This window comes from Crocodylus siamensis, chromosome 1 (genome assembly GCF_052110815.1).
Source record: "Crocodylus siamensis isolate JL-2025a chromosome 1, ASM5211081v1, whole genome shotgun sequence".
Classification (NCBI taxonomy): domain Eukaryota; kingdom Metazoa; phylum Chordata; order Crocodylia; family Crocodylidae; genus Crocodylus; species Crocodylus siamensis.
In genome coordinates this window covers 287,511,178-287,583,266 of record NC_143395.1, presented here as the reverse complement: position 1 = coordinate 287,583,266, position 72,089 = coordinate 287,511,178, and positions in this window count along the sequence as shown.

Sequence of the window (72,089 nt, the reverse complement as noted above, 5' to 3'; positions counted from 1 at the left end):
GGTGAGCAGGATGACTGAGGCAGACGGGAGGATCAGGGGACCCTGTTCTTGGTTGCCACTGGCAGGGGCTGGGGCAACTATAGTACAGGCATGCAGATGGGGCAGGAGCAGAGCTGCTGTGTGCTGCCTATGTCCATGCCACACTGCTTGTCTGCACACTGAAACTGGCTGCCCAGACAGCACAAAGCAGGGGTATGTTTTAAAATTAGCTGCCAAGTCCTGGCAGACCAGAGGCTGGAGCTCCCCCCAGTAGCCACATAGCCACATGGCAGGGCTGGAGGGACCTGACACTAAATTTAGTGCCAGATCTTTGTATGTGTAGACACCTGCCAAAAATTGCTTTGATTTAAGCTAATGCACAGTAAATCTAGTCACAACTAATTAGACATGTAGACAAGCCCCCTGTATGAGTACATTTATATGAAAGGTAGGCAGCACCAGATATTAAATTTTATATGGGACCTGATCTTGTTGGGGAATACAAGGGCACACTTACCAAATCAACAGCTTCAAGAGAGTTAGATTCTACTTTACTTATTCTTACTGGGACCTACGCAGAAGTTAGGTGCTTAGCTAATTATACTTGAAAAATTATGCATATATGTAAGAACAAAATGTCAAGTGGCTAGGGAATCTTCTGAATTTGAAACAGAGAGATAACTAATATGTTTTAGGCATTTTCAAAATAAGGGAGTAGCTGTGCCTTTGGTGGGGGTGAGAAGGAGGGAGAGAGAGAACTCATAGTTACGAATTTTGCCACTTTTGTCCAAATTTTTCCCAAGGCTGGTTAAAAAAATGTATATCCTAATTTGGAGTGTGTGCCAAATCAATTTAGGGAAATGCATTATACCACTATTCCCTCAACTGACAGTCTAGTACACCATCAGTCTTAAGCTGTCCTGCAAAACTGAATTATTTTGTCACTGAGCAGCTTTGCCAATCTTAATCTACCAGGGAATCACTCTTTCCTGATCTTTCAGGGGCAGGGGTGGGTGTGAATGCAATATCTTGTTGGGATAAAGCAAATTTTGAGAGGGTCATCTGGATGGAGGAAGAGGGTCTGATCATTTTTCAGTCTACTAGCCTAGTAATTAGCAGGGATCCTGATTTTCTCTGATGAAGAAAACTCCCCAATTTTCATCTTAAAGTAACTCAAAATCCACATTTTTCCATGTTTAAAATGAAATGTCACTAATATATGGAGAGAGAGAGAAAGACAGAGAGAGATCTCCTTGTATTAGTGGCATTTCATTTTAATCACAATATATACAGTGGTATTTAATTTTGATCACAGAAAAATGTTTATTTTGTGTTACTTTCATAACCTGAAAATTGGGATTATTTTTCAATCCAAGAAAACCAGGATCCCTGGTAATTACAGAACCTGCCCAGGGACCAGGAGACCCAGGTTCTAGTCTTTGCTTTCATCTGCATTCCTAATGTTATTTATACATTTTACTGCATAAAATACAAGAATAACTTTGGGAGCTGGGGACAAACCATGGTCTCCCACCTACCAAGCAGGTGATACCCTACTGAGCCACAGAGTTATACCATCTCCTGCATGTTATTTTTCTTCCTCATTGGCGCTTTCATTCTTGACTGGTAAGTGGGCCATTTTCAACAGATGAGTGGGTCAATGCTTTTGGCTTTGACTAGTCCATGGCTGAGTAATTTTCAGGGAAGAAGATGTGAGTTCAAATGATTTCTGCCTAAGCAGAGGCTAAACCTCAGGATACCATTTACTGGGAAAGGTTCCTAAACACTAACCTATTGTGCTGAAAGAAAATGGGGTAGGCCCTCATCCTTCTCTCACAAGCAGATGTGTTTTTCCTGTGAATAAATTAAGTGGAATGTATACATGTCCCAGAGCATATTAGGATTGAAACAGACAGGAGGCATCTACACAAGATGCTACTGTGCTGTCGTTACTGCATATTTATTTAATACTAGCAAGTACTAAATAAATATGCAGTAACTTGAAGATTATGTGCTGCAGCACCAGCAAACATCTTTTAGATGACTCTACTATGCAGTAGCCAAATAAGACTGTGCAGAGTAAAAATAGCCTCAGTGGAGTGCATTGGAACATGCTCACATGGACAAAATGAAGATACATAAGAACGCTTTAAATCACACTGTTTTAGTAGCTGTTGACCAGGGTGTATTGAGATTGTGTTTAGGGATTAATATGTCAGAAACTGGTATCAGTTCCTCTGAGAGGTACATTTGGATTGTTCCACAACAGTGCTTAAGACCCATTATAGGTGTCTAAGTCCTTTTTTTGGATTTGGCCTCTACTAACCTTGCCATTCTCAGAGTGAACCATACCTCAGATGCTCAGTGAATTAAAAATCATAGCTCTCTCCTTGATCTATGGGAAGATTTCTGTATTATAGCCCATGCATTATTAATTAACATATTTCAAGAAATGGTTTTTGTTATTCAGTCTTTTCAAAGTGAGGGATAAAGCTACATCTTAGAAAAGATGTTTGTCATATAGAAAACAGTGGACAGAAAGCAGTGGTGAAAGATGAGGCAATCCAGAGAGGACTTTTGTTTCAAATTTTAAGTGAATCATGGAATTAGAAACTTGGAATTGACCTCAAGGGCCATCTGCTCCAACTCTCTGAATGAATACAGAAATGATATTTCCAAAATCGATAAGTATCATTGGCTGCTTGTAGACATTGAAAAAAAAAAGCAGCGCATTACTTCAACCCAGGTCTACAGCTTCTGTAAAGATTGGGCACTTAGTGGAGCTATTTGGCACTTTTAGCTAAAGATGATTCAATCAGCTATTAGATCAAAGCACCACAAAACCCCCCACTAAAGCACCCTATCTTTACAGATGTTGGGTGAGCCCATTTAAAATAATGTGCTGCCTCTTCTGGGTGTGCACAAAACTCAGAGCAGGAACACACTGAGTCTAAAGTGCCATTTTTTAATGTCTGAAGCACTCATTATACTTATGGGAATATATCAAAACTAAAGGAAATGGAAATATCTCTATTATTAAAAAGAATTTGAGAACATGCCAGAGGACCCAACATGAAATCTGCCCACATGTACTTTAGATCAATCCATTCCTCACAAGGATTCTCCTAAGTTGGAGCTGGGTATTTTATACCCAGATAGTATAAAATACTGATTGTACTAATATTTCTTCTCATGCTATGAATTTTCCCACTGTCAGCTCAGCAAAGCTAGGCAATTCGCCTCAACCACTGTCAAGAATATTTATTTTAATTAAAGTCTTCTCTTTTGGCTGCATATAAAAAAGGAAGAAAAGTAACTATAAAAGACTGCTGAATTTGGCTAAGGTATAAACTTTATAAAATATAAGTACTTAGTGCATAGAATCCATACTTCTTTGGGTAAATCTGATATCTTTTATTAGATGAACTCAAATAAATTAATATCTAATAAAAGATATCAGATTTACCTAAAGAACCTTGTCTAAAGAACCTTGCCCTTAGGCTAACACAGCACATACCCCTAGAATCCATAGTGTTTCACACTGCAAATTAGGGCTGCACAAAGCTTTAGTGACTGATTCAATTCAGTGGAGATTTGGCCTGATTCAATGGCCAAACCTCTGAATCCAAATTGAATCAGGAGACCCTTTAATCTTTCTGAATAGAATCAGAACCCTCCAAATCAATTTGGAGGACCTGGAAGTGGACCGGAAGTACTTCTGGTTCATTTCCAGGTCTGCTGCCAAGCACGCAAGCCTCCCACCCCCACCATGCTCCTGTGGGATGCGCCATCCACCCAAGAATTGCAGCATTCATGAGCTGGAATTGCTACCTTGAGGTATGTAGAAGAAACATTTAAAGGTGTGTCCATGGCCGAATCATTGATTCTCTGGATCAGCATCAGATCTTCAGATTCAAATACAGACGAATTGAAATGGGACAGTGATCTGAATCAATGAGTCAAATAATTGCCCCAATTAGGGCCAAATCTGAATTTGAATTGAATACAGCCCATTTTGCACACCCCTACTGCAAATCATGTGAACATCTGTATCTGACAACAGGCTAAGGATTGTAGTTGTTGTGTCAAATGTATATACAGTTTTTCATATGTATGGTACGGAAGTAGTGATCCTAGAGTTAAACTGTAATCTCTGCCTGTTAACTGCACTTCCCAAAGCTGCAAATTGAAAAGTGGAAACCTCTCTTTTCTGACAACAAAAAAGCAATTATAAGTTCTGCCCACAGAATATTTTACATAAATCTCATTATGGCATCTGGACAGCAATTACTCCATTTATTCTACAACCTTTATGAGCTCTCTCTTTAAAAATTATTTGGCAACTATTTTTAGCATAGCGCTAAAGCACATTTGCAGTATGTCATTTTAATGTGCTGTGTCATTCCTTTCAAATGTTTAGTACAAATCACTAAAAACATGTGTACAGTGGGCCTTATCCAAAGCCTATTTAAGTTAACAAAAAGACTCCCACTGACTTTAATGGAATTGGAACAGGCTGTTCATCATTAGAATATATTGCAAAATGTATGCCTTTTTTAAGAGTTCTTGAGAGAGAAGGATTTGCTGAGAACTTTTGTGAGAATGTTTGAGCCCTTTTTTTTTAAGGATGAGGTAGACATTTTTCCTGCCTTTGGGGAGCTGCTGGGTTTCTTTAATCTTCATTAGCATTTGTGACTTTAATATGTGGTAAAATAGCTACAGCCTTTTCTGGGTAGCCTTGTACAGAACCAAATAAATGAATTTGTCCTTATTTTCCACATCTAAAATTAATGGAATTTGTTTAATTATGTAAAAAAAGCCTGACTGCAATCACTTTAGTCCTTTTAGTCCACTAGTGCATAAAGGTGTCATAAAATAGCCATTATATAATACTAAGAGTGTTAGGTTATGTCAGATTTGTATGATGAAGAACATTTTAGTATGGGTTAGAGAAGAAAAAAACAGGTAACTGGATGTTCTTATCTTGGAGTAAACATCTTCAAACTTTACATACACTCATCTCCTTTGCAGATACTTTGTTGCCATAATAGAAACAACAAAGTATAATTCCTGAGAGGCAAGAGATGGTTTGACACTTAGGCATCTGCAATCAGGCAGTGCCAGAGGCTGTCAAGACAACATATGCCCAGCATTACTTTAGTACCAACTGTTCCTGGGGACTGGGGACGGTGTTACTGTTAGCCAGTCTTTTGTTTTATAGCTTTCCCATGTTTTAAAGAACAATTAAAGGGGGAGGTACCAAGATGGTTTCCAGTAACATAAAAGCAGGCAAGAGGCTTCCTCATTTTACATCAACTTCACAGTGGCCTGGTATAATCACAGTGCTTAAATTCAAGAACTGTTCAGTCTCCAGTTACCGTTTGCACTGCCATCTCACAGAACATGAAGAAAAACGGGACAAGAAGACAGCTCTACATTCCCATTCCCATTTACCAGCCAGCAGAATGCACTGGGGGCATAAGAAAATCAAGTGGCATCTTTGAACAGACATACTTTGTTAACTGTTAATATTTGGTCACTGTTGTATGACTAATGTGATCAACCAAGAGCAACCATTATACTTTTGCATTTTGTTATACTGCTATTGTATTAAACACTTAAAACCATGTAAATAATATTTAAACAGAGGAAAAGGCTAAGATTTCTTTCCTGGAAAGAGGACTACATTGGCAGGTCTCTTTACCCACACAAAACTTTTTAATGGCATTTTGTGAAAACTGAAAGGACTCCAGCAGAGTCAATTGCAGGGTAAAGGCACATGTTATTTTCTCTGTTGAATTTTATCCACAGTTTTAGGGCTTGTCAGTTGTACTAGAACAATTTAATCATTCCTTCAAATTTACCAGTATAAATCCAGAAGTCTCATGCATTTGATAGTCTGCTGATCAGAGAACACAAACTACAAGTTCAAGCAAAGAAACCAAATGAATATAGGAACACATTCCAGAAAAAGTGCATCATGGCCAAAAATTGTTAGTCCATTCTGCATATGAGCACTTTGGCTTGCTTATATCATGTACATCTGTGGCTTTTTGGCAATTAACTTATTTAAAATGTTGGCAGCTTCATTGTTTTGGTTTGGAATTAACGTAACTGGTTCTTTGTTACAACATCAGTTGTCTAAATAAAAAGTGAAATTCAACAGAAATAGAATATGCAGACCCTGTATTATGCTAAGCAGAAGATACAGAGAAAAATGACTTCAGTTGGTGATTTGTATTTTTCTTGCAATGTAGCTGCGTATGTTACAGATGGTAGGGAAAAAAAATACCAACCAGTTCATGCTGATAAGACTGCAGGAATGAGAACACTTGTTCAAATAGGTGGATTAAATTCTGTCCTTGCACACTATTTTGCAGTATTGTATAAGTAGGTGAAACATTTTTTTTAACTTTGGTGTACCTCTTTTATTTCACTTGAATCAGTACTGGTGCACCCATGTGTTTATATGCACACAGGATATATATTCTATATCCAAGTATATTTGAATTGTCTGCCTTCTTTTTAAAGATCGCCATGAAATGTTAATGGGAAAGAGGAGTTTTACTATCCAGCCTGAGTCTTGGAACCCTTTTCTCTTGGTTCCAAGAATTTTCCCCAGATACTGGGCATTATATTCATGATAGTTGTATTCTGTAGTGAAAATTAATTTTTACTAGAGCTGTTATTCTATGTCCTTACACTCTAAAGACATAAAAATGTGAGAACTGCCATACTGTCAGACCAAAGTTTCATTTTACACAGTCTTCTGTCTCCAACAGTGGCAAGTAGTGATTGCTTTAGAAAACAGTATAAGAAACAGCAAAGAGAAGAGCAGCAAACAGAGAGGGAATTTGCCTGGGTATTTGCTACAAAAGGAAGCCAAGTAACAAGAAGGCTCTATTTGTGCACTTGTGGATGCACAGATGTGTTTATTTGTGGATTTTTTTTCCTTCCTCACTTTTCTTTTCTTTCTTTTTTTACAGCATGGCTCCTCCAGGGAGCAAAGGAGGCATAAATTGACACTGAATCAGCATCTGTGACTTGTGGGGGATGTACCATGAACATGTTCTTCCCAGAAGGTCAAAATCATTTTTTTTTCTGTACTACCTGTAAGCAGCTATCTTGGATTGAAAGGCTGCAAGCACAGGTATACGTGTTACATGCTAGCAAGGAAAATAAAGACTTCCTCATTAGAGTCATGAGAGGTCCCACAACACAGCAAACAATCCAGAGCACCACAAGATAACAACAGGAAAACCAAACAGAGAATATGTAGGTATGCAAAACATGGCTGAATGCAAAACATAGCTCCTGTATGCATACAAATGCTAGAAGTATAGGGAACAAATAGGATAAGCTATGTGACAAGAACTATAATCTAATTGGTACTGCAGTGATCTAGTAGAATAGCTCTTATGCGGGGAATGTGAACAGTGAGCGCTACACTCGGTTTTGGAAGGACAGGGTTATGAGGAAAGGTGGTGGCTGTGTATGTCAAAAAACGCTATGTATAAACAAACAATAATAAAACAAAATAAAAATATATTAAAATGCATGTCAAAAATTTAAAACAAAAAATTGTGGCTTAGGAGGAAGAAGGTAGTAGATCTGAATGTATTTGTGTGAAGATAAATGGTGAAAGATACTGTACTGATATAATAGTGGATATTTATAATAGGTCACTGTAGCAGGACCAGCCCAGGAGGGCAGCCATGGTAACCTCTGGTAGTTGAATTGATTCTCCTTCACCAACTGTGGCCACCCAAGACTGCCGCCTCTTCCTTACCTGCCACACTTTTATTTGATGATTTTTATATTCGGGAGGCTGCTTTTGGATATTCAGAGCAAGCCTTGGGATGCTCTGCTTTCCCATTTCACCTCAGTTGCTTCTTTTTCCTATCTCTTTCACATAGTTTTAGGCCCAAGCCCTAGCTAATCTGCCATTACTGCCGTGTGCCTCACTGCCACTGCCCTGTGCTCAATGGGCACTAATCATGGCCCCTTGGCCCTAAACATGTATTAAGACCTCCAACCCCATCCTCACCTACTCCCCATCCTCTCTGGGACCTCTGCTAACCGGGGCTTTGAGTCTCTCCCATAGATACTGATGCCTTTCAGATCTCACTGTTCATTAAATGACCTCTGAAAGTCCATTCCAGTCCTACTTTTCTATGACCCTAGATGAGGAATACAAGTAATCTACAAGCTTTCTGGTGGTGCTAGTGCCATCTCCAGCAGGCCTATCCCCCTCCAAGGTGTGCCTGACAATGAGGTGGAACTTGTGTGCCATATAGCAGATGCCAACAGAGTTGGCATCGTGGACCATCTTGACCATATTGGCCCCATTGGTGGTGACCATGAACCTGCAGGTGAGCTCACACTGCCTAATGCACCACCCCTGCACCAAGCAGTTCATGACCCCCATGATCTTGGTTGCCATGTGAGACTCATCCATCAGCTCAGCTTGAAGGAGAGCCTACTCATGGCCTAACTGGTTGAACTGGTGCCCTGAGAAGGACAGGTAGGCATTATCTCCACCCCAGCTGCTCCAGATGTCCGAGGTAAAGTGCAAGGCCACCTGTGGACCTGCCTTGTGCACCTCCTCCCTCAAGTACTCCCTGCATGCCTCATACAGGGAGGGCACCACTGTCCTGCTGAAGATGGTGCATGCGGGCACTTGGTATGATGGGGCCATGAGTGCCATGAGCCACCTGAACCCTAGCTGCTCAACTAAGGAGAAAGGCTGGCCATCCAAAGCAAGCATCTCCCCAGTGCTCTGGGTGATCTCACTCACCTCTGCAATGTTCCCTTCCCCTCCCTCCTTTCTGTCTACCTTTCTCCCACTGTTCCAGAGTGGCCTGCCTCTGATTTGGGGAGATGGGGGCTTTGAAGCAAGAGGGGAACTTTTTTTTTGGGCATGCTTCCTCTGGTGCCAGGCTGAGGAGGAGCAATAGCAAGGGGGTGGTATCTGTGGAGATGCATTAGCATCCCTGTGGTGCTCATATGTTTTTTTTTCCCTTGCCCCAGCTGGTTTTGGCTTGGCAGTGCAGGCAGATAGTATATTCTCTGCCAGCTCCAAATGATCCCATACCACACTACCACCTTGGTTTTGGGGTGCAGGTGCATGTGCAGATGCTGCCTTTCCCCCCTCCACAGCAGGCAGAGGCATAGCAACAGAAGGAGTGGACTCAGCAGAGCCACTTGCCTCGACACCCTCTACCTCAGCCTCCTCTGAAGTGCCTTCTGGGGAAGGAGAGCTGGCTCTGAGGGAAACTTGAGGGGTGTGGAGCACAAACTCAGATGATTCCCCCTCCTTCCCCAGAATTTCCCTTGTGAAGGCAATCAGATACAGATCCAACTCTTCCTCTGGCACTGGAAGGCTCAGCATGGGAAGTGAAATGGGGGTGGAGAAGACTATCATGCTGGTGCTGCTTGTTGTCATGGTGGTGGCACGGGAGGTTATGCCTGGTGCTCTTGGAGGGGATGCAGACTCAGGCAGTGGAACTGCTGCCCTCTCCTTTCTGCCAGTAGAACTGGAAGCCTTATGCCTGCTAGTTGTAGGAAAGAGGCTGTCTTGGTTTAGGGTGGGAGGAAGGGGAACTTACAGCTCTCCCTCTACCCTCTCTTCCACCCCACCCTGAAGCCTTGTCAGCTATCTTTCCACCACACTTCATAGTGTCTTTCATAGTGTGTTTGGTGGGCTGGAAAATCTGTGTGTTCTTATGTAATATAATACATATTTATATAATATGTAGATAGCTGTGTATATATATATTTCTGTAATGTATGTGTATATTTATGTATTTATGTAATAAATAAAATATATTGATGTATGTATGTGTTCCTGTATAAATGTTATATTTTTATATGCCATATATGCTGTGCTTCTCTCTATAGTGAATGGAATGCACACTCTGAGAGAAGCACATATTTCTTTTCTGGGGAAAAAGAATCAGACTAGACTAACAAAAACAAAAAGAGGATTTTGGAGAAGGAATAAATTAAAAGGAATGAATATAATAATAAAGGGTATTAGGAAAGCACAGTTATTGGATTCCACTTGCTAGTAACAGGCAGTAAGCTGACCCCAAGGCACAGGAAAAGCACAGTTCAAACTGTTGCTGTTTTTCTGTCCCTCCCAAGATCACTTGGATTGGAAAGGACCTCAGGGAAGGATCACAGTCACTGGCCAGTTACACACTCAATATGAGAGCAGTCTTTTCGCCCTCCCCCACCGGCTCGCTCCTTAGTTTCTCTTTAGCTGCAAGCAAGCCCAGCTTCAAAACTCAGAATATTTCAGAACTTTCAAAATGTTTTGAGTGTCCTCATTTCATTTTGAGGCTATTTTGAAGCCTTTTGTTTCATTTTAATTTCAGTGTTTTGAACTCTAAATGAGCCGAAACAGTGTCAAAACAAAACACACAGCCCAATTCTTAGTTGTTGGAAGCGGTATCATTATGAAGATTTTGCATAAGCAAAAGTTTCATGTTACATGATGCTGACAAATTAGAATTCAGATGCATAAAGAAGCAGACCATGGTCAGTCTCTCTGGCTCTGAATGATCCCTAAGTAACCTTATCTGGGGTAATTTGATGATACTGCGGGACACCTACAAGTAACAGGATTTTCATCTTGTTGAAACTTTGTGGATTGTTATATTACCTAACTATTATAAGAGAAATCAAAGTGCAATGAAAGTAAACTGCTTAAACTTTTTGATCATGTTAGAGAATGATCAAGATATTAAATTTTGGATTTTAAAAGATTTGTTCTTGATGGCTTTTTAAATGATGTTAGGAAAATGCATACACTTACAGACCCTTTGATTTATATTGTCATGTCCCATTCAGAACCAGGACATATTTGTCTGTCCATACAGATGTCCTTATTTGCTATACCTGCACAGCAATGAATGGAATTAAAGTTTCACTTCTGGAATTTTAATTGTAAAAAGAATGGGGAGGTCACTTACTTTGCTGCAGTCTGAGAGTAATAAAAATAAGTTATTCTGAAATTATATAAAACCATATATTAATACTGTTACACTTCTTCACTGGAGATTTTCAAAAGGAGGTTAAATAAGCATCGGTCAGGGTTGAGTTAGAAAAAGCATTTCTGTATTCATGCAGAGGTTGAGAGTAGATGACTTTCAAGTTCCTATCAGTTCAACACGTGAAAAAAACAGCCAGAAGCTTTCTTTCATATCTAAAGCAAAAGGCAGGGCAAAGTTTCACTTCAGACACTAACTTATTCAGGGAGGCATGAGCTTTTGTAAGTGACAACCTATTTTGTTAGTTGTTATGATTGGGCTTGCAGAGAGCAGGGGTATGAAATAGAAAGAAATAAAATCATTTAAATACAAAGGTATGAAAAGGGGAAGGAAAGAATAGGGGGAAGAGGGGAGGGGGCTGGGAGAGGTGTGTGGTTCTGATGTATGTGGTGTTATTCGGGTGGCCTCTTGTTCACTATCACTTCTGGTGTTCATCTTCTGGGGTCTAGGTGCTCTGGAAGGCATTAGTGTTAGCAAACAGCCTCTGGCACAGAAAGAACTACTCAAATTCATGTTTGTTGTTGAAAGCTCAGAGAGGTTTATTGTCACTCAGACAGTACACTGGCTTGTCTGTTTAGTAGCTGGCCCAACTCAGTAAAACTGCCTGAATAAGGTAGCAGCACTATATGTCAATTATGCTCCCCTAGGTCACTACAAAAAACAGCTAATGCAGCACTCCTGTTTATACTCCAAATACCCAAGCTTCATTCCAATTCTTATCTATTTTTCTGTGCAGATATTCATTTCTACTTTTCTTTTTACCAAGTTCACACACCTGGCAGCTTCAGTTCTTTATTGTAGTGACCTCCCTCATTAATTTTATTTGTTCCTACAACTCCCTTCTCATATCAGATTTTCTGCCCATTGATGGATGTTTACTTTTTGCATTTGTTTTTTATGTTTCTCCTGACAATTTAGCAGTAAGCCAGGTCTGTTCTTCCCAAGTTCCTTTTTGGTGTCTTAGCTTAACTACAGTATATATAGAAGGGATGTGAACAACATTGAAAGGGTCCAGAGGAGGGCCACCTGCATGATCCGGGGACTACAGGACAGACCCTACTTTGAAAAACTGCAGGACCTAAACCTGTTCAGCCTTCACAAGAGAAAGCTGAGGGGGGACCTGGTGATTGTCTATAAACTCACTAGGGGGGACCAGAAGGGTTTGGGGGAGACACTGTTTCCCCTAGCGCCCCCTGGCATGACAAGGAACAATGGACACAAGTTATTAGAGAGTAGATTTAGATTAGACATCCGCAAGAACTACTTCACAGTTAGGGTGGCTAGGAGCTGGAACCAACTTCCTAGGGAAGTGGTGCTGGCTCCTACCCTGGGGGTCTTTAAGCAGAGGCTTGATGCCTACCTGGCTGGACTCATTTGAGTCCAGTCTTTTCTTCCACCCAGGCAGGGGGTTGGAATTGAAGATCTACAAGGTCCCTTCCAACCCAACTTCTATGATTCTATGATTCTATGATAACCAGAACTCCTACAAGGCAAAGGTGGGCCATAGGAGTTATAAAAAGCTAGCCCACATAATGGAATAAGAATCCAGTGTGTTAACTGAGAGCATATTTAAGACAATCCAGTCTGGGAATGTATTTTTGTTTTGCATTTTTTCATTCATTTTTAAAGGGTTTGGGGGGTTTGGTTTTGGGGGGGTTGTTTTGTTTTTAAAGAACAGGCCCTCTGAGGTCAACTATGGAGTATCTAGGAAGGTTAAAGTGTTCTGTCATAGGCCCTTGTGTCTTTTTAGAATAGCTATCAAATCAGTGTTCTTTCCAATGTTCCTTCCAAGGTGAGGTGATCTGTGAGTGAGCCCCTTGGTCCATGAGCACACCACTTGTTGTAAAGTTCCTACTGGGTCTGAAAAAGGAGTCTGCCACATAGGCTTTACTTAGAGTTAGCTTTTCTCTGAGATGGCCTTGAACAAAGGGCCAGTGCTACTCTGAAGGCTGCCCCCAGATTGAAACAGGAAGGGCAAGCAGCAGGATTGGTGTCGATGCCCACACGGTCAAATGGGTCGCCAACTGGTTGGAGGGCCGCACCCAGAGGGTGGTAGTGGATGGGTTCTTCTCGACCTGGAAGGACGTGGGCAGTGGGGTTCCGCAGGGCTCGGTCCTCGGGCCCGCACTGTTCAACATCTTCATCAGTGACTTGGATGACGGGGTAGAAAGCACCCTGTTCAAGTTTGCTGATGACACTAAGATGTGGGGGGATGTGGGTGCACTAGAAGGGTGCAATAGGCTACAAGCTGACCTTGACAGGTTGCAACGGTGGGCGGATGAGAATAGGATGGGGTTTAACACTGATAAGTGCAAGGTGTTGCACATGGGGAGGAAGAACCGGCACCACACTTACAGGTTGAGGAACTCCCCTCTTGCCAGCACGGAGACGGAAAAGGATCTTGGAGTCGTCATTGACTCCACGATGAACATGGGCCGGCAGTGTGGGGAGGCAGTCAAGAAGGCCAACCGTACCCTGTCATGCATCCACAGATGCATCTCGAGCAGGTCCAGGGAGGTGATCCTCCCCCTCTATGCGGCACTGGTCAGGCCACAGCTGGAGTACTGCGTCCAGTTCTGGGCGCCACACTTCAAGAGGGACGTGGACGATATGGAAAGAGTTCAGAGGAGGGCCACTCGTATGATCAAGGGTCAGCAGGGCAGGCCTTATGAGGAGAGGCTACGGGACCTGAACCTGTTTAGCCTCCACAAGAGAAGGTTAAGGGGGGACCTTGTGGCCTGCTACAAACTGGTCAGGGGGGATCAGCAGGTATTGGGGGAGTCCCTGTTCCCCCGTGCGCTGCCAGGAGTGACCAGGAATAACGGTCACAAGCTGGCGGAGGGTAAGTTTAGATTAGATATTAGGAGGCGCTACTTCACAGTCAGGGCGGCTAGGGCCTGGAACCGGCTTCCAGGGGAAGTGGTGCAGGCTCCTAGCCTGGGGATTTTTAAAAGGAAGTTAGATGAGCACCTTGCCGGGGTCATCTGACCCCGGTGCTCTTTCCTGCCAAGGCAGGGGGTCGGACTAGATGATCTACCTAGGTCCCTTCCGACTCTAGCTACTATGAAACTATGAAACTATAGGAAAATCCCTGACCTGAATTTCCAAAGAGTGTACAGGCTGGTGGGGCCAACCTGGGAATACACACTGCCCCCAGGCACCAGCTTTCCCAGTAGGGGCTGGGTCTTCACCCTCCCAGGCTGGGAGGAAAGCTCCTTTGGCAGGTGTATATATGCTGAGTTCACTCTCACCATGACTCAAAAATGCATGAGTGCCTCTGAGTGATTCCCCCACATCAGAGGTACTCAGACAAGTCAAGGGAGTGTGCTCTTGACTAAGCTGTACAGGCCAAAGCCCCCTGAATGCTTGGGGGTCAAAGATCCTATGCCAATATATATTTTCCCCCTTCCCCTTTTGCAAATGAACGCCATCTCTGGATCAATGCCAAAGCAGGCAATTCCTTTTAGCCTACCTCAGGTTGAATCTACCCCAGCCCCCGCCCCTGCCTCACCTGTAAGAATTTATAGTCCGAGGTAGTCTTTTTTGGTTCCCACAGTCCCACTGATTTCTCAAAGATATAGATTTGATAAAAATATTACAGCTGTATTGGAAGCTTAAAGGGAATTTACAAAGCACTGCGCAGAGGAACCAGACTTTGCCTGTAGTAGTTAAAACGTAACATCTGCCATTGGCTTTCTAGCAACAGGATCTGTTCAAATAACCTTTGGAAAGAATTTTAGGTGCAAGGAAGTCTGTCAGTCTTCACTGTTTAAAACATTTTATTGACACTATTCTCAAGACAGCTAATAATGCAAATGTTTTCACATGATGTTTGGTATCCATGGCAAACAGCTAAACATATATTTTAGAGTATGATTGTTTTGGTTATTCTTTGGCTATTTTGACTATTATTTTATCTATAAACATAGAAAAACATTTTTGTTTAAAATACTGCACACAAAGCAGGAATTTTATAGCTCGTTCTCTGTTGATTTGAGAAATACTGATTAGATATATTTAGTGCTTTGTGCACTGCTTAACAGTGAAAGGATTGTTAAAACTCACAAGGCATACTGTACTATTCTATTAATAAGCAGGGATCCTGATTTTGTCTGATTTAAAAAAATCCCAAGTTTTTGGTTAAAAAAATTTTAATTCCAAATCCACATTTTTCCATGATTAAAATGAAGCACCACTCTATTCTAATATAATAAAACTATAGTCTGTCTGTCTGTCTTTCTATCCTTAACACTTTATTCATCCTCTGATTGGCTGACTGAAATACCCTGCTCCCTGGAGGAAGCAGCAACTGAGTTGATGGAATAGGGGGCGGGGGGGAGGGGAGGCAAGGCCAGCCCTGCTGGTCTTGCCCTTTCTGCCCTGCTCCCTGCAGGTGGTGACATTGGAGCAGGGTGGGTGAGGCCACTGGAGCTGTCCTCATCCCACCCCCCTTGCTCCTTGGAGGTGGTGGCAGTAGCACGGGGTGGGGGACCGGGGTCAGGATGCCATGGGAGGAGCAAGGCCACCAGTGAGGACCGTCGTGGCAGACGTGGGGGGAGGAGTGGGCCTAAGGTGTGGGGGAGGAGTGGGTGCACTGTGGCAGTGGGGGGGGAAAGTGGACCTGACCCAATGCGGTGGCAGTGGTGGCAGTGGTGGTGGGGGAGGGGAGGAGTGGGACAGGGCCCAACGTGGGGAGGGAGGAGGAATAAGCACGAGGGGGTGGGAAGCTGGCCCACTGTGGCAGTGGGCCCAGTCTGATGCAGCTTCACATGGCAACGGTGGGGGGAGGGGAGGAGCGGCCTCCTCCCCTACTCAGGCCTGGGCCATTCCTCCCCCACCCCTGCTTCCCTGTGTCAACCCTGAGTTAACTCCTTCCATTCCCCCGCAGCCACCGGGGCAGCCCAGACCTGCTACTTCCCACCATCCCTTACTGCGACAGGCTGGCGTCTTTCCACCTTCGGGCCCGGTTCTCCCCCGCATCGTGCCCAGACCCCAAGCATTAGGAGGGAAGGGGGGAGCTTGCCCAGATGGGGAGGGGCACAGGGCTCCCTCTCTGCCCACTCCCCCCACCCCATCATTCTTGATGGCAATTGGCTAGTGTGTGTATATATCCTAGAGAGAGAGAGAGGTGTTTCATTTCAATCACAGAACAATGTGGATTTGGGATTGCTTTTTTTTAGCTGAAAATTGGAGATTTGTTAAAATCAGAAAAAAAACAGGATCCCTGTTAATAAGTAAGGTGCTTGTAGTACAAAATCAAGAAATTCTGATGTCATTGCATTCTCATAAATGTTGATAGGAGTCATTCATTCCCATACGCTTAGCAAAAAAGGTATAGTGCTATTTGCATAAAAACAGAAAAAGCCAGCACAGCAGAGGAGAGCAGAAAAGCTGACAGTTTTCTTCCTGGTTGCAAGAAACTCTGAGAGTCAGCCAACAAAATCTGCTCACTCCTTGTGGCTCTTTTCTACTTGGTGTACATTGATCATGATAACTTAATGAAGGTTTTAATGCTGTCCTAAGCAATAGGATAGGACAAAATATGTATGCATTAAATTTCTAGGCTCAAATCCACAAAGGGAGTTAAGCAGGATGGTACTGAGCACAGCTGCACTTAAAGTTGTGGTCTCTAGCATGTAGACTAGAATTCACAAAGTTGAGTTAGGTGACTAAATTAATAGGAAAAATTGGGAACTAAGAATGAGATTCACAGCACCTCATGCTAAGCAGTTCTGGTACTTAAGCTAGCTTCAGAGAGGGGTTTTTTTGATATCCCTTCTCTATCCCACATGTAGCAGCACAACGTGGTCCTGTGGGATGGTGTCCATGTTGCACAAGTGAATGCCTCTTGTGGAATTAGCAGCTATAACCCACCCAGGTGGTTAAAGAACTCATGCAAGACCTGAAAGACCAGGGTTCTATACAGTCATCAGCAGCCTATGTTCCCTGGGACAGTACCCATATCTAGTGGGTTGAAGCAGGCTGTGGGGAGGGGCAGGGCATTAAATCATTCCTGTTGAAGTTGTGCTAATGTTCAGTAAGAAAGTCAAGATTTACATGTATCAGAGGGATTGCATAAGAGGAAGCACAATTTTATAGTTTGGTGATGAGTGCATCTTCCTCTAAAAGGGATTTGTTTTGATACCTGTTCCCAGGACTCTTTATGTATTAAACAGCAATTGGGGAAAACAACAAAAACAAAATTAAATAGTGTTAGGAACCAGGACCAGAACCCTGAGTATCTTCATCCCTGGGATACATAGTCATGTACTTGTTTCTCTGACACCATTAATCTTGTATTTATTTTACACAACAGCACAGGTCCAACCAGAAGGAGTGCTGGGGTCCAAGTATAGAAAAGATGGGCTCTTGCATGACCAACTACAGCTGATGGTGCTGAATGGAAGTAGCTTTTTCTCCTAACCTCAATGCTATCAGTATGTTTGGGGCATGGATGTACCTCCTGAATTAATCCCTTCAGGGGGTATATGCCAGGGGTACCTAATTAATTAATCTGAAACAAATTGAAATATGCAATAGGTATTGAGCTGCTCAGTTCTGTTTGAATGATTTTGTGCATGACTTACAGCAGAACTCTAAGTGCACTGAGGACTCTGCTGGTAAATACACAGATATCTAATAAATTAGGTGGAAGTTTTGTGAATCACAGTGCTAGAATTAGATTATTACATTCATTCTAAACCCCACTCTAGGTTTCAAAGACATTTGTGGATACAAACACACTATTTTCTGCCATAATTTCTTACATTTAAAAAACCCCAAACCTCTTCTCTTTCAGTTTCTGTAGTATAATTTGTCTTGATTAGCTTTCATCCCCTTGTTTCAAACTAAATTATAAATTAATATTCTACTTCGGTCAGGGGTCCAGGTTGTAGCCATATTGGCCTAGAAAGGGCAATCAGGACTCGTGGTAGAGAAAAGAGGTTCCAACTTTTCTCTGAAACCAATCTGCATAGAAAATTAACTGTTCCACACAAGAGATTTTACCACAACTTCAACTCTCCTATGAAATATGAACTTTCTTTCAGGAGAATTTTATAATCTCCAATGCTTGATAAAGGGTGTTTGTGTCCAAAAGCTTGCAATTAAATATTTTTATTTGCAAAAATCTAGTTGGTCTAATAAAAAATATTGCTTCTACCACAAGTCCTGATTGCTTTAGTCTACATGGGTACATTTATATATGCAAATAAGGTGAAGCAATAAATGGCAGAGAACTTTGAGCCAGAGTAAACTGCTGCTGGGCACAGCATTTGCATGTGTGCCTGGGACAGCAGGACTTTGAGGTGGGGAAAAGGAGGCCTGGGCTGGTAGGTGGCATGGGTGTCAGCCCCAGGCTCCAAGTGGAGGTGTTGGATGGTAGAGATTTTGTGTGCACAGGGCATATACTGTGAATGAAAAACAAGCCAGAATCTTATCAAGGGGATAAGGCACAACACCACATTTATTGGAACATAAAACATAAAGCATACAGCATAAAAAGAATAAAAAACAATGAGGTTATTTGCTTCACTCATTCCCATACGTACTCATTCATTCATCCATTCATTCAAAAGAGACAAACACACACACACACACAGAAGTAAGACAGTCCTGAAAATGTTAAGGTGTTACCAAGTTTCAGGTTGCTCAAGGTCAGTCTGGTGGCTGGCCAGGTTAACCAAGAGAGTTGGACGTGCCCAAAACTCCTTTTTGCAGGTGGAAGAGACCCAAAGTCTTGTTTTTGTGTTCATTTTTTATAGTAGTAGCTGTCCATACCAGCCTATGGATTCTGCTGAGTCAGACACAAAGGCTGTCCTCCTTGTCCTGTTGGCAGGCTGGAATTGGTAGGTCGTGACCTTCAGGCTTTGTGATCTGTAATTTTCAGGAGTCATAATTTGCAGCCTTTAGCCATCAGGATGGAGCATGATTTAGTGTTGGGTAGTTCTTTACTACTGATTCAAGGTTGCTGCAGCCCTTAACCATTAGACCACAGAAGGCTATTTTCACCTGCTGCAAGAGGCCTGTCTTTCTATGTTGTTGGCACACATGTCCATTATTTATTCTTTTGTTACCTCTTTGAACATAAATCAGACATCCACACACACTAGACATACCACAAACCCTTACACAAGCATTTTCCTTATATTAAATTTGTTTTAAATTCATGAGTCAAACATGTCTAAAATCATAAGACCAATGTCAAATACATTTTATGCAAAGCAATAAGATATTTAAAATAGATGATCAGTTCCAAATAATAATAATAATTTATTCAATAACTTTATCTTGATGGTTAGTAAATTGTAATAGGATTAACTTTATTTTAATGGTCCTTATATAACAAGAAAAATAACAAAATAAACAGTAAAAAACATCATAGTCAATAACAAGATAAGCAATCAAAGCAAAATCCTCACTGTAACGCTACAGAGGGGTTGGCAGGAGGCAAGATTCTGGCCTCTGGATGGCTGGACTGACCAGGAGCAATGTATGCCCACAGTCACTTTCCACATATGTGTTTAATCACAGTTAATTACTCTGCTGTAAGATAGTACTGTCCCCAACAGTATTATCCTATGGTGGATAATAGAGGTAATTAGTTTACTGCACCCTAATACTGGCACAGGAACCACAGAACTCACTCAGGAACAGAGACAAGACCAGCATTTGAAAGACAAAAGACCTTGCAGAACCAGCAACTCTCACCATTACAGACAGCCGAAACTGCACATCCCTGCATGGAGCACACATGCTCAGTATGACAGGGGCTGACCCTTGCCTGAGCATGCCTCCTGTCACTAGGATCACACAAGGTCTGTCACTATAAAAAGGGGCAGTGAAAACAGACCCAGTGGGATGCCCTCTCCATCTGGACCAGCACCATGTCACACCACCTATCCACCCAGAGGCCCTGCCAGCGACCCCCCTCTGGACAAGGACCCCTTTCCAGCCTGGATAGGTACAAGTTACCTGCACACCTCCTCCTACAATTTTGACTCTCTGTGTCTCTCTCTGTCTCTCTCTCTCCTCCTGGATTTCAGTGGACTTCAGCCCCTGCACCAAGCCTCTCTAACCCCTGCTGCCATTGTGTGGGTGTGGGTATGGGTGCAAGGGAACCAATAAGACATTATGTCACCATCTCCCCTGGTCAATAAAACTACTGTTATTTGCAACCCTGACTTGGGTCATGTTTTATTAAATCCCAGTCCTTTCCCAAACTTAAATTCCAGCCTCATTCTCTCTCTCTCTCTCTCAGCTCTAGTCCCCACCCCCTCTGCTAGTTCCTGATCTCCTACCAATTCCATCTCCCCTTTTCTGCCACCTCGCAGCTTCCCCTGCTCCTACTGCCTTTTCCCTGTGAGTTTCTGCTGCCTTTCTCTGCTTTCCTGCTGCCTGCTGCTTTTCCTGTGATTCTCAGCTGTCCGTATCTCCATTTTCAAGCTTCCCCCACACCTTTTGTAATCCCCCCTCCAAAGCTTCCCAGCTCCTCTTAGCTGTTCCACAGTTTTCTCCAGCAGCTGGAGCCTTTCTCCAGCTCCCAGCACCTACTGCCACTCCCTGCAACTTCTCTAGCTGCCCCGGAGCCATTCTCTGGCTCTCCACATCCAGAGCCCCTCTTTAACACTCACATTTTCCCTTAGTCCCATTTTTCCCTCTCCCTACCTACCTTTTCAGCTCCCCTGTAGCTCTGGCTCCAGTCCGGCCTTGCTTCCCTGTTTTGCAGGCTTTGGGCATTGTCTTTTAATCAATTAAGATTCATTAACCTAAAGTTACCCCTGAGCCTCAGTTCTTCAGCCCAGGCCCCTGTAATCTACTGGTTCTAATCCCGGTCCTCGTAAACTTTAACCCTCCACACTTCTACTTTCTTACCTTAACCTGTCCCCAGGTATCCCAACTACACCAAGCACATACATACATACATACATACACATCACAACACCCAACTTAGGAACTCACCTGTGTGTATTTGTAGGTGGGTAGTATGTGTGTAAATTAGTGAATACACACATATACGCATATATAGATATCATTGTGTGTGTGGTATATAAATTAGTAATCTACATATGTGTATTGGATGTGCAGGTGTTGGTAACTGGTAACTGATTCTGTCTAAATTTCGTGTGTGTAGCATGTATGGGCTTAACCTAAACTAGTTATTTTGAATTTGTGTGTATCAGAGTTGCTAGTGAGAGATAGACAGTGTATATATATATATATATATATATATATATATATGTGGCATTGTGTGCATGATGTATGAATCAGTGATCTGTGTCTAACTTCTGGGGTGTATAATGTATGTACTTGAATTGTTGACAGGTATGCATGTGCCTCAGCTGGTATGTGTTTGAGCTGCTAGTGTGAGTGTGTGTGCCTAGTAGGGGTGTATGCACCTAGTGAGTGTATGTGTGCTTAATTGATGTTTATGTGTGCATGTGCAATTGTACACCATACCCTCCTGTCTAACAGCACAATATTGAGATCCTAAGCATTGGCCTCACCCCCCAGGGCAACAGAGACACTGATAGGCTTCCAAATTGCTTTAACCTTGTAAATATATCAATAAAGCACTGTCCAACTGATCTCTCTCTCTTTCTCTTTATTCATTTATATATATATGTATATGTGTCTCTATAGTCATATTTTGTTCTAATTGTGGAAGAATATGGATCTGGGGGTATTTAAAAAAAAAAGAATTTGGGATGCTACTGCAGCAGTCCAGGTGACACAAGGGGCTAGTGTTCCCAGATACAAATTGGCTGGGCCCCAGAAACTCATGAGAAGAACTAGCCCTGAGTTGATTGCTAGGGCAGGTTTTTATACTGCTGGGGCCAGCAGGGAAGCTTTTTATTCTGTCCCAGGCTCTAGCTCCCCCTAGATGCAAATCTGAATTGAGCCAAGCAAGGTTATTTTGTCCAAAGTGGCCCAATTTGTCTCACACCAAAGTGCATGTCTGGGAATGTGTGCTGAGGCAAAAAGCCTGGCTCAAAGTTGCATCACTTCTATTTGAGCTGCTGCAAGCGCATGTGTTTGCATGTGTGGACACACCCTTTGGGTAAATCTACATGTGCAATTAGTGCACATGAATAAACTCTGGAGCCTATTACTCCAGAGTTTTTTGCTTGTGGGCAAAACAGCCCTGGTTGAACAGCCCTGGTTGGCAGGGGGTTCTGAGGCTCACCCTGCCATCCCAACGATGCTTCCCAGCTCTGTCTGAACAGGGGCTAGTTGGGGCATGAGGGATCTTCAGTTCAGGGCTAGCCAGCAGGCAGCCCCTGCACTGAAGCACCCTTATGTCCCAGCCAGCTGGGACAGCATCTACATGTATGCTGCTAAGCACGAAAACGCTCCATAGAAGAGTAGTACTTGTATATACAAGTACTATCGTGCTGCAGAGTTTTAGTTTTGTGAAACCTAATAGGGGCACATGTGGATGGTGAGATGTTTTCTGCAGAGCTAATTAGCTCAATAGTAAACATCTCGTGGATGATGAGTAGAGATTCAAGTATATAAAACATTCCAAATGTAAAAAGAGCACAGAGTGGGAGTTATTATATGAAAGATGGCAGCAGGAGGCAATGGTAGAAATATTCCTTGCACTACCTTATTGGCGCTGTTGAAGCAAAATTTTAAGTATAGGTGCTGCCAATGCATGAACTCAGTTTGACTGAAAGTGGAAAATTCCATACAGGGCCTGGACTACCCTTTCTATGACCTCAGGAGCTGTCAATCAGCCCTGACCCACTTTCAGCTCTGAGCAGACTCAGTTGCTATGCAGATCTTAGTGCAGAGCATGCCCAGTGTACGACTGGAATGAGGTAATACCTCTAGAAATTTCTCTTAGCCAAGCAGCCTGATTGGCTATAGGGCTGCTATAAAAGGTCTGAGGGCCCCTCCCTCTGGGGGGAGAGGATTGCGTCACTGGAGACAGAGGCTGGTGTTTCCAGGGACTGTCTGGCAGTCAGGCTCTTGGGCCTACTGGTCTCCTTCCCCAGATTGGCACTCTGTGCTGGTTAGAGCAATTGCAGTTTTGATCTCCTGGTTCCCGATTCAATTTGACCGATTGCTGACTACGATTTTGGACCATCCCACTATGACTTCACCTCAACATTCTGGCATCCCGACCTCGGCATTACTCTACGACTACTTGATCGTCCACCAATATTGGACTGGCGTCACATCTCGTTTTCATCATTCACCGCGTTACAGTTAGTTTGTTGTTCGTATTATCCACTCAATGAGCTGTTGACCAGCCCTGGGACTAGGTCTACGGACTGAACCTCGTGGGCCAACAGACCCCTTTGTTGTTCTTGTTATTCGTAAGTTTGTAAACTGTAACTGAAGACATCGTTCTCCTATGCACCTAAGCGTAAGTCAAATAAATTTCCAACTTGTTTAAGAAACCGCTACGTTTCCCGTGCCTCAGTTCTCCATAGCCAATAGAACCCAGCCTGTTATCGTGTCTAATTGCCACCCCGGCCCACCGTGACTCTGGGGTTTAGTTCCCCACCCCGGGACAGGCGCAGCACAGGTTTGTACAACTGCTAATTTCTCATTTGATCCTTTAATGAATTGGACAACCTGGTTGTCATGGGTAAGCCAAACTTCCCAGACTTCTGTTGGAAAGAACAGGCATCCAGGTTTGCCCATTCATGTAATTTTCTCACCTTCTTACAGGACCTTCACCTATCACAGAAGGTAAACATTCCCACTAGGGTAAATGCCTTGCTAGACTTGGTGCTGGCCATAGGGCATGACTTGGTGGGGGATCTGCAGGTAAAGGTAACCTAGGGGATAGTGACCACCTATTGATATAGTTCACTATCTGGCAAAAGATGGGGAAAATAACGGGTAGGGCTGAAGTGCTAGACTTCAGGAAGGCCAATTTAAACAAGCTCAGGAGATTAGTTAGGGAGGGACCGATGGCTAAAAGCATTGGAGAGATGGGAGTCCAGGAAGGGTGGACATTTCTCAAGGGACTGATCCTGCAGGCACAGAAAGAGACCATTCCAGTACACATCAAGGCAGGGCGGGGAAGAGAAAAGAAAACCTCTTGGTTGAGCAGGGAAATCCAAGAAAGCCTGGAGGAGAAAAGAGAGGCCTACAGGCTGTGGAGGCAGGAGGCAGCCACCAAGGAGGAGTATATACCTGCTTGACTTGAGCTTGCAGGGAAACAGCAAGGAGAGCCAAAGCCAAAATGTAGCTTACACTGGCAGCAAAAGTTAAAGATAACAAAAAGTCATTCTTTAAATATATAGGAAGCAAAAAAGAAAGCACAGGGTAGCCTAGGTCCCCTTCAAGATGGACTAGAGCAACTGGTAACAGATAGGATGGCCAAAGAGGAGCTTCTAAATGATTTATTTGCCTCTGTGTTCCTGGATGCAGATACAAGCATGCATCCCAATTGGACTTTAGGTAAGCACATGATAGATACCAACCCACCAACTGTCAGCACAGACCTAGTAAAGGGGCACTTGCAGGGGTTGAATGTATTCAAGTCAACAGGCCCTGATGATCTTCATCCTAGGGTACTTAGGGAACTACCTGGAGTCAAAATGGAACCACTGGCACAATTGTTTGTGCATTCATGGTGCTCAGGGCAGATCCTGGAGGACTGGAAAAGGGCCAATGTGGTCCCTGTTTTCAAGAACGGGAGGAAGAAGGAACCAGGTAACTATAGGCTGGTCAGCCTCACCTCTATCCTTGGCAAGACCTTTGAGAAAATTGTTAAGGATCACATTTGTGGGGGACCAGTGGGTAAAACAATGCTATTGGGCAACCAGCATGGGTTCATAGCAGGCAGATCCTGCCTGACTTGGTTTCTTTTTACAACTGTGTCATAAAATGCTTGGATGAAGGACTAGAGGTAGATGTTATTTACTTAGATTATAAAAAGGCCTTTGACACAGTGCACACCTATTTTTTATAAATAAACTAAAGAGTTGCAATGTAGATTATTACATAGCCTGGTGGGTGGAAAATTGGCTTATGGGATGCACCCAGAGAGTGGTGGAGGGGTTCAGTTTCTACCTGGATACATGTGGACAGCAGAGTCCCCCAAGGCTCTGTCCTGGGACTGGTATTGTTCAATATCTTTATTAGTGACTTGGATGAGGGAGTAGAAAGCACCCTGTCCACGTTTTCAGATGATACCAAACTATGGGCAGCGGAAAACTAACTAGAGGGCAGGAAGTGAATCCAGGTGGATTTGGACAGGCTGGGGAAGTGGGCAGAACAGAATAGGATGCAGAGTAACAAAGATAAGTGTCATGTGTTGCACCTGGGGAGGAAGAATCGTCAACACTCCTAAAGCCTTAGAGGTACCATTCTAAGTAGCATAACTGTGGAAAGGGCTCTTGGAGTCGTAGTTGACTTCAAGATGAACATGAGTTGCCAATGTCATGAAGTAATAAGTAAAGCTAACTGCACTCTTTGTTTCATAAGTAGCTGCATCACAAACAGGTCTAGGGAGGTGATACTTCCTGCTATGAGACATTGGTCAGGCCTCAGCTGGTGTACTGCATGCAGTTTTGAACACTGCACTTCAGGAGGATGTAGATAATCTGGAAAGGGTTCAGAGGAGGGCCAACCGTCTGGTTAAAGGCCTACAGGAAAAACCCTATGAGGACTGATTGAGGGACCTGAATCTCTTCAGCATCCACAAGAGAGGACTGAGAGGTGATCTTGTGGCCATTTACAAACTCATTGGCGGGGAGGGAGCAGCAGGAAATAGGGGATATGATGTTTACCAGGGCACCCATCAGGGTAACTAGAAACAATGGCCACACACTGAAGGGGACCAAATTTAGATTGGATATCAGGAAAAGTGTTAACTGTGAGGGTTGCCAAAATATGAAATATGCATTTCCAAGGGAGGTAGTGCTGTCCCCTTCCTTGGAGGTATTTAAGAGGACATTGGACAAACACCTGGCTGGGGTCATCTAAACCCAGCACTCTCTCCTGCCCAGAGCAGAGGGTTAGACTTCATCTAATAGTTCCCTTCTAACCCTAAAATCTATTAAATGTATGAATATATAAACATTAAAATAAATAAATAAGTAATTTGTTTGTTTATTTGTAACTGGTAGGTACAATATTGTAGGGCTAGGTTTGTTTCATTAATACTGCATATAAGTTTAGGAGTCCCAGTCTGCATAGTAATTAATGTTAAATTAGTACAATTTGAAGGGGTTTTTTTTGAGAGTGTGCATTCAATGTAATACCTATGTAATGTAATATTTGCGTGCTATATCTATTATTTTACTTACCTGGGTATATTTCATTTGAGTGAGATATATTGCAAGTAAAAGGCTTTCTATAGCCTAATTACTTGGTAAAGAAGTATTGCTGTTGGTGATTAGTCTTATAGTAGTGAGGCAAATTGGCTGTCAACCTGTTTGTGAGATGTTAGAGGAACTAATATTTTCAGCTAATATAGACTGTGAAAATTGTATGTATGGGTGTGTCTGTGTGCACACGCATGTGTATATATCACGTGTGTGTGTGTGTGTGTATCTTCTTTTTAGCTCTCAAGTCTCTGTCCTCTCCTGTCCCTTCCAGTAACCCAATGATACCAAGCTCATCCCTGCAACTGTCAGATATTCACAGAAATTAATGGTGTTGTCCCTCATATATAGAAAGTCCTCCTTGTACTGATCATAAGGCTGTTATTAACTCCTATAAACCTCTCCTCCAAAAAGCCACCAATGCCAAGCTGCCTTTAAGAAATCAATGTGATGATAATGGCTTGAGGGGTAAATAGGGATAACTGACATTTAAAAGTGGTTTTAATCAATGGGAACTTTCTCAGACTAAGTTGAATCTTACTATGAGTATGGATGTTGCCATGTGGCCTTTTGTTGCTAATAATTACCTATCAAAGTAAACAAATGGTATTGCATTGGATTTTTTTTAACTTATTTTACACCAAGATATAACTGGTTGTCATATCCCTTAATTATTTGCAGATGACAGGAAACAATTGGTGTGCCATTGATTTACAAATGATTCCTGAACTTAATTACCTAGAATTGGTCATTCAGAAATTTACATTTGTCAGGTAAAATGGTTTAGTTCTGCTACTTCGGAAATATGTTATTGATGCTTCTCCTAGATGCAGTTATAAACATCAGTTTCTGCCTTCTGGACTGCATGATTTCAGTCCAGTTTGCCTTCTCTGGCTTATAAATTATAAAATTACTGTCTCTTTAAAGATGGGAATAAAGGGCAACACTAGGGCATAAGTCAAGAAAAATATTGAAGTAAAGAATGACATGTAATAAGTGATATGTATTTTCCACTCATGCATTTGTAGCGCTATAATACATTTGCATCCATTGTGTGCTTCATCTGCAGCTGGATGAAGCACTGTTGAATGAATCTTCTCATATCCATTCATATGGAATTTGTACAATATGCATCTGAGCATCTATATTCCATTGTCTTGGCTTCCAATTTTTGCAAATATTTAAATGCTTTTCTTTTTTGGCACTTCACAGAAAGTTTCCTGAAAAAATATAAAAAGGCATATGTTAGAATCTACAAGAGTAAAGGTTTATTCTACAATCTCATCAGAACTAGACAGAGAGGGCATGTCTACATGTGCATTTATGCCAGCTTAAATTTACTGCACAGTAAACAGAAATAGGCCAGCATCTAAATGTGCAGGCATTAAAGCGCATTAACATTGTGTATGGACTGACTTGGGACTAAACTTATTCCCAAGTCAGTCCAAACAGTGTTACTGTGCCATAAGGTGAATGATGCAGGTATCAAATTTATGCTCAAGATGGCATAAGTCACATAATTTACTGCACAGTATGAGTGTACATGTTTAGACATGCACCTGTACTGCACAGTAATGTCAGGTATGCACAGTAAAAGCATACGTGTAGATGTGCTCAGGATGTAGAAAAAAGTATTGGCAAATGGTCATAACTTTTTAGATTTCAGATTTCCTTTGAATTCATAGATGTCATTGTTTCTTGACATCTAATGCAATGAATAAACTATATTACTTTTATCACTGTGTGGAACCAGACAAGTGGGGATGACAGAATGAATTTTTCCTGTAGATGAGATTCCCTTGGTGCTGTGGCTGGATTCACACAATCAAAGCCTAAGTAAAGGTTAGAAAATATGCCATACCATGCATGTCAGGAGGCATTTGATAACAACATGGATAAGCTTATCCTTTCACTGACTTGAAATGAAGGAAAAAAGAAATTGAAATAGAAGCCATGTTCCATACATCAAAACTACCTTCAAGAAAGTCTTTTCTTCACTTTTCTGCCATCTACCAAATATGAACATTTGGGGAGGAAAAATTCATGATAACATTACCTAGTCATTATGGTATAGGCATATATATCTTACTATAAATATAGCATGCTTGTGTATTTAGAGATGTAGCTTTAGCTATTGAGTATATCTGAGATCTCAGCTAGACTGTCGAAATTCAGTTGATTTCAGTGGATGTGTTTCCTCAATTCACATTGTCTTAAGTGTGAGGAAAACCAGAAGCACATCCCCAGATCATATTTCACATGCACATTTATACTGTTTGGCCAGGAAAAAAAAATCTCTATTTTAAAATCAGGAATGAAATTGTATTCCACACTGGGATATGAATATATATAAGTATCTGTGGCACTGGATATCTTAAAAGAGTATTTAAAAAGTAGCCTCTGAACTTTTGTCTAGGTTCTAAATAAACTCACTTAGATGATAATGAGACTATTCTAACTTCATGCTCCCAAAATAGGGAGCTGGCATGGATGATATGGATATGGAGTTTCAGTTTGGGTCCATTACTAGTACAAATATGAGAAAGGTGATGATTGTATAACTGCACATGTTTAGTACATGAAAGGATACCAAAGGGTTCTGTAAGTTCCACCTCACATATAGTACAGAGTAATGATTACAAACTATAATTAAAAACAAAGTTGCCAACCCAAGACTTTTTTTTGTACTGTAAGGCAAAAGTTTTTTTTTTTCCACTGATATGCTTTTACTAATATGTTTTACATAATGTACATGTAACCCTTCTGCTAGACCCTGGACCAAGGTCAGACTTGAGTTTAGGGTTTTAACACCAACTAGAGTAACAAAAAAATATTTTAAGTATAAAGGTTGCAGATTGTCAGTATATATATGTGTGTGTATATATATACTGACAATCTGCAACCTTTATACTTAAAATATTATATATACACATACATACATACATATATATATATGTATATGTATATGTATATATACACATACATATACATATACATACAGCAACAATTGCTTAATACTGTGCTGTCCCCATAATAGGTGTTTCCAATTCCACCCACTTAAGGGCTACTGTCTACCTACCTGTGAACTGTCTACCTACCTGTGATCCAGTATTGTTACAGGCAAGGCAATAGGATGCAGCAACAGCATATGGCTAGGAAGGGAGGACACGACAGAGGCTCCTGTTCGCTGAAAAGCCATGAGAGAACGTTCCCTGCAGGATTGTGCATTCCTGCTCAGACATCAGGTACTCTTGGTCTTCTCTGTCTGTTCCCATAAATCCTGCATCCAGTTATTTTATGAGGGATCTTCAGTCAAGCTCCTGGTTGCTTAGTCCTTTTTTATGGATGGTTCTTTTTGAGGGTTTTTATGGACCCATGTATTCAGCTTCTTTTTTTTTTACAGGTTGTCAGTAAAATTATGGATAGCTGGCAAACCTACTGAAGAAAAACTACCTATAGCCAGACTATGGTTATGTTTTGTGCATAAATGTGTTTTCTGTTATTCTTTTAAATATTTTTTAAGAGTCCCTCCCAAATCTGGAAACGTGAGACAGTCTGAAAAACTGTGGGTGGTTTTAAAGTGGCTCCTTTTTTTCAAGGGTGATGATGTAAAGAACCAGAACACATGTTTATTTCAGGAAAAGTAGATGAAGGTTGCCAATTCTCAGGAATCATCAGATTAGGCTGCAGTTTATAAATTCATTTTGGGGGAAGGCTAGTGGGGGGCTATCAGCTCCCTGGGTCTGAAACAAAGTGGTTGGATTGAGTAGGTGTGGAATTGGGGAGGATGGATAAAGATTTCTTATATCTTGATGTGAGTGGCCATAGGGAGACAAAACTGAGATTGCCAGGAGGGTTTGTTTGTATAGGACTTTGAGCAGACATGTGTTGGTTGGGGGAGGAGGAAGAGTTATATTTCTTAGGTTTTTATGTATTGTTTGGGGAACTGTCTCTGTGGGTTGTTTGTTTATTGTAAGACACTCTTAATCTTTTGGATAAGGTGGGATATAAATCTAATACATAAATACATATAATTTCTTTTGAGACAGGATCCAAGTTAGCACCTATCCAAGCGATAAGAGAAGCCTTACCATCATGGTCTTTGAACAAGCAAAAAAGGCACTCAAACGTATTCTTCAAATCATGTTGTATTAGGGTCTCAGCTAGATAGGATAAAGCAATAGATGAAGAGTGGTATCTTTAAACATGTAATTAAAAGTAGATCTAAAAGTCTTTTAGATCATAAAAGAAACAAACAAACAAAGCTGTGTATTGGGAAAAACTGAATAACATCAATAAAAATAAAAGGAAAAAGAAGTCTAAAAATGTGGTGCAGTCTGTATCAACTTTTTTACTCCTGTCCACCTTATCATACAACTGACCACAGCATTTAAAGGACTTTGTGTCAAAATGTTTCCACAGAATCCACAGAAATATTACATATAGATATTTCCACAGGACATAGCTGGGGGTTAAAAATATAACATAATCATCCACTTACCTTTTAAAATCACTTACTGAGCTTGGAGTGGCTTCAGAAGGGCATTCAAACACTTGTTTTAAGTGAATATTATCAGGCTGAATCATGTTGCAAGTCATGAAGGGGAGATAAACAGCATGTGATCTTGAATGAACATATTGTAATTATGTGAACTCCATTGGAAGATTTACAGAATACTGTGTTTTTCATGGACATGTCTTCTATGTTTGGTAATATCACCTGATCATTTGTCTATGCAATGATGCCCTCATGTATAACATCACAGTGTTCCTTATATTACAAAGAATCAAAGGTTTTGAATTGTGGTGAATGGCAACTTCTGAAAAGTGATTGCTAAAGACCCACTCAGTTAAGTTGCCTTTTTGATGCTGTTTTCCGGTATTCTGATAAGCAGGGATCCCAGTTTTCTTTGATAAAAAATTCCAATTTTTAGGTTAAAAAAAGTCACCCAAAATCTACATTTTTTCCATGATCAAACTGAAATGCCTCTGCCTCCCTCTCTCTGTCTCTGTCTCTCTCTCTTTACTGGGTAAACTTTACACACACACACATACACACACACACAAATTTTTGTTTCATTTGTATTTATGTTTCATATAAACATTATGTTCAAACATATATTTACAGGTTTCCCTCAGTTTTGGTGGTAGATGTGTTCCCAGGGAACAGCGCATAAATCACATGTGCATGAAGGTTACCCAGTTTACAATGAAACGGGTAGGGATGCGTTTCCAGGGCAGTGAGGGAGGGAGGAGCTGGGGCTAGGGAAGGGGTGGGGAGAGAGGTGCGGTATAGTCCAATGGCTGCAAGCAGCTGGCATCCGCTGCTCTCAGGGCTGCAGCAGGAGCAGGCAGGCACCTGCAGCAGGATGAGAGTAGGGTGGGGTTGGTGGCAGCTGCAGGCTGGGGCCAGCAGTTACACCAGGCTCTTCCTGGCACTTGTCTGTGGCACTAGGAGGCAGGTTGCAGGGGGCTATGGTAAATTTTGGGGTGGCAGCAGCCCCTCTCCCATTACCATGCCCCACCCTGAGTGCTGGGAAGAGCCTGGTGCCACTGCCAGCCTGAGTCTACAGCAGCCATTGGCCCCAGCCTGCTCTTGTCCAACTGGAGGTGGCTGCCCACCCCTGCTGCAGCCCTGGTAGTGGTTGACTCCACCTGTTTGCAGTTGCTGGGCTGCAACATGCTGGGAGGTTCAGGGCACAGTGCCCCAGGGGAAGCAGAGCCCCAGCAGGGTTGGGGCATGGTGCATACCAGTGGCTGCAAGATACTTGCATCGGCCGCTCCCAAAGCAGCTGCAGCAGGGGTGGGGATCTGCCTGCAGCTGGACAAGAGCATGCTGGAGCTGGCAGCCACTGCAGACTCAGGCCAGCGGCAGCATTACGCTCTTTGAGGTGGGTGAGTGGGGCCCAGCCCCATGCCCCTTTCCCCTCCCCTCAACCCTCTCTTCCACTCATGCCCCTCTCCCCTTCCCTCACAAACTCAGACTTACCTGTTTGGGGGAGGGCGGAGTGCGCTTATGCTGATCGCATAAGATTGGCCTATGCAGATCACATATATGAGAATTTACCTTGCATGTAACAAATTTCCGGTACAAAAGGGTCATTGCATAAGAGTGAATTAGTATAAATCAAACCTGCATAAATTGAGGGAAACCTGTTTGTTTCATTTATATAAATGTTTCATTTATATTTATATTTATATATAGAGAGAGCGGTGTTTCATTTGGTGAGTGAAAAACTGGCTTATGGCATGCACCCAGAGAGTGGTGGTAGATGGTTCAGTTTCTCCCTGAAGAGATGTGGGCAGTGGCGTCTGCCAAGGCTCTGTCCTTGGACCAGTACTGTTCAATATCTTCATGAGTGATTTGGATGTGGGTGTTAAAAGCACTCTGTCCAAATTTGCAGGTGACAGCAACAATGGGGTATAATAAACACAGTGGAAGACAGGGAGTGAATTCAGTTGGATTTGGATAGATTGGGGAAGTGGGCAGATCAGAATAGGATGCCATTTAACAAGGATAAGTGTAAGGTGCTGCACCTGGAGAGAAAATCTCCAATATGCCTATAGACTGGGAAGTACCATTCTGAGTACACAGCAGTGGGAAGGGATCTCAGAGTCACAGTCAACACAAAAATGAACATGAATTGCCAGTGTGATGAGGTAATAAGTAAGGCCGACTGTACTCTTTCTTGTATTAGTAGGTGCATCATGAGCAAGTCTAGGGAGGTGATTCTTCCCCTCTATGCAGAATTGGTGAGACTGCAGCTGGAATACTGCATAGAGTTTTGGGTGCTGCACTTCAAAAGGGCTGTGAATAACCTTGAGAGGATTCAGAGCAGGACTTCTTGTATGGTTGCGGGCCTGCAGATAAGATCCTATGAAGACATTCTGAGTGACGTGAATCTCTTCAGCCTCCACAAGAAAAGGCTGAAAGGTGATCTTGTGGCTGTCTACAAACTCATTCGGGGAGGGACAGGTCAGCAGGGAATAGGGGATACTCTGTTTACCAAGGTTCCTCTTGGGGTTACTAGAAATAACAGCCACGAACTGAAGGAGAGTAGATTTAGACTGGACATCAGGAAGAAATTATTTATGGTGAGGATTGCCAAAATATGGAATGGGCTTCTAAGGGAGGTGGTGCTCTACCCTACCTTGGAGGTGTTCAAGAATAGATTGGACAAGCACCTGACTGGCGTTACTTAACCCCAGCGCTCTTTCCTGCCTGGGGCAGGGGGTCAGATTTGATGATCTGCTAGGTCCCTTCTGACCCTAAAAAATGTAAAATCTATTTGGATCATTGAAAAATGTAGATTTGGGTTACTTTTTTAACCTAAAAATTGGGGATTTCCCCATATGTAGACTTATAGCCTTTTATTCTTTTGAGATAAGCATCAATTTCATCAGCTATAGCTATTGCTCTCATATTGTGGTGAAGTTTCAATATTTTAAAATGACTATAACAATGTTTTTAAGATAGTTCTTTATTATAGATGTGTGGCAGCCACATGGAACAACAGACAAAGCATGCCTGAAATCCCCTCCATAAGCCATGAGTTTCCTTCTTAATGGAATTTCAGCATTCGTTATGTTGCAAAGGAGTCATTTAATGGACCAACCCAGGAAGCACTGGAGCCCTTTCCCAAAGGATGAGAACTGATGGACCTTTGATTTTGGCCACTGGACTTTGATACTTCAAGTGAAAGTTTCAGTTTAATTTAACAAAAGTTTAACGTGATCACAGACAGTTATTCCTCCTTTAAATAACATTACAGCAATAGCATTTCATGAAACAATAATGCAAAGCACTCCTGGTCCATGAATTGAATGGAATAGACATTTTTTAAGTAAATGTCTTACCTGTACCACCAAGTCCACCCACGTGTTTCAGCAGACTGGACAGCTTTGAAATACTGTCCAGTGTTACTTTCTGCACCATCTTAGCCATGGTATACAACTGCTGGCCAGTGTTTTCATCTGTCTTACTGTAATTTAATTCTGTAGCAACATACCTGTCATTTAGTATATTTAGGTTCAGCACAGCAGGATCAACACTATTCAGCCTCAAAATTTCAGTTCTCTCTGTTATTGCCAACATTTTTCTTATTCATTAGTTGTTTTCCTGAAACTCATGAAATTGTAATTAAATTGCTTATAAAGCTGCCTACAGTCTGCTGGCTGTTCAAATGCACATATTATATGAAGAGCTGCCAATGGGGCAAATGAGAGGGTATCTGAAGTGGTGATGCTTTAGCTTAGGTATGTTCACATTCTATATAATCAGCAATCAATCCTAGGTCTCAGGTGTATCTTTAAATGTCACGCATTATACTCCATTAACTGTGCACAACTCTGACAAAGTTGTGGATCCTGTTACATGGAGCAGAAATATCCTTAAATAATACCTCTTAGTTTCTGCTGTTTACATGTGTCCAGTTGCCATATCACCTTCTCTTTGATGTGGTTTCCAAGCATGTCCCAGGAAAAATGATTGGGAATACTGGATATATATATTAATGACCATTGGCATGTTGTTTATTTAGCTGGAAAAGTGCTGTTAACTTGACATTCCTATTCTTTCCTGCATTCTTTCCAGTGCAGTTTTGGCACTGTTTTCTCTGAAAAAACTGTTGTTGAAGAAGATGTACTGGTAGGCAATATAAGATATGTGACTGACCATATAAGAAGTGACCTTCTTAAAAACATGCAAAAAGGAAGATCTGGGAAACTACAGACTGGTAAGTCTCACCTCAATATGTGGGAAGTTACTGGAGCATATCCTAAGGAAGGCCATTTGCAAGTATTTGGAAGAGGGAAGGCTAATCACAAGCAGCCAACAGGCTTTTATGAAAAACAAAATGTGTCAAACAAACCTGATACCCTTATTTGACAAGTTATTTCTTGGGTGGATGAAGGGAATGTGGTGGATAATGTGTATACGGACTTTAGGAAGACTTTTGACCATTTTCCATATGATCTTCAATTTGGAGAACAAATTGGAGATATGTGGGCTGGATAAAACTACTAAAAGGTGGATAGATAACTGGCTCAGTAGCCACAGGCAAAGGATAATTATTAATGGGTCTATGTCAGAATGGCAGGAGGTCTCAAGTGGAGTCCCACAGGGGTCTGACCTGGGCCCAGTGCTGTTCAACATGTTTATGAATTATTTAGATGCTGGCATAGAAAGTTTCTTGAGCAAGTTTTCAGATTGCATGAAACTGAGAAAGATTTTGACCAGATTGGAAGATGTGAGTACAACTCCGAAGGTTCTCAACAGATGGGAAAGCTGGGCTGGAGCTAACAGGATGAAGTTCAATGTGGACAAATGCAAGGCACTATACCTCAGGAGGAATAATCAAAAACATGCACGTAAAATGGGCGACACCTGGTTGGATGGTAGCTCTATGGAAAAGGTTTTGGGACTCTTCATAGACCATTAACTCAATACGAGTTTGCAGTGTGATGCAGCTGCTGAAAAGCTGAATGTGTTTTTGGGTTGCATCAATAGAAGCATTAGCTGCAATACATGAGAGGTGATAGTGCCGTTTTACTCAGCACTGGTTAGGCCCCATCTGGAGAACTGTGTGAAGTTCTGCACTCCACATTTTAAAAGGACATGGGGAAGTTCTAGAGAGGATCCAGAAGCAGGCAAAAAAGATGATTAAGTGCTTAGAAACCAAATCATATAAGGAAAGGCATGTTCAGCTTGTAGAAAATCCTTGAAGGGTTGCCATAAACAAGAGGGAATGCACCTTTTCTCTCTTGCTGCAGAGAAGAGAACCCAGACCAATGGTTTGAAGTTAAGTAAAGCACGTTTAGATTAGATATCCAGAAAAAAATGTCTGCACTGTGAAAATAGTGAGGCAGTGGGTGGACTGTCTTTCACTGGAGGTGTCAATGTCTGTTAGAGAGCCACTGGTTGGGGACAGCTATGCCTGTTTCCTACAATGGGTATTTCCCATGCTTTTGAGATTTGCTGGTTGCCCCTCTCACCCCCTTTCTGCTACACTGGCAAGGGTGTTTTTAAGCTTGTATGCTAAGGATGGGGACTTTGACTGGGCTGTGTCAATGTTCCTTCTTAGACCAAAGCCAGAGATCCCTGGCTACTCAGGGTCAACTCAATTGCCATATGCATGGCCAGGAAGGAATTTTACCCATGTTAAAATTGGGAGTTTTCACCTTCTTTGGGGGAGTGCGGAAGGGAATGGGATGTAGCCTACTACCCAGGATTTCTTGAACATATATTGACAACATTTCATAGAAGCTGGATATTGGCTGTCACAGTTTGTCGGATTTACCTGTGGAAGGGTGTTCAGTGTGTGTTGTGTCCGGTTTAATAGTAGTCTTATATAGAGTTTAGATTATGGTTTGTATAGGATGGTTTGTACAGATATGATCCTGTCTGAGGAAGGGGACTGGATTAGATGGCCTCTTGAGGTCCCTTCCAGCCCTACTTCTCTATAATTCTATGTAGCTGTAATTCAGGAACTTATCATGCTGACTCTTGTAGACTAACCTAATGGGTATTTAGCAGGGATCCTGGTTTTCTCTGATTTTAAAACAAAAAAAATCCCCATTTCCAGGCTAAGAAAAGTAACCCAAAATCCAAATGTTTCCATGATCAAAATGGGGATTTTTTTGTTTTTATCAGAGAAAATAGGATCTCTGGTATTTAGGCACTTAGTAACTTCATCATGGTCTAAATGAACTTACTGTCTACCTAAACACACGATCCATGTTTCTGTGTCTATGCAGAGAATAATCTCTTATGTTGTCACATATTGGAAATTCCTTGGTACAGGAACCATGAACATTACATACACTAGAAGGATTAAGCAAACTTCATGGGCTGTGAATTATGAGTCTTGTTACTAATTTATGTAGTCACCTATCATTCTCTGCTTTGGAAATTCTGCACAGACAGTTCAGTCTGTCATCAATATTGCAAATTTTGGGCACGTATACATGTGATGAACCTCTGCTCTGACATGCACTAATTAGCACATGTCGGAGAAGACTCAATTAATTGAAACTGCTGCAAGTCTGCTGGAGTGTGCTAATTAGCATGCTCCAGCAGCCTCTGCCTCACATGTATTCAACATCCCCACATTACAAGATGGCAGCAGAGATGCTTTAACTAAAGCTTCTTCAATGAGCTTCAGTTAAAGTTACCCCACCACCATTTTGAAGCATGGTATGCTGGATATATGGGACGCTGTAGATGCTTTAATTAGAGAGGCTTTCAGAGCTGCTCCAATTAAAGTGCCCCCCACCCCAGAACATGTGTATAGACACCCTTTGTGTTGATCTTGAAGTATGGCCAATACATGACAGAGCAGCAAACCTTTTCTCTGAAACTCCATAACATACATGGCCATTTCAACTTCACCAAATATTGAATAACTTGATGCTGAGATAATTTTGATGACTTCCTTTACTTTTGCATGGAATGCATTGGCCACAATATCAGGATTGGGTTCAGCCTTCTGGTAAAGCTGGAGGCTGGCAGTTATCTTGTGCCATTTAGCATTGCAAGTAAAGGTGATGAATAGGTCTGGTTTAACAAATGTTTGCTCCATAGCCATAATACCTCGGTAATTTTGGCTGTTTGTAGATGAAACGAGAGGTGTGTGTGCATGACAATTTAAAGCAGGCTAAATGCTTTTGCACCACTTTACTGGTGCTGGTGTTTGCACATCTCGGCTGCACATTAATTCCAGCCACTGTAGGTAATTTGGCAGCTTAATGAGCCTTAAATGACTTGGGGTGCAGCAAACTAAAACTCCTTTGAGGAGTTTTAATTTCCTGCCCCTACATTTGCAAAGTGAAGCACCAGTCTCTGTGCAGCTCCATGGCTCTCCAGGAAGCCCTGCAGCAGCCTGACAGCAGCCTGGGAAAACAGCTCCACCCAAGAAAAGTGATGATCCTGATCTTTTTTTTATCTTTTTTCCCTGAGCTGCATGGGGGCCTGGTGCTTCCCTCTGTGGCTGCAGTGCTCCCCAGGACATCCCAAGCTGGGTGCTTGTAGGCGGGAGCTGCTTGGGGGCGGCACAGCTGCTGCAGAGGGAAGCAACAGCCCCTCCCCCCCCGCAGCCCAGGGACTGTTCCCTCTACTGTTAGAGAGGCAGGTATGTCAGTGGGGTGTGCACATGATACTGGGGTTTAATCAGCCCTAAATTGAAGCAGTGTTTTTTAAAACCCACTGCTTTGATTTAGGCACCCTGTTTCATCTACACACATCCTTAGTTGCTTATTTCTTATACCAATAAATACCTAGGCTAGAATTACAACAGTTCCTGATCTTAGACGCTCTTCTTCTGCTCTGGTGTGAAGTTTGTCTGCTAAGTCCCTTTAAGTGTCAACAAGTTCTGCAGCTTGGTTTTCTCTCACATATTGAAAATAATTTGCCTGTATCCTCAAATGCACATCAGCAGAGTACTGCTGTGTCAGTTTGCCAGATGCATTTAGTAAACTGAACTGAGGTCTTTGTTCTGCACTCTTGAATGTTTTTTTTCCCCTGGTATTCTAAGCTTACACAAAAGCTAGACTCATTTGGATACACAAATGGATCACTGTATAATAGTTGTTTGGATCTATGTATAATATAGTTTTAATGAGAGTGGAAAGATTTGCAAAGCTAAAATTTGGTGGATAAGCAATGATATGTATTTAAGCCATAAGTGGAGCACTGTCAATACCAAAAAAATAATGCTGTAACATTCAGTATCCCTGCTGGATTGTAATGTTATCTATCAGCAGTGCTGTCATTTTAAAAATAAAGAACAAAATTTAGTTCTCTGCTTTCAACAACTGCTCTGGCACTGTCTTCTTGCTCAGCTTCTTGCAGGTTTCAGTAACGTGTAACATGAATTACAGCTTTCAAGAATTCTATTTAAGTTCTGCAGTAAATGTAGCTTTAGGTCTTAATTTCTACGTTTTGCTATACTGTCACTCATTGCTCTTCAGTGGCCACATCTACGTGAAATACTTATTGCACAGTAGCTCATTACTACAGCACAGTAGCATCACTAGGCATGAGCCATGATGTGACACTACTGTGCAATAGTAATTAGGGCTGTGGGAAGCCTTGGTCACTGATTCGATTTGGTGGAGATTTGGCCCAATTCAGTGGCCAAATCTCTAAATCTCAATCAAATCAGGAGACCCTTTAATCTCTCCGAATCAAATTAGAACCCTCCAAACTGATTTGGAGAAATTTGGAAAGATTTAACTATTTAAAGACACCGCTTAATTTTTTTTTACATACCTCAAGGTACCAGGCAGCTTATAAATGTTGAGATGATGGGGCAGGTGGAGTGCCCCACAAGAGCACAGGGGGCCTCCAGCATGCTGGGCAGCAGGCACGGAAGTGGACCAGAACCACTTCCGGTCCCCTTCCTGGTCTGCCAGGGAGTGTGCAGCACCCCCCACAACCCCTCCCCACCTCAGCAACTGGTGTATTATGGGTCTGTGGGGGCATCTGGGGTCCTGTGGGATGCTCTGTCGACCCCAACATTGCAGCCTTCACAAGCCAAGCCTGGTACATCGAAGTATGTAGAAAAAACATTTAAAGTTGTGTCTATGGCCAAATCGCTGATTCTCTGAATCAGCATCAACTCTTCAGATTAGGATTCAGCTGAATTGAATTGGGACAGTGATCTGAAACAATGAATTGAATCACTGTCCCCAGTTTGGACCAAATCTGAATTGAATACTGCCCACTTCACACGCCCCTAGTAATACTGCACAATTAGCATCACTAGGCAACCCTGCCAGGACATTACTGCACAGTCATTTAGACCTTGATTATGCAGTTGTTACTGAACCCTCCAAGTAGCAACTTGTGTAGACACCCCCACTTTCCACTACAAAAAAGTTGACCATAACTTTGTCTTTCATTGTCTGGCAGATATAGCACTTGGATAATGTGATATACAGCTCCTTGAATTTTGAAAGCAGTGTGGCCTTGAATTTCTTTATATATGTATGTTTGCTCCAAATGATACAAACAACATGGAACTATTGTAGCTTTAGAACTTGTTGAGATAAGGCTTTGAGAGCTCACTGCCTAAGTTAAGAAGCTTTTCAGAAAAAGCTGGTATATGTCAATCTTGCTAATTTACTTTTCCATTTCAGAAATATCCTGTGGAGTGGTCACCAGTTTTCTCAAAAATAAAGCATCTTTTTCCACAGTAGTAACAAGCTAACAACATATCACCAAGGTCAAATACAGTGATGTTCAATACAGGCGGAAGTGTGGATATCACAGAAACCTAGTGGTCTGGATCGAATTTCATTGTGCAGTTGTTAAATCCTCTATGTGCAATCACCATCCTGATGTCTTACCTACTCTTCTTCTGTTCATCTTCTGTTTGCACCATGCAATTGATTATGCATCAATACACTTTTTTCATTTTTGCTGTTTCTCTGACTTTCATGGCAAACTGTTAGCATTCGCTATCTGATGTTTTGCTGCCCAATTTTTTGGTTTTGATGTTCTGTTTCAATATTTTGAGCGTAGGCTCAGGGGTGATCTGATGGCCACCTATAAGTTTATCAGGGGTGACCACCAGGATCTGGGGGGACGTTTGTTCACCAGAGCGCCCCAACGGATGACGAGGTCGAACGGTCACAAACTCCTGCAAGACCATTTCAGGCTGGACATAAGGAAGAATTTCTTTACTGTCCGAGCCCCCAAGGGCTGGAACAGTCTGCCATCAAAGGTCGTTCAAGCACCTACACTGAACACCTTCAAGAGTAAATTGGATGCTTATCTTGCTGGGATCCTATGACCCCAGCTGACTTCCTGCCCTTTGGGCAGGGGGCTGGACTCGAAGATCTCCCGAGGTTCCTTCCAGCCCTAATGTCTATGAAATCTATGAATTTTACATGTACATAGCAGGAATAGTGCATATTTACGAATGTTAATATTCAGTGATTTAAGGTGTTACTTTTACCTTAGAAATACAAATGTTATATAACTGGAGCAGTTACTTATAGCTGAAATAATTGACAAGGAGGGGGGAAAAAAGACACATTCAGCACTTGTGGGCATTCCCCATGCTGATACTTTGAGATTCTGGGGTAAAAAAAACTCCCACCAAGAAAAAGATGGGTGACATATGTGGCGGCAGCACATGTAGCCCAAAACCAGAATCTGAGCTGATAGAGCCACATCCCAGCTACTCGCCAGGATGCCTGCTGAAGGATCACCATGGCTGCTACTCCTGGAGGCCCGTATGGCCCCAGTTAAGATTGCTGGAGTCAGCACAGTTGCTGGTCCTAACCTCCCCTACCTCACCCAAGGTAACATGTCATGTACTAGAGCATACATGGCATGGGCATTCCCTGGGGACAAGTAGCAGTGGCACACCTTGTGCCATTGCTGTTTGTCCACTGGGAAAAAAAACAAAACATTTTCCCTTCTCATGGGGACACACCCAGTATGTCAGTTGAAAATCAGGAAGATATCTGCTTTGCATGAAGTCTCACAATGGACTGAAGCCCAACACTACCTATCAGACTATTCACGGATGGATCATGTACATATGTTGTATTGCATATTGTTCCTGTTTTTTTTCCTATGGATGATTTTTTGTATTTATTTCTCTTTTTTTGCAGACTTTCTCATGATTTTTTAATTTTGTGTTATACTATATTAGCTTTATAATGACATATAATATCTGGGCATATAGTAAGCATAAATACCTTTAAATGTTCTTATATAATCTTGTATTAAATGTATTGGAGTAAAGATATAAATGTTCTGACTATATGACATTGTTTGCATTTTTAAATGTAAGTTGCAAAGTATACATATCTAATTTGCTATTGTTTTAAGGAGACGTTGAGAAAAGGGAGGGCTATTAACTTATTAAAAGCTGAGACCTATATTAATATGGATTTTGCCTTTAATACATAGAATCCTATCAATTGTATCATGTGTCCAGAAAAAAATAGGAAGGGAAAAACTATATCTTGATATATTTTCTAGAGTAGCAATTCAACTTGTTTTTCGATGAGTCCCAGAAATAATATTTGATCATTCACCATAAAAATTGAAATAGTGCTCATTTAACATCCAGATTATTTTCATAGATTTCATAGACATCAGGGTCGGAAGGGACCTCAGGAGATCATTGAGTCAAGCCCCCTGCCCAAAGGGCAGGAAGTCAGCTGGGGTCATAGGATCCCAGCAAGATAAGCATCCAATTTACTCTTGAAGGTGTTCAGTGTAGGTGCTTGAACGACCTTTGATGGCAGACTGTTCCAGACCTTGGGGGCTCGGACAGTAAACAGAATTCTTCCTTATGTCCAGCCTGAAATGGTCTTGCAAGAGTTTGTGACCGTTCGACCTCGTCATCCCTTGGGTTGCTCTAGTGAACAAACGTTCCCTCAGATCCTGTTGGTCACCCCTGATAAACTTATAGGTGGCCATCAGATCACCCCTGAGCCTGCGCTTTTCCAGGCTAAAGAGTCCTATGGCTCTCAGCCTATTATCATAAGATCTGTTTTCCTGACCTCTGATCATGCGCGTGGCTCTCCTCTGGACTCTCTCAAGCTTCTCCACATCCTTTTTGAATTGTGGAGCCCAAAACTGGATGCAGTACCCCAGCTGCGGCCTCACCAAGGCCGAGTACAAGGGGAGAATGACGTCCCGGGATTTGCTCGAGAAGCATCTATGGATGCAAGCCAGCGTTTTGGTCGCTTTACTAGCCGCAGCATTGCATTGCAGGCTCATGTTCATCTTGTGGTCAATGATGACGCCCAAGTCTCTTTCTTCTGTAGTGCTATCCAACATAGCACTGCCTAGCCTATAAGGGTGCTGCAGGTTTTTCCTCCCAAGGTGGAGAACCTTGCATTTTTCGGTGTTAAACACCATCAGGTTCTCGTCTGCCCATTTGCTGAGCTTGTCCAGGTCAGCCTGGATCACCCGCCTATCCTCTGGCATGGATGCTTTGCCCCAAAGTTTGGTGTCATCAGCAAACTTGGCCAGTCCACTCCTGACTCCAGTGTCCACATCATTAATGAAGATGTTGAACAGTATGGGTCCAAGGACAGAGCCTTGAGGGACCCCACTGGTCACAGGGCACCACGATGAGTGACTGCCGTCAATTACAACCCTCTGGGTCTGACCACAGAGCCAATTTCCCAGTCAGCGGATCATGGTGGAGCCAAGGCCACAACTGGCCAGTTTGGCCAAGAGGTGATCATGGGATACCAGACTGAAGGCTTTTTTGAAGTCAAGATATATGACATCAATCTATTCTCCCTTGTCCAGGTGATAGGTGACCTGGTCACAGAAGGAAATGAGATTGGTCAAACAAGACCTACCCACAACAAACCCGTGCTGGCTATCCCTTAGGATGTTAGCCTGGGCCAGTCCATCAAGGATGGCCTCCTTAATAAACTTTTCTAAGATCTTCCCCAGGATAGAAGTCAGGCTAATGGGCCTGTAGTTAGCTGGATCCACTCTCCTCCCTTTCTTGAAGATCGGCACCACATTGGCCTTCTTCCAGTCTTCAGGCACTACACCAGAGCACCAGGAGTTTTTAGAGATCCGTGCCAGGGGCTGGGCTATGACGCTCACCAGCTCCTTGAGTACCCTGGGGTGCAGATTGTCAGGGCCGGCTGACTTGAAGGTATCCAGCTTCTCAAGATGTTCCTTCACGAGGTCAGCATTGATGGAGGGTAGGGGATCCCCATCACCCGGATCTCACTGTCCCATAGCAGGCATGGGCATCCCATGGGACCGATGAAAGACTGATGCAAAGTACCTATTTAATAGGCTGGCTTTTTCCTGGCCGTCAGTTGTCAGTTGCCCCATCTGGTTTACCAGGGGTCCAACGTTGCCCTTGCTTTTCCTCCTGCTCGCCACATATCTGAAAAAGGACTTTTTGTTGTCCTTGATGCTTGAAGCTAGTTGGAGTTCAGTTGCAGCCTTGGCTTTCTTGGTTTGCTCCCTGCAGGACTGGACCAGCGCAGAATAATCCTCCTTGGAGGTGAATCCCGTCCTCCATCCTTTGTAGGCTTTCCTTTTTAGCCACAGGAGGTCCGCTAGGTCCCTGGAGAGCCAGGGGGGCTGCTGTGCCTTCTTGCTGCCTTTCTTCCGTGTTGGAATAGATTTAGCTTGTGCATTGAGGATCGCTTCCTTGAGAAGCAACCACTCTTCTTGAACTCCCATCTCCCTGGGGTCATGGTCCCTAAGGGCCTGACCGACAAGCCTCTTGAGCTTGTCAAAGTCGGCTTTTCTGAAGTCAAGGACTTCTGTGTTGCTGACTAACTTGCCAGCTTTACGGTGGATGGTGAAGGTGATCAGCTCGTGGTTGTTGTCACCCAGCTTCCCATTGATCACTAGGTCTCCGATTAGGTCGTCCCCCGTACCAAGTACCAGGTCGAGCAGCGCTTTGCCTCTCGTTGGCCCATAGACTTCTTGAGTCAGGTAGAGGTCATCCGCGCATGAGAGAAAGCTTCGTGACCACTGGCATTCAGTCTGTGAATAGCATTTTGTTAACATACTATTTGTTTTATGATTAGATGATAGGAATAATGAACTAACATCGAGCCTTTGTGAGCCAGGTAGGTCTCAGATTCCTGGATAATGACCCATACTTTCGTGCAGGGGATTTGCTTGGGTGGAATGGGCTACACCTCACTCCTAATGGCAAGCATGTCTTCTCTTACAGGTTGGCCCCTGCCAGCAGCCGAGGGGGAAGAAGCTCTCCTGGAGCAAGCAAAGGGGAGGCCTGACTGTAGGTACAGCTTCTGATGCTGGTAAGGGATGGAGCACCTATGGTGTGGCTTGAATGATATTATAGCCGGGCAGCTTGAATTTATGTTATAGCCCAGGGGCTTGGGTTTTGCTTGCTGTTGTATAAGACCAGTGGTTTGGGTGAGGCTATTAGGGGAAGGAGGAGGCCTCGCTGGGGGCCTATTGCAGCGTGGGGACCCTTGTGCCAGAGAGGACATGGCATTTGGGGTGCACAGACCCCAGCGCCAGAAGGGGTGCAGCACTTTTCAGGGCTGCAGAAAGCCCAGGCACCAGTGAGGCACAGAGGGAGACAGGGCTGTGGAGAGCCCAGGCACCAGTGAGGTGCAGAGGAAGACAGAGCTGCAGAGAGCCCAGGGAGGACAAGGGGCCAAATTACAACAAGGCCCAGACCGGATAATGTTGGTATCATCTGTGAGGCTTGAGGCATGGTAAAGGGGTGGTTGGAGCCACGCATAGCCCGTAAGGCTAGGGTGCCCCGAAACACCCATTGTGACATCTATTTTGAAGCAGGAGACACCAGAGTTCCAGAAACCCATGGGGGTCCAGAGGATCAATCAATACCGTGTCCAAAAGGACTTAAAGGCAGCCTCCCTATTAACATTCTATCAAAGATGTGGCAGGTGAGACTAGAGGGTGCCCATCAGGCCAACTTGGCACTATAAAGGGGCCTTGGGGAGATCACGGCCATCCTACAGGACCCCATCCCGTGACACCCTCTTGGTTCACCAAGGCCATTTGGGAATGCCTGATATCCAAAAAGGAGGTGTACACCCAGTGGAAAGGAGGGCCTATCATCAAAGAGGAGTATACTTCCACTGCTCCGGTTTGTAGGGGGGCTGTTAGGAAAGCTAAGGCAGATATGAAACGAGGGCTAGCATCAAGGATAACAAAAAGTCCTTTTTTAAATATATAGGGACCATGAAGAAGGCACCAGGTAATGTGGGACCCCTGCAGGATATGCTTGGCAATCTGGTGGTTGCACTAGAGGAGAGAGCAGACCTCTTTAACAATTTCTTTGTCTCCATTTTCTTGTGCAGGGACCGGGACTTCCCTACCCAGATTAAAGATGGACTCAGGAGAAACTCCACCAGGCCTAAGGTCAGGGAAGAATAAGTTAGGGAACTTTTGGAGGGGCTGGATGTGTTCAAATCAGCAGGTCCAGATGCTATCCACCCCAGGGTGTTGAAAGAATTGTCAGGGGTTATTGCGGGGCCCCTGGCACAGCTTTACAAGCACTCATGGTGCTCTGGCCAGGTGCTGGATGACTGGAAGAAGGCCAATGTGGTCTCCATTTTTAAAAAAAGGGAAGAGGGAGGACCCGGGCAACTATAGACCTATTAGTCTTACTTCAATCCTGTGGAAGCTGTTTGAGAAGATTATCAAGGAGTACATCTGTGATGGGCCAGCAGCAGGTATGATGCTCATGGGCAACCAGCATGTTTTCATTAGGGGCAGGTCCTGTCAGACCAGTCTGATTGCCTTCTATGATCAGGTCACAAAATCATTGGATGCAGGTGTCGTGGTGGATGTAGACTTTCTGGACTTCAGGAAGGCCTTTGACACTGTCTCCCACCCCATTTTCATTAAAAAGCTAGGTGACTGTGGCATTGAAGCCTACAGTCAGATACATTGCAAGTTGGCTGAGGGGGTCGTACTCAGAGAGTGGTGGTGGAAGGGTCATATTCGACCTGGAGGAAAGTGGGCAGTGGAGTCCCCCAGGGCTCCATCCTTGGGCCCACACTGTTCAATTTTTTTATTAGTCACTTGGACGATGGGGTGAAAAGCACCCTGTTTAAATTCACTGAGGACACCAAGATTTGGGGTGAGGTGGGCACGCTAGAAGGGAAGGACAGATTACAGTGGGATCTGGAGAAGTTACAGGGGTGGGCAAATGAAAATAGGATGGGATTCAGTACTAACAAGTGCAGGATGCTGCACTTAGGCAGTAGGAACCAGCAACATACCTATAGGCTGGTTCCAGTTCTGGGTGCCACACTTCAGGAGGGATGTGGACAGCATTGAGAGGGTCCAAAGGAGGGCCACTCGCATGATCCAGGGACAGCAGGGCAGACCCTACAAGGAGAAGCTATGGGACCTTAATCTGTTCAGCCTTCAAAAGAGAAAACTGAGGGGGGACCTGGTGGCCATCTATAAACTTACTAGGGGGGACCAGCGGGGATTGGGAGAGACCTTGTTCCCCCGAGTGCCTCCCAGAGTAACAAGGAATAACGGTTATAAGTTGTTAGAGAGTAGGTTCAGACTGGACATTAGAAGGCATTACTTCACAGTCAGGGTGGCTAAGATCTGGAACCAACTTTCAAGGGAAGTGGTGCTGGCTTCTACCTTGGGGGTCTTTAAGAGGAGGGTTGATGTTTACCTAGCTGGGGTCATCTGAGGCCAGTTTTCGCTGCTGCCCAGGGCAGGGGGGTCGGACTAGAAGATCTACAAAGTCCCTTCCAACCCTACAACTATGAATCTGTGGATATATGAATCTATGATTCTTAGCCAAAATGGGATCTTGCTCTAATAGGTGTTACATTTTGGTTGACTGAACTAGGGTTAGGTCAAGTTAAATGTCCATCTATTCAGGCATTTGGTGGTGGGGGTGGCGGGGTGCTAAATTGCCCAAAGTAGTGAAATAACTTAGACTGGGTTTAATACAATCTATCAAATACCTGTGAACATTTGGAGCACAGCTCTGAAGGGGAAAATCCAGCCAGTCACCCTAGTCAGGAGCTGTGTTTGTGATGGGGATATTTTCAGCTGCCAAATATGACCCTGGAATTGACAACCACCCATGGACCCACCAAGCTTCCCTGCAGATCAACCGGTCCCATTCCAATCCAACCAACCCCTCCCCCTGCCGACCTGTTGAATCCCTCCCTTGTGGACCCACTAGCCACCCCTCCAATTCCACCTGCCCCTTCCTCAATCTTAAGTTGTTTACACCAGTTTCTCTGTGCAGCTCCCAGGACCAGCAAATGCCTGGTTTCTGTTCAAGCAAGTCAGAGCAAGCTGTGTGAATGTAGACGGGGTGCACTGAATGGCTGTACACACCTTAAATATAATACATTTTTATACTGAAAGATGCAGTACAATGAACAAAGTGTGTTATTAGCTGAAATACTTTCTTTTGCTTAATTTTGACCCAACCTGTGAACTTACTTGTGAAACCAGAGTAGTCAGTATAAAAGTCATAGTGAAGTATAATAGTACAATAATACGAAAAATGAGTTAACTGAAATCCATGAACAGTCCCACAGAACAGGACACAGCAACATACTAAATGGGTGCATTTACATGTGCAATTAACGTAACACAATAAACTCTGGAGCTGTTTGAGCCAGAGTACACTGCTCCCAGGTGCAGTGCCTTTATTTGAACCTGGGACATCAGCAATTTAACCCAGAGTGGAGCATCCCCATGCTGTCAGGGAGAATGGGAAGTGGTCTGTCCCGGGTTCTGGGTGGCAGCATTGGGTGGCAGAGGGGCGGGCTAGACTGACCGGGTACAATACGTGCCCTGTAGGGATGTGCAAAGCTTTAGTCCATAATTTGATACGGAGAAGATTTGGCCCAATTGAAAGGCTGAACCACCGAATCTGAATTGAATCGGGAGAAGAAAAAAACCTCCAGATTGATTCAGAACCTCTGAATTGAATTGGAAAAGATTAGGAAAAGATTCAGGGATTCAGAAGGCAGTCTTTCAGGGGAACAGAAACTGAGAAAAGGGAGGAGGATCGGGGAGGGAAAGACTGACATCTGTAGCTGGGCAGTGACTGTGATCTTTCCCTGAGTCCCCTTCCAACCACACTGTTAGGGGGAGGAACATAGAAACAGTACATAAGCCTCTGTCTACAGGCCATCTGTGCCTTTTGTGAGAGGTTTCTGCCTGAGCAACAGCATCTGAAAAAACTGACTAGGAGACTAGCCAGTAAGTCTCCTGCTACTTTCTGTTCTTGGAAAGGATTGGATATAGTTTACTAATCCCTCTACTTATCCTTATCCAATCCATTCCTTTCAATTTATATTTGCTCTTGGTTTTTTCCTCCCTTTAAAAAGAAAGCTGTGTTTTCCCTACAAGTGAAACCCCTGCACCTATCTCCTTGAAATTTGGCAGGCCTCATGCCCTCAGAAGGAGCTACTATTCCTGCTGTTTTCATTCAAATCTGCCTTCACACACACACAACACAAGTTTAGTTTTCAGCAGTTTGAGGAACAGTTTCCCAGAAACCCCTGCACGTACCTCCTTGAAACTTGGCAGTCTTCATGCCTGCAGAAGGGGCTCCATCCATGCAATTTTTATCTGAATCAGCCAAACAATGACAAATTTATTGGTATTTAAGTGATTCTCCATTATAGTCTATAGCCAAATCTTCGAATCTCTCCGAATCAGTGCCAAATCTTCTGAAGCCAATTTGGCTGAATCCATTCAGGACAGTGATCTGAATCTCCAAACCAAATCACTGTCCTCTGAATTGGCCAAATCCGAATCCAAATTGAATACTTCCTATTTGCATAGGCCTAGTGCCCAGTGATCAGCATCTACACTTGCATTTGATTGCACTTAATGATTATCTTACAGCAGAGTGAATTAGTTTGCTGCACCCTAATACCTGCACATCTGTAGACTGTGATGCTTTACTGCTGAGCTATTTAGTCTACTCTGCAGTAAAGGACATATGTAGATGCACCCAATGCATGTGTCCCCACATGTGGAGGCATGTACATACAGCAGGAAAGAAGTAGCAGCACATATTTGTTCCTCTACTTTTTGCCACTGTGCATGCTCCTGCCTGTGTGCTTTGATGCAAGGGAAAACTGCTGTTTCCACACTCCTCCTGCTTTCTGGTGTGTTGGAAGAGCCAGAGTGGAACTAGAGGAGGGAACATCTCCCAAGAGGACTGAGCCTCTGGGTCTGCTGGCAAATGCTCCTATGATGTGTGCCACAGCATTCTTTTACTTCTTTTCATGGCTTGGTTTGTTTGTTTTTTTAATTTTTTTTTATTTTTGCTATTGGGATTTGCTTGTAGCAATTTTTTCTCCTGTTCTCCAAATTTGCAATGCAGGGCACATTTTAATGTGCTGGGTGTTTTTTTTTTGGCACCACAAAGAGGTTTGCAGCACCACAAACCATATGTGTCAGCATAGGTAGATCCAGCCAAGGTGTCTTTTCCAGCAGAAAATTTTCCTCCTCTCTGTAGTTTTGAGGTTAGGAGTAACTGCAGGGAAAACTCAAAAGAAAGCTAAAAATTAACCTTTTTTCCTCTCTTCCACATTTTCAGATGCATGTTTATTTCATTTCAGTGCTGGAATGAAAAGAATTAAGCATTAAAGATGCAGAGAAATGTAGCAGTTATATTCATATTAAATTATACCATTTTAAGATATTAAAACTGAACAATTGCATCTATCTGCTTAATACTGGTAACCTGTTGTTACATTAAATCACTTGTGTTCAGGTTTAGGGTTACAGTTGTTTAGTTCTACTTTTACAGATACTGGAGTGAACAGACATAACAGTTAAATTGAAACAACTGATACTTACTTCTGAATGGCAAGCCCTTTCTCCCTTTATAAATGTGCTTAAATATACAACTGTCCACATCCTTGTAAATATATTCATTTTAAAACTCTTGAGTAAAGTACTTTATCACCCGTAACAAAAAGGGATAATAGAATCCATAAAACTTGTATAGTATGTATGAATAGAGATGAACCTAGTAGTAAATAGAAAGAGATATTTTCTATTCTGCTTCCCACCCCTTTAATTTTTTATTAGTGGATATGAAAAAGCAAAAATAAGCCAAGCCCAAATAAATCCTTTCTAGTGTTTCTTCCCTCCTCCAAATCTATTAGCAACATTGGCATCCTCAGTTTAATCCAACTCTTCCTCAAATTTCACTTGTCACAAAAAATGAAGAGAGCTATTTATATGTGGCTAATATATAGAAATATGTGGGCTGTCATAACATAGAATGGTATGGCAATATTTTTTATAATAAAAAGTAACAGAGGACAAATTACCAGAAAGCATCAGATCAAAAGCATACAAAAAATCTGACCTGCTGTTGTTCATCTGTAATGCTATTCCCAAAACGATCACATATGTTGCTTAGGCCTAGAGCCATCTTGCTTTGGATGCTATTGTATAGGACTGCTTCCACTCTGAAGCAGGGACACAAATGATGAGCCAGGTCCTTTTAAAAATGGTATTATCATCTCTACCAAATTCTAGAACACATTAGAAATGAATGCAGTAGATAGACTTTCTCTATGCCTGAAGAAGGGTGTTTGTACCGAAAGCTTACCAAGAAGATTTTTTCCAACTATTTCAGTTGGGTTAGTAAAAGATATCAGATTTACCCTAAAAAACCTTGCCTGCAGTAGATAAAAGAAACTTTACTAATTTCTGTGTCCCATGAAGCAACCCTGCATTCCCAGTGGCTTCTAGGTAGAAAGATTAAGACAAAGAGCAAATGCTCTTGTTTTTCCATAGCTCTCCACACACAAATGATATTACTAAACTAGTAGAAATACAACATCTTTTCAAAGACTAGACACTACTTTAATGCTAAGTAAAATAGCTTCTAAGTTATGTGCAGTGGTGCTATTTGCCAATTCTCACCATAAGATTACTTTAAACAGGGTGAATCATTTGGGTTCTTGGCTTTACTGGAAATCAAATAGACTACAAATGAGGTTAACAGTGGACATAATGAAACAGATCCTCCTCAGGGAAGAAAGGTTCAAGAAAATGATTTCCATTACTTTTCTCTTAAAGAATCTGAATCAAGTATGGTCAGTATACTATATAACTATATGTATAATAACGATAGGTATAAAGAGCTTAGTCCGTCTATCTGTGTGTCTGTCTGTCCATAATAGGCTTTAAATGTGAATAGCTTGAAAACTGTAAGAGACAGAACATTTATGTCTTCAGAGAAATTTCTTTGCTAAACCTTAGCATGTGTTTAGTGACTATGTCAGGATGATCCCAACTTCCAGAATTGGGAAAAAAGTCAGGGGCCAGCTGTTTTTACTGAGCTTCTCCTGGGAGGGTGCTGAGAGCATGGCACAGTGGTGAGGGCAGAGGGAGGGGCCAGCTGAGGAAAAGCGAGACTCAGGCAGAGGCATGAGGCAGTGGGTGAGCAGCGGCGACCTCATCCTGAGGCCCAAGCAGGGAAGGAGGCACCCAGGGGTGGTGCAGAGGAAGCCCCAGGGCATGCAGCTGTTGCAAGGTGCCAAACTTCCCTTGCCCAGCAAAGGGGTGCACAGGTGGTGGCTGGATGGCAGTATGGGCAGGTCTGCCTCCAACCCGCTGGACAAGAGCAAGTGCAGGAAGGGATTGATACCTTCAAATGTTCAGCCTACTTTATTTAAATTTTATAAAAAACAGTGTCTCACCTGATACCTCATTTGAGAAGAATTACTTTTTCATGAGATCAGCCACTTTAAAAGCACTCTGCAGCCTTGCACGTTTGTCACAGCACAACTACAGAGTGCTTTCAGGGGGCTGATCACGTGAAAAAATGGCATTTCTGTCTGCCCCCTGAGTTTATCACTTTTTTTTTCTAACAGAGGCTACTATAATTTCAATAAGCTTTGAAATCAGTCCTTTCAGTCACAGACATAGACAAAGCTGCCATTGATCACAAGCTGAAAGAAATCAGACTGGCCAAGAAAGGAAAGAAAATCCAGCAGCATCCATGGTTTTTTAAAGTAAACACAATTCTAACAATTTGTATTATTTAATGCTTAGAAAGCAGCTTAAATTAAATTTAGAGAAAGAGAGAGGACACACTCTGCTCAAGCCAATAAAGTCAAAATTATTAAATTACACATTACTTCCATTTACTGCATAAACCCTCAGCTCTTTGTGGACAGCTCCAGCTTCTAAAATCATCTAGTTTACAATGGGCGTGACCAAGGTCAGGTATAAGAGATGCAGGTGTGAGATCCAGGAATGCTGATGGTTCTGTTGTGGGGCAGGGTGGGGGTAGTTATTGTGGGAATGGTGGAGATGTGTTGGCAGATTTTAAATTTCTTGTCCTGGTATGGTCTGTATCCATTAAGTGTGTTTTGGACCATAGGAAGTTTGCTTCTGGTTATGAGGTTGGCGAGGTTTGGTGCTTGTTTAAAGGCTAGGATGGGTGGTTTTGGAAAGATCCTTTTAAGAACTGGGTCTTCTAGTATGGGCTGCAACTGTTTAAAGATTTTCCAAAAAGGTTCCTGGGAGGGATGATATGTCATAACCAGTGGTGTGCAGTTCATGGCGGGGGGTTCTTCTGTACTGCAGCAAGTCTTTGCATGGTATCCAGGCAGCTTTTTTAAAAGTGCAATCTAACTATCAAGGACACTTCTCCAGAGATGGCCCTTTTGAGATCTGTGAGGTGATGATCATGAGTGTTCTCCTCAGTGAAAATTCAGTGGTATCAGAGGGCTTGGCTGTATAGTACAGCTTTCTTGATGTGTTTAGGGTGATTGCTGGTTCTCCGCAAATATGTATGTTGGTCTATGGGGTTTTTGTATATGGTAGTCTATATTTACCATTCTGGATTGTGACCATCATCTATAAAAAGGAAATGTTGGTGTTGGAATATTCCAGAAATAGTCAGATGGAGAGGTAATGTTTGTTGAATTTCTGATGGAAATCAATCAGAGATTGCAGGTTTTCAGTTCAAATGATGAAGATGTCATTGATATGTCTTAAGTATAGAAAGGGTTTGATGGTGCAGTCCTTTAGGAATTTTTCTTCCAGGTGGCTCATGGTCTAAAGGAAGTGTTGATTACTGAAAATGAAATTTGTGTGTGAGGATGAAGTGTATACATTTGGCATCTTAACAGCAACATTTTTTTTCAGATATTTGTCCAAAATCATTTACTGGGGTTCTACCAGATTTAGGTAAGATTTTCAAGAAACTGAAATCCATTTTAGTAATTGTAAGCAAATGACTTCTAGGCTGCGCAGTTGAATTATATGGGGCGGGGAGTGCTTTTTTATGTGTGTGTTTGTTTCCTGGTTACGTGGCTGAACTGGAAAAAGGAAATAATTTTAGGTCTATATATACTGACTTTGTGAATCTCCCTCCCCACCCCCCCCGCCAAAAAAAGAAAAACAACAGGAGAAAAAGAAAGAAAAAATGTTTTGGATTTATTTGAATAATTTTGTTAGATATGAAATGCAATACATAGTTTATATTTTTTCTTTAATTTAAGGGAAAATGAAAACATAATTAGAAAAAATAAGATGGGTTGTTTCAGAAATGTCAAAATGAAACATTCTGACCTTTACAGTTTTCTCTGTTTCGGCTGGAACCATTTATCAGTTTCATCCCAATGTGCATTTTTGGTGTATTTCATATTTCTGAGAAAAGAGGCATTCAGTTGTATTACTTCATGATGTTTGAAAATATTTACTGCAAACGTTTGGAAAGATGGCAGAGTAAAAATAAAAATATGAAAAGGCACAAAAGTTTTAAAAGGGACTAGGAAATAAAAATCAAGAATATTTGCCCATTTGCTCTAAAGCCATTAGTTACACTCTACTGGAAGAGTATGGTGATTAACAAGAATTACTCTTCATAAGAGTAAACAAAAAAGAGATTTTGTCTTTGTTTACAAAATCATGTTCATTAGCTAACATAAACTAAATGCTTTATAAGCCTCTTCAAATCAAATATTTTTACCAGGTATTTTAATTGCTGATAGCTAGGCAACCATGAAATGAATTACAGGTTGCCCTTGCATGATTTAAACTTGGTATGAGATTTGCCACAAACAAAAGAAATATTTCTCTACTGGGTTTCTTTCTGCATCATTTACTCCCTGCAGTTTAGTGCAGATTAATGTGTTCAGAGACTGATTGCCGTAATTACTCTGCCCTGCTGCTCCGCTATATTATGCAAACAAATGCACACAATGGAACAACAGAGGGAATGGACCAGGCTGGTGTTACTTAGGCTGCTCTAATTTCCAACCCAAAGCATCAGGCTGGGATGGGAAGTTAAATCTCTGACCACAACCTAAGTGAAGTCACTGAAGGTATTTATATTTCTTACTGCTTCTTTCATGTTGCTCTGACTGAAGCAATTAAAATGTAGAAATTATATGTAGATATGTTATCCAAAATACATTTCAAAAGGTTATATTTTCAAAAGCACAAGAGATCAAGTCCCACTGACTTTTGCTAAAGCATCTAGGTGGCAGTTGAGTCTTGAAAATGTATTTCCAGGTGGTTTTTTTCAATAGTAGCCATCAAAACACTCATTTCCACACCTGGACAGCTAAGAACTTCTTTAATACCTTTGCTGTATTTTGCTTTTTCTGGTTAATCCTAAGTAAGTGTAAAAAGATATGCCTGTGAAGATGGAGGAGTACTGTACCTCTCTGATCAATAGAAGAATTCCACTGATATAAGTAGGCACTGGTAGTAGTATAACAAGAGGTAGGTGAGTGGGGCCTCAGCCCCAAGTGCCGACTTAGAGAGGGTGCCGGAACAGTAGTCCCTCCTCTCCAGGAAGTCTGTGCCAGAGTAATAGCAGCAGCTAGTGCCAGAGTAGTATTACAACAGCAGCAGCAGCAATGACAGCTAGGGTGGGGAGACTGCACTGTGGCAGCAGCAGTCAGGGACTTTGAGCCCTTGGCCAGGCAAGAATCCCACAGTTTCCGCCCAAGCACACTCTCTTGGCATCCTGCCCTGTTCTCCAGCAAGGTTTTGTCCAGGTTGCTAACCTTGCTAGTTATGCCTCTGGACATTGGATTAAACTTTTGGCCTAGCTATGAGCAGAGACAGGCCTACACAAAATCTGGACCCTCTGAAGTTTTGGGAAACATATCAGTGGAGACACCCATAAAGCAGGTGATCTAGGTATTAGGTTCATCTTGTCTAAGAGGCTTTGAAACAGGTCACAGAATAGGCATAAAACACATCTCAAGGTTTCCAGAGCTTATGAAATAAGAGTACCAAAAGCATAAATGGCAGTGAAGAACCCACTTCCATTTATGTATTTGAAAATCTCCCAATATGTTTGTGCATTATGTTCACATTACTGGAATTTCTTTATTTTATGATTCTTTAATTCTTCTTTTGTATTCTTCTTCAGTGCATTGATCTTTCAAATATTAATAAACAGTACACTGAAAAGTAATAAATAAATTGAGACAAAACAACAGGAATCTCAATATATTCTTGAAGCGGGACACTGAGAAATGGCAGTCGTTCTTCTGCCTCAGGGAGCTATGTATTAAAGTCATTGGCAGTCAGCATGGACTCAGATAAGTAAGCATATTGTCCCTTATAGGATTAGGAGAGCACTATGTCTGCTTTATCTAATTGCATCCTTTGAGACATGTATCTTACTTAGATTCACAGCTCCTTTGTCATGCATTAAACTGCAGGACCAGATTAACTTCTCATGTGTCAGAAGTAATTTACTGAAAACATGGCGAAATTCAGTTATTGCCTTCTACTATACGTTTTAAATTATACAATAATATTTGTTTCATGATTATGAAATTGACTGTAAAAAAACAAGGATACAACTCCTACAAGGCTGTCAGGGTAAATAACATGGCTGGGTTTGAAAATGAAGGAAATGAGGAAAACTGATTTGTGTAAGGAAAATTCCTACGCATTACAGAACCACAAGGCAGCTGTAAATTGCCACTTCGTTAGCCCTTCCCTAGGAGGCATTCTTGAGGAAAGGGGGAACCAGGTCTGCTACTCCTCCTTGGGTATCTAGGGCATAACTCAGATACTTTTGAAGATTTAACTCTTTTCCTCTATTTCTGCTTCTCCCATAGGAAATCAAATCTCATCCAAATTAAATCACATAATACTTTCATCCAAATTAGAATGTTGTTATGCTTATATATCAATTACGTTATGTTATGTTATGCCCCAGTTGAAATAATATACGTATGCTACTGTAGGGCTTGGTTTTCTTTACTGCTTTCAAGTTGTGATCCTAAGTCTCTTGGGTATTTCTGAACATCTAACTTGAATTTCTTGATTCTCCCACTGAGATAGGGATCTTATCATGCTGGGTACTGTATTAAGTAAAAGACAGTTCCCACCTCAGGAAGCCTGGAAATATGCAACAGACAAAAGATGAGAAGGTGAAAAGAGTCACAGGCCATATAAAAGCTGACCCAGGCATAAATTGTGTCTGGTCAGCCCAGGCAGCAAGGAGCCAGACTCCTGCCTGCCACTTAGTGACATGGCTTCACTATTTGGGCACTCTTGTGCCCCAGCCAGCCCCTCTACCACCTGATGCCACAACCTGGATCCTGAGGCTACCCCCTGAACCTGCTACCAGCTCAGGGCTGCTCCACCTCAACTCACAGTCCTACAGTCCTAGGCACATGTGTAGATTCTGTGCCTGGGAACCATTAACTTCAGCACAAGCTGTGTCGTTGCATTAATAGCACAGATAGATGCGTTCACAGCCATGTCCAGATGAGTGTGGCTGAGCAGTATGTGGCATTGCAGACATGTCTGCTGTGACACATATTGCACATTCAGGTGTTTTTAACCCTGCAACGTAGCAGCGCAGGAGAGGGGGCGGGGAGGTAGCCAAAAAACACTCACAGAAAAAAGCCGAGCAGAGCATGTGGGGGCAGTGTACACCACCCAAAACTGACTGGTGGCCTGGCTCTAAGAGGTAGGATAGCCACTGCTGTAGCTCCAGGAGGCCCCCAGGACCCCAGGTAAGGCTTCTGGAGCCAGCCCAGTGCTGGCCCCAGCCTCCCCTATCCCACCCAGAGTAATGAGCAGCATACCAGCAGAGGGTGCATGGTACAGGCATTCCCTGGGGACAATTAGCAGTGTCACAAGATTTTCTGCTGCTTCTTTCCCCAGAGTAATACATGTCCTTGCTTGTGTGGATGCAGCCACAGACAGCCAAGCCCATTGCTTGTCCCAATTTGTTTGGCATGGCATCATCCACCAATCTATCCTTTTCTGATTTTAATGTTCAGCTGGACCTCATGAATAGGGCTAGCTATAAGTTGATTCAAGTGTCACTCCCTGCTCAGCCTTTAAGTTCTCCTGCACTGATTTTACTCTCTGAACATTTTATTATTAAGTTAGATATCAGTTCAGTTTTAAATGCTTTGGTCCTTCTAAAGTCCTGCTAGCTTTGTGTGCTTAATTTCCCTATGTTCCTTCATTGGTCCCACTAATAAATCCTTTGTTATTTCTGAACGCTTTTCTTCCCCTAGAACTTATAGATGCTGCGAATGATCATACCTTTTCCACTGCACTAGTGGTGTAAACACAGAACACCTGAGTAGCAAAGGTAATGTCACCCAGAGATTTATAACTCATTGCTTTCTCAGTTTTGATGCTGGCATTACTTATGTGCAGCTCCCGAAGGCATAAAAGATTCCCCTGGTAGACTGAGCTGCCACTTTAGTCTGGAATCCATTTAGTTCTAAGGTTAGCAGCCTCATAACTGAATGCAGGCAGCCTTGCTATACAGAACCAGAAAGGGAAAAAGTACAAAACGACAAATAAATTACTAAGGGGAGGGGGTACGTAAAAGTTCTCTCCTTGGAATGTTTGCCATAGAAGAATCAATACCTAGTTAAATGAATGTATTTTTCTCTGTTTTCTTCTCCCATTTATGTACATGCCCAGAGACAGAATTAATTCATATAAGCACTTCCTAATGTAAATTATATTGTCTATTTGTTATTCCTTGGTTTTTTACTCAATTAAAATCAGGTTTACAGACTCTGGAACAGAACACAGATAATGCTTAATTATATAATAACTAATCTATATGGTTTTGTTTACTGCTAGTTAAATCACACACATCATTTTTTGGCCAGAAGCAGAGTTCTTCTCCTTTAGCATACTGTGACGTGCCTGTATTTTTTAAATCCAGCACTTTTTTTTCTCTTTTAGTTAGAGAACTTTTTTTGTTTAGTTTTCTGTTTAAAAAGAACCTGCTTTAAACAAATGCATAAATATCCTGGCATAGTTTTCAGCTTTCCCTTAGTAACTCTTTTCAGTTCTAGAATCTGTATACATAAAATACAAAAGTTAAACATTATTAACCATGGCAAAGCAGAGGCTCTGCAGCCAGCAAATAGTTAACAAATCTTGACCGATCACATGGCAGTCCAAGGGTATAAAGTGTTGAAATAGTTGAATTAAAGTAGAACTATAGAGAAGGATGGGCTTTTTTAGTGTTGTGGCTGGTTAGCTCGGGTACAGAAAGACTACAAAGAATAATTGCTTAGTATTTTTCAGTTGATGGTCTTTTTGTTTTGGCCGTTCTTCACTTGATAGCAAATGTAACCTGAGGTGTTATGATTATGTCTGTGAAAGTAACATTTTTTAGTTCAGCACCTGAAGTGAAAAATAATTTTTTAAATATTAATTTTAATTACAAAAAAATCAAGTGAATCAGAAAGCATTTCCCCCCAGAATACTTAATGTATGGAACCCATTTCTTTTGTATTGAATGTGATGTTCCAAATGTGTGTGTCCTTGAATAAATAATTTTGTTTCTTTTTCTTTGCTTTAATAAAAGCAAAAAGCTGGATTTAAGAACAGAACACAGTCACTATTCAATGAATCGTTAAGAAGGAAGTGCCTCCCTTACCCCTTGAGAACATTCACCTTGGCTCTGGTTTCAAGATTCTGATCATCTTTCTAATTCTGAGAGAGAATTTGGAAAAAAAAATCCAACTCCTATCAGGACAATATCCTAAGTACAGAGATATAGGGCAGGCTGTGGTAGGTGTCTCTTAACCCCTCCCATTAAAGCTGATATGTTGTGTATAAAATATTAGGCAGCAACTTTAAAATATAGCTTTTAGCTGCGTGCACTAAACATCACATTATTTCTCACTCTTTTGGACCCAGGGAATGCATAAATATTTGCTTAAGTGTCTTGAACTACTTTAATACTAGAGAGTAAGAAACACCCATAGATATAATAGGTTTTATCCAATACTCAGAAATGTCTCTGTGAATTAAGAAGATTATGAATTTGGGTCTCCCCATCTCTTTGGTGAATCTTCTAATCTTCAGAATATAATATGGTAACCAACTTCACCTTGGTTGTTTTTGTTTGTTTGTTTTGTTTTCTGTATAATACCTAAAGCCTCTTCACTATCCCTACTGGAAATACTTACCGAACATGCACGCTTGTATTATGTTTTCTGTATCTGCTCCTTAATTCAGGAGTTAGGGTATTCTTTTGAAGGTTGGAGGTCTGGGTTCAAACGAGTAGAGGTTGAGGTAGCCATGACGCCAGGGCCAAGTGCAAAAATTACAAATAAACTTAGCAAAATGTTTGAAAATCAATCTAAACCTGTACCTGTATAGAAGTTCAGCACACAGAGTGTTGTAAAAATGGTAGAACCTAGTCTAAGATAGACCTGGTTCTATGTGCACTCAAATCAAATTGATTTAAGTTAAACCACGGAATTGAACTTATGTACCAGATTCCCTATTGATTCAAGTTAGATTTCTGTCCTCCCAGCCTCCTTTATGGTCCCCAGAATGCCCCCTCGCCCCAAGAGGTATGTTAGCCCTCAGCCTGTGCTCGGGACTCCAACCAAACACCCAATGGCCTCACCGCTGAGCTCAGTAAGAGCCAGCCAGCACAGACATTTTCCCACCCCGACTCCCACCTCCACCTCCTACCTCCAGCCATCAGCTAGCCACAGGCAGGCAGCAGAGGAGGTGGAAAGGGAGGCATCTGTGTCCCCTGCATGAGTCCTGGGACCTGGATACCGATGTCCCCAAACTGTTCCACCCACTCCATTTTGAAGCACCCCACAATGTGCATACACACCTACTTAGTTTGCAGTTTTGCAGAAACCACAAAATTCCATAAGGTGAAAATCTACCTTAATTTCTGACTAACTTCAGACTAACACGACAAACTACCTCTCCCTTTTTATGGATGAAAAGCAATACCTTAAATTTCATATGAATTTTTACATCTACAAGTGATATACTCAGAGCTTAATAACAATTAAATAGAATATTTTATCCTCCTTCACTCCCCTAAGAACTTCTATTTTTCTTTCTCTAAAACAACATGAACAATTAAAAAGTACTTGGTTATTTAGAAGTAAGAAGACCTGAAAATCAAATAAATAAATAAATAAATAAAAATAAAAGATTGATGAAGTAAATCATTTTCCAGGCATTCAGTGAAGAACAGTTCTACTTCTTCATGCTCCTGTTGATGGCTCCCAAATCTGTATTTACTAGCTGCTGCCTGGACTTTTTATAGAAAGAAATACTTGCATTATTTCATTCATACTGCAGAACGGTTTCAAACATCTTATTCAGGTAAGTCATTAGGAACACTGTTATACTTCACTCACAAGTGTTTTCACCTATGTAATGCTGAGGATCTTGTGTGGCAAAAATCATTCAAGAAGGAAAATGGACATTATGGACAGAATTCTGATACCGTGTGTGCCCCTAAATGGCTGTTACCTAGCTACAGAATTGGTCTTTTTAGCATAATTTGTGATTTTATTACTCCTCATTAATATGCATGCACTGAGTAGGCAATAGGCTACACACTGATCAGGCAGCTATGCAGTATATAATGTGTATACACTGCATAGCTTTTCATCCAGAGTACTACCAACTACACTTCCTCAGTACATGCATTCATTAAAACTGCCTGGATAAGTAAAGATAATAGAATCAAAAACTGTGCATAAGTGCTGAAAAGGCAACTTACGCAGCTGGAAAATTGCTACTTAGCAACACAAATAGTAATATAATTCTACCCTATGACTATACTTTACCAATGATTGTTAGAGATACATTAAAATTCATCCATATGTTGAAAGCTTTATTTAGTTGTTATGAGTTACGGACGGGTCATTTTTGACCTGTAGAGATGTGAGCAGTGGGGTCCACCAGGGCTCAGTCCTTGGGCCCACACTGTTCAACATCTTCATCAGTGACTTGGATGACGGAGTGAAAAGCACCCTGTTCAAATTTGTAGATGACACTAAGATGTGGGGAGAAGTAGGCATGCTGAAGGAGAGGGACAGGCTACAACTATATCTAGACAAGTTACAGGGGTGGGTGGATGAGAACAGGATGGGATTCAATACTGACAAGTGCAAGGTACTGCACCTAGGGAAGAAGAACCACCAGCATACCTACAGGATGGGGAACTCCCTTCTAGTCAGCACAGAGGCAGAAAAAGATCTTGGTGCCATTATTGATTCCAAAATGAACATGGGCCACCGATGTGGGGACGTGGTAAGGAAGGCTAACCAGACCTTGTCATACATCGACAGGTGCATCATGAGCAGGTCCAAGGAGGTGATCCTCCCCATTTATGCAAAATTGGTCAGGCCATAGATGGAGTACTTTGGCCAGTTCTGAGCACTACACTTCAGGAGAGATGTGGGCAGCATTAAGAGGGTCCAGAGGAGGGCCACTCACGTGATCAAGGGGCAGCAATGCAGTTCCTACGAGTGGAGGCCATGGGACATGGACCTGTTCAGCCTCCACAAGAGAAGGATGAGGGGGGATCTGGTGGCTGTATACAAACTGGCCAAAGGGGACCAGAAGGCTATGGGAGAGTCTCCCAGGCACTACCAGGAGTAACAAGGAATAACGAACATAAGTTGACTGAGAGTAGATTCCGGCTAAATATCAGGAGGCATTACTTCACAGTCCAGGTGGCTAGGATCTGGAACCAACTTCCAAGGGAAATGGTGCTCGCTTCTACCCTGGGGGTCTTCAAAAGGAGGCTAGATAATCACCTGACTGGGGTCATTTGACCCCAGCTTTCTTTCTTTCCTTCCCATGGCAGGGGGTCAGATTTGATGATCTGCTCAGGTCCCTTCCAACCCTACTAACTATGAAACTATGAGTTTTTTCTTTTTCTTTTTTTAAGCCAGAAGGTACATATACTTTAGGAAAGAAGGTTGACTGGATGTAAAATAACTATTTTATCTTAATACCACATCTTGACTAGTTTACTGTATTTTAAGCATTCTTCTACCAGGTTTTTTATTCATAATTGTGATCCACCATATTTCTTTTTACAACTTTTTTTCAAGATTAAAAAAACCAAACAAACAGTCTTGTCCTTATGCAAGCAGCACTTGCCTTTCTACTTTGTACTTTTGCATGTAAAGAGGATCTCTGATTGTCTTATAGAGATGTCTACTTATCCATGGTGGGTATTATGAGGCAAGAGTATCTGCTAAGGGACATAAAAAAGATCACAAAATGGGGAGCTCAGTTATTAAGGCTCCCTGCTTCCTCTTCTGGCTGACACTTTGTGCCCTCACCCCAGGGGACAGAGAACATGCCACTGGGAACTGAGGGTGAATCCAGGTCATGCATGGTTGGGAGAAGATTGAGGCCACATCGCGGGGAGATTGTTCCTGTATAGGCAGTAGCGGGTGGACACCTGGTGTAGCAGTGGGGAGAGGATTCACAAGGTTTCATGGTACAACTGCAGAAGGGGAAACTTTACCTGTTCACCTATGCTGTGCAGCGGTGGGTGCCATCTGGTGCACTGGTAAAGGGAGTATCCTCCTGGAACAGAGGAGAGAAATTGTCTGTGTGGCAAGTAACACAGTGGCCCATGGCCTACCAGGTACAGTCCAGGAAGCATGCAGCCCCCAATGGCATGGTCCCCTGGAAGCTTACAAGTTGGACAGCCCTGGGACAGGCAAAAATTTTCTGACGGTCCCCTCAATATGGAAGTCTAACAGCATCAACACTGTTACTAAGCTGAACATTTTTAATAACAATGTACTAAGAATATTTCTGTATAGTTCAGAGTCATGGAAGAACAAGTTTATCCAAGAGAAAATAAACAGCTTTCATGTGAATCAGTGAGTAAAAACTGATCTCTGCCTTACATGCTTGATGGTGTGTGAAGTGTTTTGGGTTGAATTGGAACACATACAGTTTATAGTATTGACTATGAATAATGTAGTCATTGCCAAGTGCTAGGTATTCTGTGGCTCTACATATTATAATAATAATAAAGAAATATGGAAATATATAATAAAGGGTTGATAAAATAGACTGTAATTGCTCTAATTTCTCATTTAGTTCACTGTATAAATAGATATGGATTGAGAGTATGGTTGGCTGAACTTTAAATGGTTTGCAGTCAAATAGGATTGCAATTTAATCCTACAGATCTATTTTAAACTTGTTTAAAAAAAAGTGAATAATATTTTTTGAGCACAGTAGCAGTAAATTACAACAGCAGTAGAGAGGAAGGAATACCATCTACTTCCCTTATTGTTCTAAACCCTGTCATTATTGTATATGCCTCTGAGTTTATGACAAGGTAAATTGTTTTCTCCACATAAAAGGATCCTCCCTATCTATCGAGTTCAGATAACTTATTACAGCAAAATCTAATCTACCCAGCCTTAAATATGGTGAGGAGGTCAGGCAGCAGGATTTCCTAAAGCACAAATTAAGCATACAACTTCAATTGACTGCCCTGTGTCACTCAGAAATATCTTTCTCTGACATATAGCCTAATTGTATGTCTTATTAGTTTAGACTGGGTTTAAGGGAAGCAACTCTGTGGAGGCAGCTACCAGGGGAGAGAACCCTGAATAAAATGCCCAGAGAGAAACTGAAACTTCTGCGAGACAGTTACAAGGTACTTTAAAGACCCTGATAGCAGAGGTAAGAAAAAGAGTACCATAAAATTGGGAATATAAGAGCAAGAAAAGTGCCAGTTTGTTTTCATTCTCCTTTTCATTCATTAGAGTGAGAGGGAAGTTATCCCAGGTAGATAGTGTGTTTACAACTATCAGGACAATAGGCCAGTAAAAGAACTGGCTAGGATTAACGGCAGGTCTGGCGAGGGTATAGGGGTTGGTGGAGCCCTCACTACACTAAGACAGATTAAAAAGAGTGAAAGCGTCAAAACCCAAATACCTCGATTCTGTTTTCTCCCGTAACAACAAGTCATAGCAGGCGAGATCGTGGACGTGTGAGAGAGTCCAGCAAGATGTTGCAGTGGACTTCGGCCTGCTAGCTGAGGCGCTGTCTTGGTGCAGAAGACAGAATAAGAAAGGAAAAAAAGAGAAAAACCACTTAGATGAGGTGATGAGCACCAGAGACTGATGAAACATAGAATGATAGAGACAAGCCTCTATCTCAGATAGGGGCGGGGGTTTTGGGGTGAAAGCCCACCATTGGGCAATGATATGGAAGCATATATGCTTTTATATATGAAAAGATCTTTATCTGTTTCAGTTCTTACCACCTTATGTATAGACAAATTTTGGCAATTAAGAAATGAGCATATTCAAAATAAATTTTAGTAAAAGCCTACGGGTTAAAAGAAGTCTCATAAAACTGGAGTCCTTTTCCAGTGTGTTCTTTTTCCTAACCCAACCTGAATTAAAAAACAAACAAAAAACCAGATGGTTTCAGTACAAAAACATACAGTAGAAATCCCTATAGACATTCTGCAAAATCCACAATCTGCTATGCTTTACCTGTTGCTACATTATGCTCATTCAAAAGTGCCCTTTGTACTTAAATATTCAATAACTTTTTAGAGGAATTTCACTGTGTGGTAGCATCCCAGTTCAGAGGGTAATATGGAGACATGTGCTTCACTTCCATGATATTTGTAATTTACAAATGGAATGGAATACATCTTTGATGTGCAAATTATGAGACACTTTTAATACTGATCACTATAGAGATGCTGGGTTTTTTTGCTTTTTAAGAAATGCCTGATAGTCAACTTAAGGTATAAAACTTTTGCAATTCTTCTGCAAGTTTTCACATCATTCCCTTAGGTTTTGATGCAACAAAATGCTATTGAATAGCACACTTCCTCTCTATTTGGAATATAGACTTTATTTTCTACTACTTTTAGAATTCTTCTCTGTTTTTTTACCTTTTCTCACTGCCAGTGATAATGTAAAGCAGTAATATAGAATGCTGAAGACAACTCTAAGTATATTTCATGTTTAAGCTTACTGTGGCTTACCATTAGATTAAATCTGGGCTGTGAATTCTTTACTTGATCTTCACTGGTTTGCCTTACAACCATGGACTGATTTTTCCCCTCCCCCTGCCTTACTTTTTCCACCTGTAAAGTGGGAATAATGACAGTTAACCACATTATGAAACACTTTGGGAATTACTAATAAAACTATTATTATTCACATTCTAGTTAGCTTTAGAACTATCAGAAATATATCTATATTGTTGGCATAGAGGCCTCTTATTTACACATTTTAAAAAGTATGACCAGTGTTTCTTTTGAGGGTAGACCTACAGTTCCATCTGTTATTTCACATAGCTAGAAAGTTTGTTTTTTTGACTTGCTAATAATCATATCAGTTCCAGCAGCAGCCCCTTCCCACTCTCCAGATTTTGGCCGTAATCAAGCATTCATTTCTACCAGTAAAAAAAATTTCAATATTCCTACCAGTAGAAAAATAGCCCAGGAGTTGAAGTGTTTGCCCTCCTATTTTGTGAGCTACACCAGAGAGCTCTCCAACACAGGGGCACTAGAAGGCTGCACTATGGTGCACCCCTACTCTTATGGGAGCTCATTACTTGACAGCCCATCCCTTCTCCTAATGGGAAGGGGACAGGCTGTCAATAGGGAGCCCCCCAGGTTTTAAATTGCCTCATGTGCAACCCACATGGGGGTAGAGTAACAGGGAGTAAAAACTTAAACTATATAAGAAAATATTTTAGAAATATAAAAAGGGAGAAATTAGACTCTAGATTGATTTTGTTTTGTATCTCAGAGAAATGGTCTATATTGTGAGCTTTCAGGTACAAATCAATGAAAACTTGAGTGATCTGACCATGAGGCACAAAGAAAATAAAACATACCAGTAGAAAAGGTCAGAAAACAGTCAAAGTGAGGAATACAAATGACAACTCTAAAACAACAATCTACGTGAGAGAGAAAAAGAAACAATATAAGTGAAAAAAGTCAGAGGAAGTAGCAAATAGTACTTTTGATAAAAGATAAGCAAAATATCTAATGAAGAAAGAATCCAATAGAAAAAAGAAGATGGATGAAAACATTTAAGAGTGAAAAACTAATAGAGAGAAAGAACATTGACTGTTCTTGATATAGAAAACTATAAAACTATATTATTAAATGGTAATAAAAAGTTAATACTACAAAAAGCAAAATCCTAATATGGTGAATAGCTATTTAGAAAATCATAATCTAAATTTGAAAAGAAAATATGATAAAAATTAACAAGCTATTTAAGTCTGGAATACATGTTTGAATTTATGTATTATTGATATATGCTATCCTTTTCCAGTTTTTCCAGTTTGTTCCAGGATTTAAGCAATGATTATTCCATTCTAAAGGTTTGTACATTTTTCCCAATATTTGTGCTCATTCTTAAGCTCTATGACTATAACATTATCTTATCATTGTATAAATTCATTGACTTCTATTGAATTGATCATAAAAATATAGATCCAGAAGGTATTTATTGTCTTGAGAAGAATAAAGAATTCTTAAAATCAAGAAATATTGATGTTTCTCATAAATATTGAATCATGTGTGTTTTAGTATACATTTTGCATGTCTTTATTAGGATGATATGAACACCCCCCCTTTTTTTCTTTTCTTTTTTTTAATCATGGACATAGTTTTGTAAAAGGATTTATTTTTTATTAACAAGCATGAACATAGACATATGGAGGAAAACCCTTCTTGTTACAACAAATACGGAATTACTTACTGCTATACAGATGCATCATGATATTCTCCTATCATTAAACTAATAACGTGCAAAACTTCAGTAAATTTTGAGAGTAGCATCTCTATTCATAGTCATCCCCATATTTGTTACTAGTTCCGTTGACACTTATTACAAATACTCTTCCTCATGATTATTTTATTTGTTTGATTAGGAAATGATTTAGAAACCAAGAGCATTACCTGTGGCATCTTTGCTATTCACAGTGGGCTGTTCATCGTTTCATTATTCTGGCCATTCACTATTCATCATTTTGGTTTTATAATATGAGTGGCCTCCAGAAGCAAATTTTCTGTTTGTTGTTTTTTTCTATGTATCTGTGACAGTTTAAAACTAGAGGAAAATAATCAGTTATACTAAAATTTGTAAGCCATTCCAAATTCACAAACATTTTGTATAATATCCAGTAATTATAACCAAATGCTCACAAGTCATGCTAAATTCAATATTTAGGACTTATTTATATACTTATACATACACATATACAGAATAGAATAGAATTACTCTTAGACCAGCTCTACTCTTTTAGCAATCTTTTGTGTTATCTCATCTTCCCTCTTCATTACAGCAAAGGACCAACACATTCAAGTCTTGGGAACTAACAGAGCATCTTTGGAATACTTTAGCACATTGCAAATGCTGATTGATATAATGAACTAGCCACAAACAAATAAGAATACTTTTCACACATTAATACCTCTTTTAACTTTGTGGACCAAGAGTTACCTTATTTTTTCTTTCCTTTCACAAAACATATATCCGTCTATTTATCTAGATAGCTATAGATAGATAGATAGATATTTTGTGAAAGAAAAGAAACAAAATAAGGTAACTCTTGATCCACAAAGTTAAAAGAAGCTCTCTATATAGCTATATATAGATAACTATATCTATATCAATATAAAGACAGGGGGCATAATTTTTTTGACCTGTCTTTAAAGTGAGATTTAAATAGCTAGATCTCTCTCCATATCTCTCTCTCTCTCTCTCTATATATATATATATATGAATAGTGATACACATAGATTTGATATAGATTGGATATAGATCTATCTAATCTCTATCTCTCTGTAGCTCTACATAGAGATATATGGAGAGATTTCACCTTACACTACTTAGAGATAGAGAGATAGAGATTATCTATCTATCTATCGCTTACTTTAAAGACAAGTCAAAATTTAAGCTCCCCCATCTTTTTTCTAATGAAAATTTCAAATTCACCTTTACAGTAAGAGGTATATTTTGTCAAAGTTTACCTTGAGTTACTCTGTGATAAAGAGGAAAGTATGTACACTAAAATAATTGGTCACAGTTGAAAAAACCTTTATGAAGAAAAGATTTTTTTCCCCTTTTCTTGTACTTCGATAACACTAACTGTGATACACTCCTTCAGTCTCCATTTCTTTTGTAATTAAATTTCTCCAAAGGAAGCCAGGACTCCCACTCTATTTTTTTCTTATCTGTTGCTAATGGATTGAAACAGAAGAAAGAAAATGAAAATGCAGAATGGTTTGAAATCTTATTTTTGAAGTCCCAGCACTTACTGGATGAGTTAAGACATCAACATGCATCTAATGAATTCAGCATTGTAATTCTCCCCTTGCTGTGTAAGCAGCCTATCCTTGCTGTTTATGTTTTAGGTACATCAAATATATCTTCCACAGAGCATGCATAGATGCTGGTTTTATATCCAGCATTCTTGTTCTGTTTTGAGTATGAAGCTTGTGACATCTTACATCTGATGTTAGCAATGACACTTTAACAAAACCTTTTTTATTTTATTTCTAAGATCCTTTGGGACTATAGTGAATAAAACACTTTCTTGTTACTATATTAAGACTTCCCAGCGTTTAAACCCAAGCCTGTTTACTCCTTTTTTGCTTTACTTTTTATAGTGGGTTTTTGATGCTTCAGCTCCCACATTTTGTATTAAAAGTGTCACCCACACTTTCATAAGCTGTATTTATGTACAACTTTTAGACATCAAGAAGTTAATACACATTCATGAATCAGGGAGGAAATTGTGTGTTTAATATATAAATATGTTCCATGTGTATAGTATGCATACCTTTCAATAGTCAGATCAATAATTAAAGCAGTAGCATCTGATTACTAGCACTTCACATTCAAACTCAGCTCTTTATACTAAAACCAGCCAGCAGTGGGAGTAACATTATTTGTTCATGGCTTTTGAGTCACCTGATTCAAACTAAATTGTACATCTCCCTGGGCATGTCTACACAAGACACTTAACTTCACATTAGCATAGTTTTCTGTGAAGCAAGCAGGTGTGTCTAGATATCCACATGATTACTTTGCAGTAAAATTCCCTAATACCAAGTAAATTTTCTGCCTACAAATGCAAGTACCGAATTTACTCAGCATTACTATGTAATATGTATGTATGTAATATGTAGTAATATACATATTACTAATGGTGTTGTAATGTTCATGTAGATGCTTGACTGGGAGCAAAATCTGATCATGGTCAGTTGTCCACTGGGGGATGTGAGATAGCTCCCTGCCCCCAGGACTTGCCTGCTGCTGAGATGGGCTCTACCACAGAAGCCTGGGTGGGGACTATGACCCCTATCCTGGCAGCAGGAAGCTCCAAGCCCCCTGCTCCCAGATCACAATCAGGGAGTGGGCCCTGGGAGATCCTTATCACTTCACCATTATGATTGGGGAGCTGGGGGATGGGAGACCCTTATCTCCCAGAAGCAGCTCCACTGTCGCAGAGCCACTGGTAGGAGATAAGGATCTCCCAACCTGAGCCCCATGATCACAGAGCTGAGGCTGGGAGATGAGTATCTCCAAGCAGCAGCCCTGTGGCCACAGAGCCACTGCTGGGAGATAAGTGTCTCCCAGCCTGAGCCCTATGACCACAGAGTCAGCACTGGGAGATCCCTGCTGATGGGGGCAGGGGACACTGTTCCCCATCCAGCTCTGCGAGCATGGAGCTGGGGGAGGCAGAGAGGGAGGAACAGTTTAGGGAGCTTGTTCTTCTCACAGCTCCACACTCATGAAGCTGGGCAGGGAACAAGCTCCCCAGCCCAAACTCTCCATGCCCAGGTTGGGACAATGTCCCCATGCCGTGGTAGCAGGGAGCTTCTAGACCCCACTCCCCAATTACAAACACAGAGCAGGGGCTGCGAGCTTGTTCCCAGCTCCCAATCCATAATCACTATTGTGATCGTGGAGCATGGGCTAGGAGCTCCCTGCATGGGGACAGTTCCCCACCCAGCCTGGATTTGGCTGGGACCTGCCCCTGACTCGGACAGTTGCCAGCCAGCTCCAGGCTGTGTGGGGAAGCAGTGCAGCCTGGAGGTGCCTGGGGATTGTCCTGCTTTGGGAGTACCAGTTAATGCTATTTAGATGTATTAAATGTACATTTTCCAAGAAATACAAAATGCCTTTCATACACAGCAGTCAAAATCCATGACAAAATGGCTGGAAATCAAGCTAACATTTAGTCCAGAAAAACACAAAAACCTGGTGCAAACTACTTGAACCTCCATGGATAGTCCATCAGTAACCTCAGAGTAGCTGTTCTGAAACATCAGAATTCTAAAAATTGATTTGAAGGTGAATTGTAGAACAAGACATCATACACAGGCTGTTTTGGGTTAAGTATAGTCTAAATGGGGACTATGGGTTCTTATCCCATTACTTGGATTAGCTATTATGTGACTATGCATTTATTGCTTTATTGTTCTCTCCAGCCCCCTCAACTTCTCTCAGTTCTGTCCTCTTTTCCCTTTTCCCCTTCCTTCCCTGTCTGTGTACTTAAATCACTGCTTCTATTTGATAGACTAGTCTCTGCTTTTCTTTTCATGGAAAACGATGAAGCTGTGGCTCACAAAAGGTTATATATCCCAGATTCACTTAGTCCATAAGGTTCACCTCTACCATACCATACCTTCTGTATACACCAATGAAGCCCGAAGAAGAGGTGGGTTTTAAACCCTTATACTTCTGCCCTGGCCCAGGCAGTGCGTATGCAATGAACTCAAGGTGTGTGCATAGGATAGAACTGAAGAAATGTTAAGAAGACTTTCCAAAGGTCTTATATTAGCCTGAAACATATTCCCTCAAAGCCATTGGGTAGAATAAGCTTTCAATAAAGGTGTTACAGTACTCTCTAGCCTAAGGTCTGATGATTCTTTTTCTTCACCCTTCTTGTACCCCAGTTCTGGGTTAGGCCAACTTCTTAAATAAACACAGATCTGCTAAAAGCCAAGAAGAGTTA